Below are 69,880 nucleotides of genomic sequence, written 5' to 3' on the forward strand. Positions count from 1 at the left end.
TATATGAGAAAGACATTTATTTGAAGGACTTGATTTAATTGGGTGTAATTGTGTTTATTAATTGTTGAGTGATATTAATGGTATTCTTGTTGTCTGTTGTGCATATAACTGATTGCTTTATCATGCCCTTATTATTATTTGTTTCCTATTATTTTATATATTATATTGCACAGATTATTAGACTAGTGAGTGTCTTGATTGTACCTTATCTCTACTCCATTGAGGTTAGTGTTGATACTTACTGGGTACCGACCGTGGCGTACTCATACTACACTTCTGCATATTTTTGTGCAGAGCCAGGTATTGAAGATAACGGACTTGAGCAGAGTTAAAGCGGGATCGTAAGGATTCAAGGTAGAGCTGCTTGGTCGTCGCAGTCCCTTGGAGTCTTTTTATTTCATTGTACTGTTAACTTGTAATCAAAGCGTATTGTATATTCGGTCTTCATGATTATTCTATGTATTCAGTTAGAGTTCGTAACTCAGTACTACCAGTCTTGGGAGGTTGTATATTCATATTTGTTCTGCTGTTAGTTTTGATTATTTATTTAATTAAAAAAATGGCTTCAAAAGGTAATTGAAATCGGCTTACCTAGTCTTAGAGACTAGGTTCCATCACGACGCCTGTGGTGGGATTTTGGGTCATGACAATACAGCTCAACCAGGTGCTTTGGCGTACAACATGTACGTGACCGGTGCCCTTTTCCTCCACATCTATAGCATGCATTTTCTGTCTTTGCTGCTTGCACCACTTCATGCTTTTGTTCCTTCCTTTTCCACTGCTGGTGGTGAGGAGGCTTCTTTGGTGCATTATTATTATCATTATTAGAGTTTCTTCCCCGACCACGACTGGAGCCACGTCCTCTTCCACGCTTAGCTTGGTGGAAGTTCGTCTCATTCACTTCAGGGAATGGACAAGAACCACTAGGTCGGCTTTCATGGTTTTTTATTAATAGCCCATTATGTTGCTCGGCTACAAGAAGATGTGAGATAAGTTTAGAATATTTTTTGAATACCATCTCTCGATATTGCTGCTGCAGGAGCATATTCGAGGCATAAAAAGTGGTGAAAGTTTCTCCAACATATCATGATCAGTAATATTATCACCACATAATTGCAATTGGAAAATAATTCTGAACATAGCAGAATTATACTCACTGATAGATTTAAAATCTTGTAGCCTTAGATGAGTCCAATCATAACGTGCCTATGGAAGAACGACCATCTTCAAGTGGTCGTATCTATCTTTCAAATTATTCCACAACATGACTGGATCTTTAATAGTGAGATATTCCATTTTCAAGACTTCATCAAGGTGATGGCGTAGGAATATCATTGCTTTGGCACGGTCTTGGTTTGATGCTTGATTTTTGTCCTTGATGGTGTCTGCCAGACCCATCGCATCAAGATGGATTTCAGCATCAAGCACCCAAGACATGTAGCTTTTGCCCGATATATCCAGGGCTACAAATTCAAGTTTAGAAAGATTTGATATTATTTAGAAAAAAAAAGTTCGTACCTCTGATACTTTCAAAGTATTTGCTCGAGATGGCAGAGTCTCGTGCTGATAACGTGTTATAAAATAAAGACTGTAAAATAAAGACAAATATAGAGAGAAACTAATATATTATTCAACTTTTAAATTGATGTACATATTCCCATTTGAACACCTTAACTTGACGGAATGAATACTAATAACACATCCAACCGAGCGTGTATATCAATTGCGTAGACATGGCAAAACACGTCATATGCTAGACCATTTATTGCTTGACATGTGTTATTTGTGGGTCCCACTTTTAAAATTAATTTATCAAAATTTCATTTTATTTTTTATTTTCTTCTCCACTCAAACACCTCCTCCTTTACCCCCCCACCCCACCCCCACCCCCACCCCCCACCCCACCTTAAAAAAATTAGTAAAAGAAGATACTGCCGGAAAAATCTCCGACCAAACCCCAAATCCAAGAAATTAGCCAGCTTCCTTCATTGATATTCTACTTCTCTTCTTATTTCTGTTAAATTCAATTAGGAATAGAATTTTTGACCACCAAAAAATCCCAATGGCTGCCATTTCCAGTTCGCCAACGACCAACCATATCTCTTTTCTAAAAAGTCCCAAATCATAAGAGATAAGTAAAACCACACACCTTCAGATCGAATCTGGCCGAAAAACTCCCAATTGCTCTTTGTCCTCGCTTAAGTTCAAAAGTCATAGCATTTCTTTACTCAAACTACTCACCATATTTGAGAAAGAATAAGAAAACGAGATGAGAAAGATTTGAAAGATAATGAGAAGAAACTGGATAAAAAATGGAGTGGACTGACGGGAGATAACTAGGAGGGATTACTGGTGAAAAGAAGAAGAGATGAGAGCCGAGCAGTGATGGGCCTTTGGGGTGCTCTTTCCCTTTCCTTTTTCATTTTTTAATTTTTCCTTTTGATTTTAGTTTTTTTTAAATCAAATATTGTACTCACGCGCCTTTTTTGCGTGATTGGCACGCATTTTGTCCACATTACCTATGTCACTGGCACATAAGTATAGTCAACGGTCAAAGTGGTTTATTAATATTTATTCCGTCAATTTAAGGTGTTTAAATGGGAAAATTGTAAGTTTATTTACCGGGTTGGGAATTGGGTGCAAGTTTAAGTGGCGAGGAGACCATTTTGTCAATAAAAAATGTAAAGTAAAGACAAGTATAGAGAGAAATTGATATATTATTCAAATTTCAAACTTCTATATATAATGAACAGAAATCTCCTCTATTTATAGAAGAAAGTAAGCTGTTGTGTAAGCTGCTACTGTACCAAATATAGATAATCTTCTACCGGGGGTAATATTTATCCATAACGGAGTAGCGAAAGGATAAGCTCATTATACCATATATAGATAATCTTCTACCGGAGGTAATGTTTATCCATAACGGAGTACCTAAAGGATAAGTTCATTATACCAGATATAGATAATCTTCTACCGGGTGTGATGTTTATCCATAACGGGATACTGAAAGGGTAAGCTCATTGTACCAGATATAGATAATGTAATGACCCGGCCAGTCGTTCCGAGAGTAATAGCCTTGTTTCCCATATTCCTCCTTCTTTATGTGTTATTCAGCGGTGTTGAGTTGTACCGGATTGGTAGGTTTGGGTCCGAAATAGTTTTGGAGTGAAATAAAACACTTAGTCCCTTAGTTAGAAAGCTAAGTTAGAAAAGTCAACCAGAAGTTGACTTATGAATAAACGAACTCATTGGGTGATTTTAGACTTAGGAGTGTGCCCGGAATGTAATTTGGAGGTCCGTGGTAGAATTAGGCTTGAATTGGCGAAAGTTAGAAGTTTAGAAGTTCTTAGGCTTGAATCCGAGGTTTATTTGGTGTTTTGGGTGTTCCGAAGGTTCGACTAAGTTCGAGTAGTGATATATGACTTGTTGGAATTATTGGTTGAGGTCTCGAGGGCCTCGGGTGAGTTTAGGATAGGTTTGGGTTGTGTTGCGCTCGTTTTTCTTATGTTTCGACGCTGTTTCTTCAAGCATAAATGATATCATATTGAACAAATGAGCTCCGATTTCTTTTTTGATTGAAGCATTAAATCCGTATTGTAATTACAGACCCGTAGCAAAATGAATCGTCGAATTTGGACATCGTATGAAGAATTTATGGTCATTTTACTAAGAATTAGGTTGCTAAATATTTCAGATTAATTACGAAATTGTCACTGACGGCGTATTTAAAAATCTGCACTATTTGTAAATATTGAAACCAATATATCTCCTTCATTATAAGGTCAAATTGAGTGATTCGAAAGCCTAACTTGACTAGAATTTCACAAAAAATCCATTGAAGGCATAAAAAGCGAGTTTTGGGGTCGTTTGGCACAAGAAACGAGGCAGAATAGTTGGCCAGAAAAATATATAAAATAATAGTTTGTTCATTCGGTCATATTTTGAGTTGGGGAGCTCGGATTGGGGCAATTTTGGAGGCGATTTTCACCATAGGGATTGGGTAAGTGTTCTCTACTCAGTTCTGGTTATATTTCATGAATCCTTCTTCGTTTGTGGGATTTGATTATTGATTTCAAAGTAAAATTGAGGGAGTTAGGGTTTGAGTTTTGGAGAGTTTAAGTAAGGATTTGAGAGACCAAACGGAGTCCGGCTTTAATGAATTTTACATGGTTAGACTTGGGAGAGGGAGAGGTTTATTATTCTGCCATTTTTGACTGATTTCAAGATGTGGGTCAGGGGCCCGGGTTTTTGCTGGTTTCGAATTTTTGGCATATTTTGTACTCCCTCCATTCCAATTTATGTGAACCTATTTCCTTTTTGGTCCGTTCCAAAAAGAATGACCCCGTTCTAAATTTGGAAATAATTTAGCTTAAACTTACAATTCTACCCTTAATGAGAAGCTTTTATAACCATACAAATACTCTGGGGCCCTTTTGACAAAAGTCTTCATTTTTTCTTAAACTTCGTGCCCAATCAAACAAGTTCACATAAATAGGAACGGAGGGAGTAATTTTTATTGTGAAATTCGATTCGTTAGCCTATATTGATGGTATTAATCTGATTATGGTTGCATTTAGAGCTTTTGGAGACCGAGTCCAGAGACGAGGGCATCCCGGAGTAGGATTTTACATTGTTAAGGTAAGTAACAGTTTTAACTCTGGCTTTGAGGGTATAAACCCGGATATTTGATATCACGTGATTATTTGGAGGTGATACCCACGCTAGGTGACGGGCGTGTGGGTTTGCACCGTGAGTGATTGAGACTTGGTCCGTCCCGTGAGGCCTCATGGCTATCAACTGTGTTTATGTAGTTATTTGTTGTTGAACTTGTCTGCCTTCATGTTATAGATCATGCTTAGGCTTTATTCATGCTCACATTATTTGTACTCAGTCATAGAAATTATTGTAAATGTTTACCTCAGCCTCTATTATTTTGCTGATATGTTGTGATACTTGATGTGGGTTATGTCCTCTTATTGGTGGTGCATTGTGAGGCTGGAGAGGTACATGAGTGAGTGAGGTCGAGGGCCTGGTTTTGAGAATATTAATACCATAGCGTGTGAGTTGGCCGCGTAGCACGTGAGTTGACCGTGCGGGTCCAAGTATTGATACCATAGCGCATGAGTTGTCCGCGTAGCACGTGAGTTGACCGTGCGGATCCAGGTATTGATATGATGGCACGTGAGTTGTCCGTGCTTAGCGCTTGGGCTTTGGGAGCCCCTCCGGAGTCTGTACACACCCCAGTGAGAACAAAGTGTTAAGTATTTTGAGTGCTGAGTGCTGAGTGTGAGTGATGAGTGATGGAGTGTGATGACCCAAACGGTCATCTTATGTTTTAGAACTCGAACCAGCGCTCTTAAGCCTTAAAAATATCATTTTTACCCTCCTCGATTTACGTGCGCAGTCAAGGCAGGTTTCCGAAAAACTAATAAAAATAAGAATTTTTGCCTTAAAAGTTGATTTTAGTTGACTTCGGTCAACATTTTTGGTAAACGGGCCCGGATCCATGCTTTGATAGTCCCGGTAGGTCTGTATCGAATTATGGGACCTGGGCGTATGCCCAGAATCGTATTCGGAGGTCCCTAGCTCAAGTTATGAATTTTTGATAAAAATTAAAAGTCTGGAAATTATTTATTTTTAAGAATTGATAGATGTTTGGCATTGTTAGTACCGGGTTCGTATTTTGGTTCCGGAGCCCGGTACAGGTTCATTATGATATTTTAGACTTGTCTGTGATATTTGGTGAGAAACGGAGTTGATTTGATGTGATTCGGACGTCCAGTTGAGAAAATAGTAACTTTAAAGTGTTCTTGAGAATTTTATTCGATTTGGTGCTAAATTTAGAGTTCTAGGTGTTATTTTGGCGATTTGATCGCGCGAGCAGGTCCGTATGATGTTTTTAGACTTGTGTGCATATTTGGTTTGGAGCTCCGAGGGCTCGGGTGAGTTTCGGATAGGCCACGGGATGTTTTGGACTTTGGAAATCTGGTTTTTTTTCTGTAGAGTCTGGGTTCTGGCACGTCCTTCTTCGCGGTCGCGAAGGTCCTCCCGCAAACGCAAAGAGTAAACTGATGAGGCAGGGATTTCTTCTTCGTGAACGCGAAGTCTTCTTCGCAAACGCGAAGCGATGGGGGCATTACCCTTCGCGAACGCGACAAGCCCATCGCGAACGCATAGTGTTAGGCACTGGGGAGGGGGAGTCAGCCTTTTCTTCATCGCGAACGCGAACACTGTCTCGCGAACGCGAAGACCAGGGAAGGGTAGCCTACGCAAACGCGAGCACTATCTCGTGAACGTGAAGGCTTGGCAGCCTATACTCTTCGCGAACGCGATGAACACTGTCGCCCAGCACTTAACAGAATCCAAACACGGGATTTAGCCAAAAATTCATTTTTCTCAAAAACCAAACGGTGTGAGGCAATTTTTCAAGAGTCATTTCTTCCCCAAAGTGTTGGTAAGTGATTCTAAACCATTTTCTTTCAATTACCCATTACATTTCTTGAATTTTCAACCTAAACTCTAGAGTTTTCATGATAGAATTAGGGTTTAGGGTAGAAACTAAGGATTTCGGAAATTTGGGGATTTAGACCTCAATTTGAGGTCAGATTCCAAAACCAATTATATATTCGGGCTCGGGGATGAATGGGTAAATGGATTTTGGTCCGAACCTCGGGTTTTGACCAAGCGGGACCGGGGTCAATTTTTTGACTTTTTGGAGGAAAATTTGGGAAATTTAATTTATGCAATATAATTGATTCCTTTAGTAGTATTTGATATTATTTAGTCATTTTTTAATAGATACGAGTGTCTTGGAGGTGAATCCCAAAGGAAAAGCTGGGATTGAGAATTAAGTGGCCTTCGTAGTGAGGTAAGTGTTGTGTCTAACCCTGACTTGAGGGAAATAGGAACCTTAGATTACTTGCTAAGTGAAATTCATGTGAGCAGCGTATATGTGAGGTGATGAGTACTTATGCGCCGCCAATTTACCTGTTTTCCATATTTCTCTGTTTTTCTTATATTGTCTCATTCCTATGCCTAATTGCTACGTGTTATACTAGTGTTGTTCAATTTATCGTTCTTATTATGTTTACGGACTTTCTGGTGATAATTGAGTTTTTATTTCAAGTTGAAATTGATATTATGGAACCAAATATTGAAGTAAGGTTTGTACTTGTTTTTCTATCTCCCTGTTGTTATTTATGCATTGCATTATGGTAAGGGACAGTGTTAATGAACGAAGGGTGATGCCATGCCATATTGTAAGTGTTAATGCACGAAGGGTGATGTCGTGCCATATTGTGAGTGTTAATGCACGAATGGTGATGACGTGCCATATTGTGAGTGAGTGTTAATACACGAAGGGTGATGCCATGCCATTTTGTGAGTATTAATGCACGAAATGTGATGCCGTGCCATGATATGAGAGTTAATGCACGAAGGGTGATGCCGTGCCGTTTCTATTAATTTTATGGTGAGATTGAGAGTAAAAGCACGAAGGGTGATGTCGTGCATTTTTCCTTTACTGTATACACTATTCTTGTTCATTCATGGTATATTGACTGCTCCGATTATCATTCTGTTGTATTTCTTTACCTCATATTCCCCTCAGCATGTTCCCCTCCCGATGTTTCCTGTTTAGTTCTTCATTTCTATTATTTGTATATACACTGTTAAATTGTGCAGGTTGATTTGTAGGTGCCTTGCCTTAGCCTCGTCACTACTTCGTCGAGGTTAGGCTCGACACTTACCAGTACATGGGGTCGGTTGTACTGATACTGCACTATGCACTTTCTATGTAGATTTTGATACCGGCTCGGGTTGATCGAGCTTTTGCTATTGGTCCGCTGTCCGGAGACTCAAGGTAGATCTGTCGGCGTTCACAGACCTTGAAGTCCCCGTCTATTCTTTCTGTTATACTGTTTCTTTCATTCAGACAATTCCAGATCCGGGTGGTAGTAATTAATACAGTTTTATAATATTCCGTACTTATTATATTTCATCTTAGTTAATTATTGTTATTTACTGAATGGAAATAAGGAATTGGTTTAACGATTTTCTAACGTTGGCTTGCCTAGCAAGTAAAATGTTAGGCGCCATCACGGTCCCGTCGATGGGAAATTTCGGGTCGTGACAAGTTGGTATCAGAGCACTAAGTTGCCTAGGTCTCACGATTCACGAGCAAACTTATAGAGTCTGGAGGATCGGTACGGAGACATTTGTGCTTATCTTCCAGAGGCTATGAAGTTTAGGAACAAGATTCACGTATATTCTTCTCTATCGTATGATTTTGCTTTCTCAATACTGATTGAACTCTTCAACTCTTATTCTCTCACAAATGGCGAGAACATGTACCACTTCCTCAGCTGAGAAGTAGCCAGAGCCTCCAGTGACAGCTCCTACGTGGGGCAGATGTCGAGGCCGAGGCCGAGGCCGTGCCAAAGGCCGAGGCCGAGCCAGAGGCTGAGGCCGAGGCAGGGGCAGGGCTCAGCCTAGAGCCCGAGCAGCAGCCCCAGCAGTGGAGCCTCAGATAGAGCTTGACGAGGAGGTTCCAGCCCAGACTCTTCCTACCGGACCAGCTCAGGTTGCGGAGGGGTTCATTGCCACCCCAGTACTTCAGGACGCTTTGGTCCGTTTGGTGGGCCTTATGGAGAGTGTGGCCCAGACTGGTGCATTTCCCATGGCACCAGCAGTCTCTCAGGCTGGAGGAGGAGCCCAGACTCCCACCACTCCCACTCCAGAGCAGATAGCTCCCCAGTGGCAGGCTCCAGCAGCTCAGCCAGTCGGATTAGTTCAGCCGGTTATTGCGGCACAGGTCGGAGATGGGCCAGCTATGTCTTCTGAGGCTTTATGGAGATTGGACAGGTTTACCAAGCTCTTTCCTGTTCACTTCAGTGGTGCTCCTTCAGAGGACCCCCAGGAGTATCTTGACAGTTGTTACGAGGTTCTACGGAACATAGGTATAGTGGAGACCAATGGGGTCGATTTTGCTGCATTTCAGATGACTGGTTCCGCAAGGAAATGGTGGAGAGATTACTTGTTGACCAGACCAGCTGGGTCGCCTGCTCTTACTTGGGACCAGTTCTCTCATCTCTTCATAGAGAAGTTTCTGCCTATCACATTGAGAGAGGAGCATCGTCGTCAGTTTGAGCGTCTTCAGTAGGGCAGTATGGCTGTTACTCAGTATGAGACCCGTTTTGTGGATTTGGCCCGTCATGCCATTCTTCTACTTCCCACCGAGAGAGAGAGGATGAGGAGGTTTATTGATGGAATTGCTCAGCCTATCAGATTGCAGATAACTAAGGAGACTAGGAGTGAGATTTCTTTTCAGGCGGCTGCTAATGTCGCCAGATGAGTCGAAATGGTTCTTACTCAGGGAGGTCAGGGGTCTGACAAGAGACCTCGTCATTTCGATGAGTTCAGCGGTGCCTCATCTAGAGGCAGGAGTACTTTTGGTAGAGGCCATCCTCCCAGGCCGTTTCATTCAGCGCTCCAGGGATTCCCCGGTTCCTCAAGTGGTCGTGGCCCTCAGATGCATTATTCTGACAAGCTAGCCTACAGTGCACCACCAGCTGCTATTAGTGCACCTCCACTCTAGAGTTATCAGGGTGGTTATTCAGGTCGACGGGGTCAGTTTCAGGGTCAGCAGTCACAGCAGCCGAGGTTATGTTATATTTATGGTGATCCGAGGTACATTGCTAGATTTTACCCTTGGGCAACGGGTAGCTCACAACATCAGAGTTCTCGTGCCATAGTTTCGGCACCAGTTGCTGCACCACCTGCTCAGCCAGCTAGAGGCAGGGGTCAGGTAGCCAGAGGTAGAGGCCAGACTATTAGAGGTGGAGGTCAGGCCCGTTAGATGTGGAGACCAGCCAGTTAGAGGTCGTCCCAGGGATGTAGTTCAGGGTGGTGGGGCCCAGCCCCAGTGTTATGCTTTCCCAGCCAGGCCTGAGGCTGAGTCATCTGACGCTATTATCACAGGTACTGTTTCAGTTTGCAGTAGAGATGCTTCAGTTCTGTTTGATTGGGGATCTACTTACTCCTATGTGTCATCCTATTTTGCTTCCTATTTGGTTGTGCCCCGTGATTCTTTGAGTGCTCCCGTGTATGTGTCCACACCAGTGGGAGATGCTATTATTGTAGATCGTGTTTATCATTCGTGTGTGGTCACCATTGGGAGTCTTGAGACTTGTGTAGATCTTCTACTTCTTGACATGGTTGATTTTGATGTCATACTAGGTATGGATTGGCTGTCACCTTATCATGCTATATTGTATTGTCACGCCAAGATAGTGACCTTAGCCTTGCAGGGGTTGCCTCGATTAGAGTGGAGAGGGAACCTTGGCCATTTTGCCAGCAGGGTTATCTCTTATGTGAAGGCTCGGCATATGGTCGAGAAGGGGTGTCTAGCTTATTTGGCTTATGTCCGCGATTCTAGTGCAGAGGTTCCTTCCATAGATTCGGTGCCGGTTGTTCATGAGTTTCCAGAGGTATTTCTTGCAGACCTGCCGGGGATGCCACCCGACAGGGATATTGATTTCTGCATTGATTTGGCTTCGGGCACTCAGCCTATTTCCATTCCGCCATATCACATGGCCCCTCCAGAGTTGAAAGAATTGAAGGAGCAGTTGTAAGATTTTCTTGATAAAGGTTTCATTAGACCTAGTGTCTCGCCCTGGGGTGCACCTGTGTTATTTGTGAAGAAGAAAGATGGATCGATGAGGATGTGTATAAATTATCGACAGTTGAACAAAGTCACCATCAAGAACAAATATCCATTTCCGAGGATTGATGATTTATTTGATCAGCTTCAGGGTGCCAAGGTGTTTTCAAAGATTGATTTGAGATATGGCTACCATCAGTTGAGGATTAGGGCATCCGATGTTCCTAAGACAGCTTTTCGGACTCGGTATGGGCATTATGTATTTCTAGTGATGTCATTTGAGCTAACAAATGCCCCAGCAGCATTCATGGATTTGATGAACCGGGTGTTCAAACCCTACTTGGATTCCTTTGTGGTTGTGTTTATTGATGATCTCTTGAACTACTTCCACAGTCGAGAGGAGCATGAGTAGCACCTTCGGATCGTTCTTCAGACTCTGAAAGATAGCCAGTTATATGCTAAGTTCTCAAAATGCTAGTTTTGGTTGAGTTCAGTTGCTTTATTGGGTCACGTTGTATCAGCAGAGGGTATTCAAGTGGATCCTAAGAAGATTGAGGCAGTCCAGAACTGGCCTAGACCCACATCAGCTACAGAGATCCATAGTTTCCTGGGTTTGGCAGGCTATTACCATCGATTTGTGGAGGGGTTTTCATCCATAACAACCCCGTTGACCAGAGTGACCCGGAAGGGTGCCTAGTTCAGGTGGTCAGACGAGTGTGAAGCGAGCTTTCAGAAGCTCAAGACAGCTTTGACTACGGCATCGATAGTGGTGTTACCCACAGGTTAAGGATCTTTTACAGTATATTATGACGCATCTCGTATTGGTCTAGGTGCGGTATTGATGCAGGGTGGCAAGGTTATTTCATATGCTTCACGGCAGCTGAAGGTTCACGAGAAGAATTACCATGTTCATGATCTAGAACTGGCAGCCATTGTTCATGCGCTGAAGATTTGGAGGCACTATCTTTACGATGTGCCATGTGAGGTATTCACTGATCATCGGAGCTTGCAGTATTTTTTCAAGTAGAAGGAACTCAATTTGAGACAGAGGAGGTGGCTGGAGCTATTGAAAGACTATGATATCACCATATTGTATTATCCCAGGAAGGCCAATGTGGTGGCCGATGCTTTGAGTAGAAAGTCAGTCAGTATGGGTAGCCTTGCATATATTCCAGTTGGTGAGAGACCGCTTGTATTGGATGTTCAGGCCTTGGCCAACCAGTTCGTAAGGTTAGATGTTTCTGAGCCCAGTTGTGTTCAAGCTTGTACTGTTGCTCGGTCTTCTTTGTTTGAGTGCATCAGAGATCGGCAGGATGACGATCCTCATATATTTATCCTTAGAGACACAGTGTGGCACGGTGGTGCCAAGTAGGTTACTGTTGGAGATGACAGAGTTTTGAGGATGCAGGGTTGTATTTGTGTGCCTAATGTGGATGGACTTCGTGAGTTGATCCTCGTAGAGTCCCACAGTTCTCGGTATTCTATTCATCTGGGCGCCGCCAAGATGTATCAGGACTTGAGGAAGCATTATTAGTGGAGTCGAATGAAGAAGGACATAGTTGCCTATGTATCTCGGTGCCTAAATTACCAGCAGGTAAAGTGTGAGCATCAGAGACCTGGTGGTTTACTTCAGAGGTTAGATATTCCTGAGTGAAAGTGGGAGCGTATCACTATGGATTTTGTTTTTGGACTCCCACGGACTCAGAGAAAGTTCGATGCAGTTTGGGTTATTGTGGACAGGCTGACTAAGTCAGCGCATTTCATTCCTATGGCAGTTACCTATTCCTCGGAGCAGTTGGCATAGATTTACATTTGTGAGATTGTCCGTCTTCACGGTGTGCCCGTGTCTATCATTTCTAATCGAGGTACATAGTTTACCTCGCACTTTTGGACGGCAGTTCAGTGTGAGTTGGGTACGCAGTTTGAGTTGAGTACAGCATTTCATCCTCAGACGGATGGGCAGTCCGAGTGTACTATTCATATCTTGGAGGATATGCTCCGCGCTTGTGTTATAGATTTCGGAGGATCGTGGGATCAGTTCTTGCCCCTTGCAGAGTTTGCCTACAACAACAGCTACCAGTCGAGCATTCAGATGGCTCCCTATGAGGCATTATATGATAGGCGATATCGATCGCCAGTTGGGTGGTTCGAGTAGGGAGAGGCTCGGTTGTTGGGCACAGACTTAGTACAGGATGCCTTGGATAAGGTCAAGATTATTCAGGATCGACTTCGCACAGCTCAGACCAGGCAGAAGAGTTATGCTAATCGTAGAGTCCGTGATGTTGCATTCATGGTCAGAGAGAGAGTGTTACTTCGGGTATCACCCATGAAGGGTGTAATGAGGTTCGGAAAGAAGGGCAAGTTGAGCCCTAGGTATATCAGACCTTTTGAGATTCTAGAGAGAGTGGGAGAGATGGCTTATAGGCTTGCGTTGCCACCTAGTTTAGCAGTTGTTCATCCGGTATTCCATGTGTCCATGCTTCGAAAGCATCACGGCGATCCGTCCCATGTGTTAGATTTCAGCTCTGTCCAGTTGGACAAGGATTTGACTTACGAGGAGGAGCTAGTGGCAATTCTAGCCCGGCAAGTTCGCCGATTGAGATCAAAGAGTTACCCTTCAGTTCGAGTGCGGTGGAACGGTCAGCCTATTGAGGCAGCCACTTGGAAGTCCAAGTCCGATATGCGGAGTATATATCCCCACCTTTTCACCAGCCCATGTACTTTTCTATGTCCGTTCGAGGACGAATGATTGTTTTAGAGGTGGAGAATGTGATGGCCCAAAAGGTCATCTTATGTTTTAAAAATCTCACTTTTACCCTCCTCGATTTGCGTGCGCAGTCAAGGCAGGTTTCCGGAAAGCTTTTATGTTGAAAACTAATGAAAATAAGAATTTTTGCCTTAAAAGTTGATTTTAGTTGACTTCGGTCAATATTTTTGATAAACGGGCCCAGATCCATGCTTTGACGGTCCCGGTAGGTCCGTATCGAATTATTGGACCTGGGCGTATGCCCGGAATCGTATTCGGAGGTCCCAAGCTCAAGTTATGAATTTTTGATGAAAATTAAAAGTCTAAAAATTATTTGTTTTTAAGAATTGATTGATATTTGGCATTGTTAGTACCGGGTCCGTATTTTGGTTCCGGAGCTCAGTACAGGTTCATTATGATATTTTAGACTTGTTCGTGAAATTTGGTGAGAAACGGAGTTGATTTGACGTGATTCGGACGTCCAGTTGAGAAAATAGTAACTTTAAAGTGTTCTTCAGAATTTTATTTGATTTGGTGCTAAATTTAGAGTTCTAGGTGTTATTCTGGCTATTTGATCACGCGAGCAGGTCCGTATGATGTTTTTAGACTTGTGTGCATGTTTGGTTTGGAGCCCCGAGGGCTCGGGTGAGTTTCGGATAGGCCACGGGATGTTTTGGACTTTGGAAATCTGGTTTTTTTTCTGCAGAGTCTGGGTTCTAGCATGTCTTTCTTCGCGTTAGCGAAGGTCCTCTCGCGAACGCGAAGAGTAAACTGATGAGGCAGGGATTTCTTCTTCTCGAACATGAAGGCTTGGTCGCGAACGCGAAGCGATGGGGGCGTTACCCTTCGCGAACGCTACAAGCCCATCGCGAACGCGTAGTATTAGGCACAGGGGACGGGGAGTCAACCTTTTCTTCATCGCGAACGCGAACACTGTCTCGCGAACGTGAAGACCAGGGAAGGGTAGCCTATGCGAACGCGAGCACTCTCTCGCAAACGTGAAGGCTTGGCAGCCTATACTCTTCGTGAATGCGACAGTGCTCTCGCGAACGCGATGAACACTGTCGCCCAGCACTTAACAGAATCCAAACACGGGATTTAGCCAAAAATTCATTTTTCTCAAAAACCAAACGGTGTGAGGCGATTTTTCAAGAGTCATTTCTTCCCCAAAGTATTGGTAAGTGATTCTAAACCATTTTCTTTCAATTACCCATTATATTTCTTGAATATTTAACCTAAAATCTAGAGTTTTCATGGTAGAATTAGGGGTTAGGGTAGAAACTAAGGATTTCGGGAATTTGGGGATTTAGACCTCAATTTGAGGTCGGATTCCAAAACTAATTATATATTCGGGCTCGGGGATGAATGGGTAAATGGATTTTGGTCCGAATCTCGGGTTTTGACCAAGCGGGCTCGGGGTCAATTTTTTGACTTTTTGGAGGAAAATTTGGGAAATTTAATTTATGTAATATAATTGATTCCTTTAGCTGTATTTGATATTATTTAGTCATTTTTGAATAGATACAAGTGGTTTGGAGGTGAATCCTAAAGGAAAAGCTGTGATTGAGATTTAAGTGGCCTTCGGAGCGAGGTAAGTATTGTGTCTAACCCTGACTTGAGGGAAATAGGAACCTTAGATTACTTGCTAAGTGAAATTCATGTGAGCAGCGTATATGTGAGGTGACGAGTACTTATGCGCCGCCAATTTACCTGTTTTCCATGTTTATATTTTTCTTATATTGTCTCATTCCTATGCCTAATTGCTACGTGTTATACTAGTGTTGTTTAATTTATCGTTCTTATTATGTTTACGGACTTTCTGGTGATAATTGAGTTTTTATTTCAAGTTAAAATTGATATTATGGAACCAAATGTTGAAGTAAGGTTTGTACTTGTTATTCTATCTCCCTGTTGTTATTTATGCATTGCATTATGGTAAGGGAGAGTGTTAATGCACGAAGGGTGATGTCGTGCCATATTGTGAGTGTTAATGCACGAAGGGAGATGCCGTGCCATATTGTGAGTGTTAATGCATGAAGGGTGATGTCGTGCCATATTGTAAGTGTTAATGCACGAAGGGTGATGTCGTGCCATTTTGTGAGTATTAATGCACGAAGGGTGATGTCATTCCATGATATGAGATTTAATGTACGAAAGGTGATGCTGTGCCGTTTCTATTAATTTTATGGTGAGATTGAGAGTAAAAGCACGAAGGGTGATGCCGTGCATTTTTCCTTTACTGTATATACTATTCTTGTTGATTCATGGTATGTTGACTACTCCGGTTATCATTCTGTTGTATTTCTTTATCTCATATTCCCCTCAGCATGTTCCCCTCCCGATGTTTCCTGTTTAGTTCTTCATTTCTGTTATTTGTATATACACTGTTAAATTGTGCAAGTTGATTTGTAGGTGCCTTGCTTAGCCTCGTCACTACTTCGTCGAGGTTAGGCTCGACACTTACCAGTACATGGGGTCGGTTTTACTGATACTGCACTCTGCACTTTCTGTGCAGATTTTGATACCGGCTCGGGTTGATCGAGATTTTGCTATTGGTCCGCTGTCCGGAGACTCAAGGTAGATCTGTCGGCATTCACAGACCTTGAAGTCTCCGTCTATCCTTTCTGTTATATTGTTTCTTTCATTCAGACGGTTGTATTTCTTTCAGACTATTACTTGTAGTAAATTCTAGAATGCTAGTGAATTGTGACTCCAGATCCGGGTGGTAGTAATTAATACAGTTTTATAATATTCCGTACTTATTATATTTCATCTTAGTTAATTATTGTTATTTACTGAATGGAAATAAGAAATTAGTTTAACGATTTTCTAACGTTGGCTTGCCTAGCAAGTGAAATGTTAGGCGCAATCACGGTCCCGTCGGTGGAAAATTTCGAGTCGTGACATGGAGTGACTATTGTGAGGTTGTATTTATTTGTGTTGTTGCTGCATTTATCTGTTAAACTTCTTTGTGGCATTTACTGAGTTATGGAATTTACCTGTTTATTTCTGTTTATTTTTAAATTGTGAAAATAAATAATTGGACTGTTTTACTTAGCTCGTCACTACTGCTCAGTTCCTTAGTTATTTCTGTTACTACTGAGTCAATTATACTTATACTATACCCTGCACTTTATATGTAGATCCAGGTGAGTTAGAAGGCGGCGATCGTTGAGTTCAGGCCGGCTATCTTTGGAAACTGCAAGGTAGTTGTTAGCGTCCGCAGGACCTTGTTACTCCTCTTGTCATTTCTTCTTTTGGACAGTTAGACAGTTTATATATCTTTTGGCACAAGAAACGAGGCAGAATAGCTGGCCAAAAAAATATATAAAATAATAGTTTATTTATTCGGTCATATTTTGAGTTAGGGAGCTCGGATTGAAGCGATTTTGGAGGCGATTTTCACCATAGGGATTGGTGTAAGTGTTCTCTACTTAGTTTTAGTTATATTTCATGAATCCATCTTCGTTTTTGGGATTTGATTATTGATTTCAAAGTAAAATTGAGGGAGTTAGGGTTTGAGTTTTGGAGAGTTTAAGTGAGGATTTGAGGGACCAAACGGAGTCCGAGGCGTGGGCTCGGGGGCCGGGTTTTGGCCGATTTTGAAATTTTGGCATATTTTATAGTTTTTATTGTGGAATTCGATTCGTTAGCCTATGTTGATAGTATTAATCTGATTATGGTTAGATTTGGAGCTTTTGGAGACCGAGTCCAGAGACGAGGGCATCCCGGAGTAGGATTTTATGCTGTTAAGGTAAGTAACAGTTTTAACTCTGGCTTTGAGGGTATAAACCCGAAGAATTTGATATCGTGTGACTGTTTGGAGGTGATACCCATGCTAGGTGATGGGCGTGTGGATTTACACCGTGAGGGATTAAGACTTGGTCCGTCCCGTGAGGCCTCATGGCCATCATATATGTTTATGTAGTTACTTGTTATTGAACTTGTCTACCTTCATGTTATAGATCATGCTTAGACTTTATTCATGCTCACATTATTTGTACTCAGTTATAGAAATTATTGTACATGTTTACCTCAGTCTATATTATTTTGCTGATATGTTGTGATACTTGATGTGGGCTGTGTCCCCTTATTGGTGGTGCATTGTGAGGCTGGAGAGGTATATGACTTAGTGAGGCCGAGGGCCTGGTTGTGAGGATATTAATACCATAGCACGTGAGTTATCCGCGTAGCACGTGAGTTAACCGTGCGGGTCCAGGTATTGATACCATAGCGCGTGAGTTGTCCGCGTAGCATGTGAGTTGACCGTGCGGATTCAGGTATTGATATGATGGCACGTGAGTTGTCCGTGCTTAGCGCTTGGGTCTTGGGAGCCCCTCCGGAGTCTGTACACACCCATAGTGAGCGCAGAGTGTTGAGTGTTTTGAGTGTTGAGTGCTGAGTGCGAGTGATGAGTGATGGAGTGGCACTGCTGTGAGGTTGTATTTATTTGTGTTATTGCTGCATTTATCTGTTTAACTTCTTTGTGGCATTTACTGAGTTATGGAATTTACCTGTTTATTTCTGTTTATTTTTAAATTGTGAAAATAAATAATTGGACTGTTTTACTTAGCTCGTCACTACTGCTCAGTTCCTTAGTTATTTCTGTTACTACTGAGTCAGTTGTACTCATACTACACCCTGCACTTTATGTGCAGATCCAGGTGAGTTAGAAGGCGGCGATCGTTGAGTTCAGACCGACTATCTTTGGAGACTGCAAGGTAGCTGTTAGCGTCCGCATGACCTTGTTACTCCTCTTGTCATTTCTTCTTTTGGACAGTTAGACAGTTTATATATATTAGCTTATAGTTTTAGACGCTCATGATTTAGTGATATCCCGATGTTTGGGGCTCGTTTCCGTATTTTTCTATATTATATTTAGAGTTGATTTAGTTTATGAAAAATTTAAATGTTTGAAATGTTTTATTAAATTCTTATAATCGGTTTAGTAGTAATATTTTAGGAAGTAGGCTTGCCTTGTAACACGATAGGCGCCATCACGACCATGGTTAGATTTTGGGTCGTGACAGATAATCTTCTACCAGGTGTGATATTTATCAATAACGGGGTACTGAAAGGATAATCTTTTTTAGGAGACTTATTTCCTATAGAGTACTAAATAGATAAACATATTTACGGCGGGGTCTCATATAGATAAGCTTATTTACGAAATTTATTTACAATGGAGTACTAAATGAACATCCATAATATAATATATTTATAACAACTTTTTTTTTTTTTTTTTTTTAACCTTAATTAAAATAGTGGATTGAAAGCTAAAACGCGAGTCACGTGGGGAAAACGTGAGAAAAACGAGGTAACAGACCACGTGCGCACCACATCCCCGAGCTGGTGAACCGTTCAACCCAACCCAGTCTTACACGAAACCTCTCCCCCGCTCGTGACTCCCTTTACCTTCGGCCTAACCACTTTACATTTTAACCTTAGCCCTCACCCGAACCCTAATCGCCTCTTTAACCCCCTACCCACCCCACTTTCCCTACCCTACCCCACCCCACCCCTTTCAAGCTTCTCTAATGGCTTCCGTAGAAGACCAACACAACAACCCAGTCTACAACGATGACGATCTCGACGATGACGTTGTTGATGAAGAAGATGATGACGTAGACGTCGATGATGATGACGATGAGGATTCTACTTCCTCTCCTCCTGTTCCGGCGCCTGCTCCTATTGATCAACAAACGGTTACTATAGCCGTTGTCGGTGTCCCTGCACAGCGGATCAACGAATTCGCCGCCGTTACTCCGCCTCCGGCCGCTACGATTGTGCAAGAGAAAAAGCCTTCTGCTATCGATGATTCTCGTAAGCTTTTTCAACGGCTGTGGACGGATGAAGATGAGATTGAATTGTTACAAGGGTTTCTGGAATACACGACACAGCGAGGTGGAATTAATTCGTCATCGCATCATCATGATACGACGGCGTTTTATGACCAGATCAAGAGCAAGTTACAGCTGGATTTCAACAAAAATCAGTTAGTAGAGAAGCTGAGGAGGTTGAAGAAGAAATATCGGAATGTAATGAGCAAAATGGCATCTGGTAAAGACTTTGTCTTTAAGAGCTCACATGATCAAGCTACTTTCGAAATCTCTCGCAAAATCTGGAGCAATGCGGTCCCCGTTGTCATCCGCGGCGGTGGTTCTGCTGCAGCAGCAGCACCACCACCACCACCACCACCAGAAGATGGCGGATTTGACGATGAGGATTCTCACCTTAACCTTAATGCTAATTTCGTTGACCACAGCCATAACGGTACTAAAACTCCTAGGTCGAGGAAGAGGTCTCGAGGAGGAGCAGTTAAAGTTGAAGAAAAACATGGCTTTATTCAACACTACTATCTGCCATCTCCATCTGGTGGAGGGACAAATATGTCCTCTCCTGCACCTGCACCTGCACCCGCACCTGCACACGCACCCGCACCCGCACCTGCACCAGGGTTCACCCCCTTTCCGATGACAGCCCCTCAGGCCACGGCCCCTCCCACAACCACAGCTGCAGTAGCAGCAGCAACAGCTTCAATACCTAGTTTGATCGAGGAAACAGTGAAGAGCTGTCTATCACCCATTTTCAAGGAGTTGTTAAACAATGTGACTAATTTGAGTGGATCGAGAAGTTTTGCGTTTGGAACGGCATTGAGTCCAATCCCTTTAGGATTTGGTAGCAGCGGTGCGATGAACTCTGATATGATGGCAGATGAGAAATGGAGGAAGCAACAGATGCTAGAATTGGAAGTTTATTCGAGGAGATTAGAGCTTGTTCAAGATCAAATAAAAGCGCAGTTGGAGGAACTGAGATCCATGAGCAGTTAGACGATGACCAAAGATGGTGGTTCCTTTTTATTTATACTTTTTAAATAATTCTAGATGATGATATTACCAGATTGTTGAGGAAAATAGCTAATTGTTCTAGTTAGATAATTGTGAAGGCCTGTTAGATATTTAACTTTTGGTGGTTGAATAATGAGTTCTATTTTGCTCTGTTCTGTGACAGGCTGCTTGTTTTCAAACTTAGTGCACATAGATGCACGACTCTTTGTATATGGGAATGGATTAATAGAGGCCACTTGTTGAGTTGATCTCGAATCTTGATCTCTCTGTTTAAAGTATATATTTTGGTGTACACATTGCCTTTCTGCAGTTGGTTGTCTGTATTATCATTGCAGTCCAAGAAAACAAATTTCCTTTATGTGGGGATTATTGTTTCATCTTGATGTAAAATTAACTATTCTGTTAGTAATGAACGTTTTTCTGAAGTTCTGGTAATTATTTTGCTCAATAAATGGACACTACTTGACCTATGTGCCATGAGCAAAATCGAAAGCTCTAGATGTGATCTGAAGTTTACTTCTATAGGCTCTATTACTACCAAGGAGTTGGGAACAGTGATGAGAGCACTTGGTCAAAATCCCACTGAAGCTGAACTACAGGATATGATCAGCAAAGTTGATGCTGATCAACATTGATTTTTCAGAGTTCTTGAATCCGATGGCGCGGAAGATGAAGGTATAGGAATTCTAGCTATTTTAATATTATGTTACAATCTTTCTTATTTGGTGCTGTTGAGATAGTTGTGATGTTGTCAGGTTTTCTCAAGTTCTTTTTCAGATGCCTCCTCGTTGAAAATTGATCTTATAGACAATTTGGACTTATTTGACTAGTGTGGATGCCGACTTTGCTTTTATGATCCAAATCGTGGCTGTTTTCTGCAAGTAATTATGAGGAAAATGCAATTTGACATGCTAGTCGTTATTTCATATTGTGGACAGCCAATTCTTAGCATCTTATATCTACATTTTCATTTCAGTTTCATCATGTATTGACAAACCTTGGAGAGAAACCTGACTGATGAAGAGGTGGATGAGATGATCCGAGAGGCAGATATTGATTATGGCCTGAGAAGGATTATTACAATATAATCAGTCTAGATAAAGTGCTGAAGATTCCAATTTGATTTTAACTTCACTTTACTCATGTCTTTTTGATAATCCCGAGTTTTGTTGTGGTCGAAAATGATGTCTTTTTTGATAATCTTAGAATTTTTAATTGGTTAAAAGTGTTGTCTTTTTTTATTAGTTTGAGTAGTGTAGTTGTGGTGAATTGTGGCTGTGTGTGCTGGAGTTCGAATAGGATTTTTTCATGTAGTTTTGGGCTGCTATAGATTAAATTACAAGATTTTTTGATGGAGTTCGAAAAGTGGCAGTGTGTGCTGGAGTTCGAATTTTCATGGCGTTTTGAACAGCCATAGTCTCCAGCATTTTTTCATGGAGTTTGATTCTGTGAACAATCCAGAACAATTTGTTTCTCTGAACCTTCAAATTTGGCCTCCTCCTCCATGGAGTCGTATGCTTGTATGAGCATGTTCACATGCCTGTAACAGACCTTATTCCAATCACTTGCATGCCTACTAATTGGTAGTGAAAAAGCAACAATATAGACATGTTCAGGAAGCCAAGAACCACTCATCTGAGCCAACGGATTCGAATTTTGCTATGCTGGTGCGCAATAAGCACACAACGACCGCATAAATCTTTGGTCTGCATATCATTGTCCATGTTGGGCTGACTTTTTTAGGCAACAGGATTCGGGTGACGTATATAAATAGTCCTTAAAGTGGATGGTTTTGAATTTTTCTCTCCGTTTGCTCCATGAGCAGAACTTCAAGTTTAATAAGTGTTGCCCTTCGCTTGCCCCATAAGATAATATTTTTAACTTTTAACCTTGAAGTAATGCTCGTGGGGCAAGCTGGAGTCAAAAGTTAAAAACAAAAGTGTTATATTTCTGCAATTTTTTTAGAGGATCCCTATTGATATTGACTGACCTGTTGATAAGCAGGTCATCCCACATTAAATCATATAAATTTACAGCTTGTTTGGATGGTTGTTACCTATTATATTGTTTCATATTATTACTTTAAATACGATGTTTGTTTTGATTGTTACCTAAATTTTATTGTATCGTATAGTTAAGCCTGTCATTATCTAACGACGAAAAGTGTCACTTTGTGTAACGATCAATTTGGTGTAGTCACGTTGTTACTTTATTTTTTCTCATCTTTCCCTTATTATTAAATAATCTTATTTTATCATTTATCCTATCTTTTTATATAATAATTCTATCTCGTACCTTATTTTTTCTTCGTAATATTACAAGTTTATTCTTCATATTGTTGGTGCATAACATCATAAAACGACGACAAACAACACAATTTATCCAAATATTATATACATCAAAACAATATAATATAATAAAATACAATACGATAGATTATGAAACAATATATAACAACCATCCAAACAAGCTGTTAAGCAGCAAGTAAAGGAGCAACATAAATTAAACGAAAGCCATCAAAATCATTCTATACTAACAGAATTCCTAGAAATTTAAATTAATGCGGCTTTCTTAGTGCAACAAGAAACAAATAAGCTAAAGACTTCGCCATTTAAATTTTGAGAAGTTTAAACAAAACACAACCTTTTTAAAAGTGATTTACAAGTTCTTCAAAAGTAGGGATTTTTTTGCGGAGCTTGATTGATGCATTTAAGAGTCGGAGCCGGGGTTTGAAGCATGTGGGTTCAAGATTCTTCATTCTAGTTTGTTTATTTTACAGAATTCTAAATTAATAATTTATATATTTTTAATAAACTTTTAAAGAAAAATACATAGTTTAGACCAAAGTTACTGGGTTCAGTCGAACCCGCAAATCCTATGCTAGCTCCACCCCTGCCTTTCAGCCATTGGTGGATGCACGTGGTGGTAAGCGAGTTCAACTGAACCCTTGTTCATCAAAAACTAATACCGTGTATATGTATAAATTAGGATTAAAGCTGCATAAATTTTGTATAAATGTTTTATTTGAACTCACTTGACAACTACTATTTTACGACTAAAATTATGTACTTCTAAGATTGAACTCGCTCGCACAAAATCCTAGGTCCGTCATTGTTTTCAGCCGTGAGGGATCAAATACCGTGGCAGATTGAGTCAATCACTGTGCTGTTGGGTTTTGGTTAAAAACGAGATTAGAGTTGCGGAAACTGGAAAGAAGAAGAAAATAAGTTTTCTGCTTTTAGTTTAGAGGCATTTTGTCCAATTTGTTATAAAATGGTTGAATTTTATTTACTTTTAAAATTGTAGCTAAATCGTAATTGGCAATCAGAAAAATGACTATTAATCATAAAGTGGCAAATCAGCATTGTTGCAAGTTTTAAGAAGTGATTCTTGAATTTCAAAAAATAAAAATTATTATTGAAAATTCTCGGAAATATCGGCAAATGCATCGTCGTTGCAAGCTTGAAAAAGTGAGTCTTACATTTCGAAGGAAGAAAAATGAATTTTAATCAAGTGTTGTTGGAAAAGCTTGAAAACATTGGCATGTATGTTCAAACTTCACAAAAATTTATTCAGCAAGTTCAAACTTAAGCGCGATTGTTGAACATTTGGCATTGATAATCAAAACTTTACGGAACAATTACACTGTATATCATCCGACCCAGTTCTATAACCATAAAGAGCCCATATTTTGGAATTTTACCCGCTGAGGCCCATATTGTATATATCTTGAAATAAAAGTTTTAATGTTTAACCCAAACAATCTTCACTCATCTCTTTTATATTTTCTCCTCTTCTTCTCTCCACTCCGGTGGCCACCTCTCCTAAGTTTGTTATGAAATCGAGATTTTGATTGTTGTAGTTGTGGCCACCTTTCAATGAAGTTTCATTGTTGTAGTTGTATTATTCTTTTGGTTTGAATATCAAAATCTTGACTTCATAACAAACTTAGGAGAGGTGGCCACAGGAGTGGAGAGAAGAAGAGGAAAAAATATAGAAGAGATGAATGAAGATTGTTTGGGTTAAACATTGAAACTTTTATTTCAAGATATATATAATATGGGTCTCAGCAGGTAAAATTCCAAAATATAGACTCTTTATAATTATAGAACTGGGTCGGGTAATATAAAGTGTAATTGTTCCAAAATTATATCCAGGCGATGATGTCATATTATGAGAGTTTCATTGGCTATACAGATGAAAATATAAAATGATGGCTATGCGGATGAAAAGCACCTATGTGATCTGTATTTTTATGCAATTATCCCAAACTTTACGTGCATATGTTGGAAGTTTGGCCTTGGCAAGCCAAATTTCAGGAGAAATTCAAAAATAGTCAGATTTACAAATGGTCATTCAAAAATAGTCACAGTTTCAAAAAGTATCGAAATTTAGCCACTTTTCATGTAAAGATAAATCTGAACAAAAACACTGCTCAAAATCCGGAAAATACTCCAGCATAATATACTGGAATTCCAGTATATTATACTGGAGCCAGCAAAGTATACCGATCCAGTATAATATGCTGGAAGTTCATATACAGGTGCACCGAACTCCAGTATATTATGCTGGACCGGTCTCTGTTGCAGCAAAATAATAGTTATTTTTCAATGATTTGACAAATGCTGGCTATTTTTGAATGACCAGTCTGAAAATTGGCTAGTCCGTGCTATTTTAACCAAATTTGAGGCTCGATTATTAGAGCCCAAATTTCATGCGTGATTGTTGGAAATTTGTTTGCACAAGTAATATGCCAAACTCTATGTTGCGTATATCGGAAGTTGTTTTCAAAATGACTTGCAAAAAGTTATAAACTTTAACTACTATGACTTAAATAGTAGACCCAAAATGGGCTATCTTTGCACTTACCCCGTGGAAATCCCAATCTCTTGTCTTTCTAGAAGGCAATACTGCCACCTCATCACTTTTCGTCATCTCAAAAGTCTTTGCCATTTCAGCTTTCAACCTCCAGCCCTCTCTGGAACAGCCACGTAACACTTTTCTTCTATAAGTAAGTCTGAAAATTACCACCTCTGTTCTTTCCCGTATCTTCCTTTTCATTCAACTTACACTTGTTTTTTGATCTCTCGCTTGTGCTTCGTCTCAGTTCAAATCAATGGGCGATCATAGTTTCTTAACGGCTGAGGAAAACGGCGGTGTTTATTCAAGTGGTGGTGCTGTTAATAGTAGTAACGTATTGAACATTTACCCACTGAATCATTACTATTTTGGTTCAAAAGAGGCTGTTCAGTTTAAGGAAGAGACTTTAGCTGATCGCGTTCTACGCATGAAATTGAAGTATGTTTAATTTATCTTCTTCTTATTTTTTGTTTTCTAGCTCTTTTAGTCTCTTGCATTTGATTTCCCTATCGTTTGGTTTCAGCTACGATACTTATGGACTCAGGACCTGTGTACAAGCTGTGCTTTTGGTTAGTCTCTAATTCCTTTCTTTTCTCTTTTCCTTTCTTTTAAACATAACCGTGGTGTTCGTCGCCTGCTCATGGCACGAGCGGGTATTAGGTAACTCTGTCCAAGTGGAAAAAAAATCACCTAGTTTTTTCTCTGTTACTTTTTTGGGATGATAGATATTAGATAGGTAGGGGCTCAACTATTTAATGGAAGACCGCACAAGCTGTACTATTCATGATTAGCAGTATATCGGAGTAGTTATTTTTGGCCGTATGGGTTAGTACAGTCGCGAAGCCAGAAATTTTCTTAAGTGTGTTCAAACTTGAAAGATGTAAAGAAAACCCGACAAAGGGTGTTCAATATATTTTATATAGTAATATTTTACCTATATATGCAAAAAGTGTTAAAAATTCATTTTAGAAATAATTGAAGGTTTCAGTTGTTGCAGAGCCACGAAATTAGACATTGATGCCTTTCTAATCTCATAACACAGGGATGATAAGCATGTGTTCTTAAAAGCCTGCTTCAGGCATGCTTAAGCCTTGAAGCTCAGTGCAACAAGGCTGGTCGTCTAAGCGGTGCTTTAGTGCAAGCACTGAGGCGTTAAGAGACGAAGTCATAAAGAGGCATGAATCAGTGTTTGCAACCACTAATTCTACAATTCCAGCAAGAACTAGGCTAAATATCACTAACCTATAAACATTCAAGCCCTAAAATTTAGTACCCATTAAATACCCACACTAGGGTTGGGTGACAACCCTAGCTATGGGTCTAGCTACTCATAGAAATAACAGAAATCAAAGATGAAAAGAAGATAAAATTCATAATACTAGATTAAAAGATGAAAATCTAATGTTATAAGGTGAATCTAATATAAAATTGCCCAAAAGGGAAGTTCCAGCTGTCTCACGTGCTCAGCAAAATACACCATACCTTAAAAATGACAAAAAATTCTATTTATACTAAACTGAAATTTTCGGACAAAAATACACCTGCGGAGGTTACGCGGCCACGTAATTCTGACCGCGGCCACACTCTTGCTTTAGCGGCCGCATAATTCACTTCTGGATCTGGGTTGAGCATGGTTTCGCGGACCGTGTAATTTCCATCGCGGGCGCGTATGAGACTTCCGCGGCCGCATAATCTTGACGCGGACCGCACTTCTTGTTTTTGCTTAAAATGTAAGCTCTCGGAACCTCAGCAACCGCGGTCCGCGTAATTCCAATCGCGGCCGCGCAGGTACTTTCGCGGCCGCACCTTTCTGACGCGGTCCGCGTTCATGTTTTGGCCCAAAAATCCATCTCTTTGAATCTTCTTTTCGCGGACCTCGAAATAGTGCTCGCGACCGCGTTGTAGCTTTCGCGGCCGCACAATATTCGTTTCACATCTTTTGACCCAGTCTTGGTTTTTGTTCAAGTTTTGACTCCTTTATGAGTTGATTATGACTCATTTGGCTCATTTTGAATAATCCCTGCAAGCAAGCATATTATATTAGTTTCCAGGAATACCTTCACGCATTTTTGGCCCTAAACACAAGTAGAAGAGAGCAAATAATATGTTAAAATCCCTACTTATCAACTCCCCCAAACTTAAGCTTTTGCTTGTTTTCGAGCAAATAAGGTAATTCCCACCTCCACAAGAAAAAGAAAAGGATATTTCAGCTGGCCTAAGGTGACTCCATCAAGCATCAATTGAGACTAACAATTACCCTCAACACAAATGAATTATCAACAACATCATGTTATGACCTTTTGAGTACTATAGTTCTAATGTGACACTAGAGCATTAAGAGTTGACTCAATTCATCAAGGAAGCTCGCTCTATCACGTAGGTCATTGTGGATTCCAAACTCCCCCTCTACTCCCCATGAGCAAATCTCACTTTTTAGAATGTACCACGCAAAACAAGGATTGTGAAGAAGTGCGCTCATCACTCTCAAAAGAATGCCACAAGTCCGGCTCTAAGTACCATAAGCTTGCCCCTTATGTAAATCACCACTAATGTAAGCTCACTCAACTTGAAATCATATAGGGCTTTAATGGGATGTAATGAAGGCTTTTGGATCAAGGTAGGACTTATCGAACTATGATGGTTTCATCTTTCCTTAAGTACTCCATTTTCTCATTTCGGCTCATACTTTCTTGACTCTTTGAGTCATTTTTTTCTTCCTTAGGAGAACTAGAGAGACATGATGACGTCCAAATCCACTACTAAAAAGTAAATGGACACGGTCGCATGCAATATAATTTACCCAACTATGAGTCGGGGTCGAATCCCATAGAGAACAATATGTAGGCGATTAGGAATGTAAGAGAATTATCACTTATTATGCAATGCCAAACACTTAGAATGGTAGTTGAGAAAATACTATAGCTAAATGCGATAACGTAAACTAACCTAGAAAGCAAGTAAAATGATCAATGGCTACAAGTATGGGTGCATCAGGATTTACACTCAAGTAACGATCCAATATATTTCGCAATTTTATAAATATGAACGAGTTTATTATTTATTAGTCTCGGATAATAATTCTATATTAGCTTCTCTCGAAGACTAACAAGACTTCCTAATTGAATTATCCCTAAAACAATTAAGAGATTAAGCACACCCGAATATGGCTACAAGTAGTTCATTCCTATCCCTAGGTAGAATCTATAAAGTGAGGGTTAACGCCTCAAGTTCTTGTTAATTAATCTTTCCCAACCCTGAAATACTTTTTCCAAAATTAATCCGAAGTGAAAGGGCGAGTCCTAGGGTTAGCTAATCCCTTTGGAAACATTTAAGAACAAGAATAATTAAAGAAACAACAACTCGCTTCATAATAAATAAAAATCGTTCAATACATAAGCACAACAAGGTATTTAATCCACACTTTAAATATGAATATTTTCATAAACAAGATTCAAGTGTTGGAAATAAATACTACACACTTAGATATACAATACAAAGCAAGGAAATGAAGAAATGAGCATAAAGGAGTAACAAATTCTCAACCAAAAGCTTCAAATCTTCAAGACCCAAGTGTGTGTGCAAGAACCCTAGCTTCCAAGACTTGTTCTCTCTAGTATATGGACTGAAAATAAGCCAAAGATCCTCTAAGATATGATATGCTCGTGTATTTGTGGGTTTGGAGTTGAGAAAATGTGAAATGTCAATACTGCCCAGGTCAGAAACCCGTTGACCGCACCTGCGGAAAGATCCTCGCAGGTGCGGTTCCGCAAATGCGGGCCTTCAATCGCAGATGCGTGAACTCAGGGGATTTTGCCTACTCCGCAGATGCGGACATTGTGGCGCAAGTGCGACTCCGCAGATGCGGATAATCCATCGCAGGTGCAAGCCCATGTAGAATTCCCTTCCTCCGCAGATGCGGACAAAATAGTCGCACCAGCGACTCCGCAGGTGCAGAGTTTATTCCGCAGATGCGGTCCCAGTGAAGCTTAACTCCGCAGATGCGGCCTTCCAGCTCGCAGATGCGAGGTCGCATATGCGGACAGTGTTCCGCAGATGCGAAATCACTGAAGGATTTTGCACTTTTGTACTCTTTTTTGCTCAATTCCACTTCACTTGAATTCAAGTCTCTTCATGGCATCATTTACCTGAAAATCTAGCAATACACACCATAAACAACCTCGTATTATAATTAAAGGACGCAAAAACTAAAGAAAAGAGACTAGAATGAGTGGTAAAATCACCACTCATCAAGACACACCGTCACTCTTTCTTACTCATGACAATCATTTTTCTCCTTTTCTCATCATTCCATGCCTTTCATCATTGCGTTCTTTGAATCCCTTCCACCTTCACTTTCTTTTTGACGTATTTCTTTTTGGCTTTTCTTCCTTTTCTTTGCCTTTCCTTTTCATCAATTCTTTTTCTTCTTTGAACCTTTTATCACTTCCAAATTCCTCATCTCTCCCCCAAACTTATGCTTTTGCCAATTGTTCATCATGAATGTTAAGGAAAGATTGAGTGCCAAGAGATGGTCATTATAGAACGGATAAAGGCTTGTAATGTGGCTATTGAATGAAAAAGGCTTAGGCTCAAAGGGGTTGACTAGGGATATCATATTGGTAGGCTATAAAAGCTTTCAAAGTTCAAATTGGACCAAGGAGAGCCTACAATCATTTCTCAAGTCGAGCTACACTTAGAATTTCGCCTAGACAACAAGTTCTAGACTTATTGGCACGGGACTTGGACTTGCAATTCAATACCTCACCTCTCAAGCTGCTGGATTGTTAAAGAGAACAGAGTCAAGGACCCACAACAACCCTAGCTAAGATTGAAAATCACAAATGGCACAAGGAAACCACTCGATGATTGTTTTAGTCAACTCAGGAGTCTAAAGGTCACAACTAGAGCTAATCTTTGCCAATCAACTTGTCTCTAACCATGAGGTCTAAGGTAAATGTGTTAGTACCAAGTGAAGCCTGTTTGAGACACTTTTATTCATTACTACTACTATATACACCAAAACAAAAAGAAAACGGACTCAATCCCTTAAGAAGGTTGTCACGCCATCCATCGTTGGGAAGAGCCACCCGATTCACACAACATCCACCTTTGGAAAGAACCGTGGCATTAAGAAAATCAAGGGCTTATTGTTCACACAAAATGTAAAAAGAAGCTAAAAACTTAAAAAGAAGCTACTAGAGGAAATAAGAAGCTAAGCTATTAAGGAAAAATAACAAAAGAAGTTATGAAGTAAACTACGGAAAGTAAACTGAATATGTACAAAATGGAGTAAACGAATATATACATAATGAAAATGAATATATACATCGAATGGTAAAATTATATACATACCAAAAGTGTAAACTGAATATGTACAAAATGGAGTAAACGAATATATACATAATGGAAATGAATATATACATCGAGTGGTAAAATAAATAAACATACCAAAAGTGAAAATAACGGTAAATAAAGATAAAGAAAAATAGTATCATAGTTATTACATACCAAATGTCATCACAAATCAAATCAAAATGGACCACCCCCCAAATAAAAAATAGCATTGTCCTCAATGCTAATATCAAAATAAGATCAGGGAAAGGTTAGAGAGTAAAGAGAACTCCCTTTGTGGTCACTGTCTGCATCGGGTCAGGAACATGAGTGAGGTCCTCAGACTGCATAGGATCATCAGCTCCCTCCGTGTCCTCTAACTGGATCTCCACATCCTCTGACTGGGGGACAACGGGGTTGCTGAGCATCTGGATCATCTCCTCAGCAATATGTGTAGTGGCAACCGGCTCCTCAGACTGGCCAGCTACTGCATCTGATGCCTCATGCTATGCTACCTGTGCTGATGGGGCTGTCTCCTCCATGAGCAGGTCTAGTGGAATATCACCAGCAGAAGCAATCTTCTCAACCTCTTTGCTCAACTTCTCCACCGACTCCTTAGATGCCTGAGTCTTACGCATCTTCTTCACCTGCCTCCCCAAATCCTTGATAATCTTCCCATGTGTATCAAGAGTCTCCCGGATCTTTTTCTGGTCGTCCAGAATCTTCTTCAAAGCGTCCTCCACTGATGGAGGTACCTGAAGCTCTGATGGGGCTGAAGATTGTGCTGCCACTGCACTGGATATGGCAGTCGGCTTTGTGGTAGCTGCCTGCATCCAGTTGTTGAGACTGGATAGTGTCTGTGAAACCCGCAGTGCAGTCTGAGGGTAGATGGAAGATGAAGGCACAGATAATGGCACTGTGATGGATGGCCCGGAGGAAGGAGCTGGCATGGCAGCTGAAGAACCTTCTGTTGTGGAAGGCTCTGACCCGGTGGCCACTACCCTTGGCTTTTTAGACTGGCCAGTGGAGGTAGTGACTTTACCCTTGGCTTTAGGGTTATCCGCTTCTTGGAGGCTATACCATGAGAAAGGCTTTTTAGCCTTCACCTCCACATCAAAATGTCTCGGCTCTACCCCTTGGTCTTGGAAATACTCTGTGAGGAAGTTGGGGTAGGGATACGATCTCTCTTCTTTCTGGACTGCATTGGAGATGTTGTAGGACATCAAGTTTCTCACATTAATAGGATAGCCGGCCATGATGGAAGCTACCAATACTGCCCGGGGGAGTGGAAGGACATTCTCTTGTTGTCACGGGTCAAGACGGCAGCACACGAATGTTGCCCACCCTTTTGCTTCAAAGTTAAGGGTGGCTCTGACAATTTGAACTCCTGTTGTGAGCCATGCAGGTGTTGTCCCTGGAATAGCAAGTATCTCAGCTAGCCATGGGCGAACTCCATCACCCAATGCTAGCTTCTCCAGGTATTGCACTGCCTCGACATCCTCAAACCCTACATAAGTGTTCAGTGCGTGGCCATCAAACAAGATTTTCAAGTTTCGGACCTTTGTCACCTTTGTACCATTTTTGATGTGGGCAACATTGGCATAAAATTCCTTGACAAGGTATTCATTTGCATCATGCATCCGGCAGGTGAACCATTTCCATCTTTTTCTCTCCGTAAATTGCCGTAGGACATTCAGATTGTGCTGGCTTAGGTCTTTGGTTATGAATTGTCGCTCAAGAGTGAGCGACCTTTGGGGCCACCATTCCCGAAATTTTCCATACGCCTTCTCACTTACAAATCTATCAGCCCACACCTTCGGCCTCTTTGATCTAGCCAGGCCTCCCATAATTGTGTCACCCCCTCTCCCGTCATCAGGGACCTCATCATCCTCATCTAAAATGATTGGGGTAGCTGTTGGGGCAGTTGTTGTAGCAGGTGGGGAAGATGGTTCGGATGCCTGACTACCTCCCTCTGAGCCATCAGAAGAACTAGAGGGGGAGGTAGGTTCATCGACTAAATGGAATCTGTTGGGGAATTGTTGTGATTGTGCCCCCGGTTGTGGTTGTATAGAATCCCCCTCGGACGTCTCCCGGGATGGGAGGTATTCACTTGTGTCAGAGGAGTCGGCAGGAGGTCTAACGAGGGTAGCCTTTTTACCTACTATCCTTTTGGCCGCTAAGGGTAAGGTTTTCTTTCCTTTACCCCGGCCTCGGGAGGATTCTGCCCTCCCCTTTGAAGTGTCTTGTCCCCCACGAGAACGCACCATTTTCTGCAACACATAAGTAGTGAAAGACAGTTAGAATTGGGGGGTTCAATCATGTGTTAAAGCAGTACAGATGAAATGAAAAACAATGCTTCTCAGAACAGGGCATCGCAGACCGCACAAAAATGAGTGCGGCAGCGAATTGCCCATCGCGGACCGCGTAAAAGTGAACGCAGCCGCGAAGAGGCCAGGCTCAGACTACTGGCTCTCTGAACTTGATCAACCGCGGACCGCACAAAAATGAGTGCGGCCGCGAAAGACCAATCGCGGACCGCATAAAAATGAACGCGGCCGCGAAGGCAAATGATAGAGTCTCTGAAGTTTAAACGCGCGGACCGCGAAAAATTGGGTGCGGCTGCGAAAGACCATTCGCGGACCGCACAAAAGTAACCGCGGCCGCGAATTCTACACAACCATCAGTGCCTAGAAGCTAGGGTATCGCGGACCGCGTAATTTTGGACGTGGCCGCATACCCTATCGCGGACCGCGGAAAAATGACCGCTGCCGCAAAATTCAAAATAAATCGGCTCTGATGAACACTTAAAACTAAGGTTTTCACTAATTACCCAAGAATTGTAGCAATTAAACATGCAAAGTTACTAACCCCAACCCCCATTATGCATACAAACACTACCCATATGTTGTTAATAAAAAATTAAGCATTAATTTGACATTTTGGCATGATTATAACCCTATCTAAAAAGAAAAATTAAAACAAAGAGAAAAGAAAAGAAAAAGATAAAATCAAATTATTGAAATGAACTTACCAGTTGTAAAATGTGGTAGGAAATCGACAATTGATGAGAATAGGATGAGTTTGAAACCAAGTAAGGATGCACAGTGCTTTAGGTGAGTTTGAGAGGTTAGGGTTCATAAAGTGTGAAAAGTTTCAAGAACTCTTATTTATACTCAGAGCCCAGTGACCCCACCGCCTTACCTGAGTGCGGCCGTGAAATTTTGTCGCGGTCCGCACTCTTTACCTTTCTGTAGCGCGGCCGCGAACTCTGAAGGAATTTTGACAGGCCAATTTCATAGAGGCCTTTTGCCCATTTCAGCTACGCGATCGCGCGCACAATGGTGCGGCCGCGAAGTGCTCATGCGGTCCGCGAAATTTTGTGCGGTCCGCGAAAGTTCACCACTTCGCCAAATTTTTTTCCTTGTCAATTTCCCGCACTGCACAACTAATTCCTACATACACTTCACAACCAGTTAGTCCAAAACAATCTCTAATCTACGAAGAAAATCAAAAGAAAGAAAAACACATGGGTTGCCTCACAAGAAGCGCCTGATTTAACGTCGCGGCACGACGCATGTTACCATCATCATTTGAAATGGATCAATGCCACAACGTGGCTATCATCAATCTTGCCAAGGTAGTGCTTCACTCGGTGCCCATTGACTCTAAAGATCTCACCATTCTTGTTTTTCAAATCTAGAGCACCGAAAGGAGTCACATGTACCACTTCGAAAGGACCACTCTATTTCGACTTGAGCTTTCTCGGAAACATCCGTAATCGAGAGTTGAATAGAAGAACCAAGTCACCTTCCTTGAATTCTTTGTTACGGATATACTTATCATGTAGGTACTTCATCTTGTACAAGGACGAGCTGGATATGGAACCGGAACTCATCAAGTTCATTTAGTTGCTCTACCCGGAGATTGGCAGCTACATCCCATTCAAGGTTCAATTTCTCCAGCGCCCACATGGCCTTGTGCTCTAATTCAACCGGAAGATGACATGCTTTCCCAAATACCAACCGGTACGGAGACATACCAATTGGAGTCTTGTAAGTTGTTCTATAGGCCCATAAAGTATAGTCAAGTTTCCTTGACCAATCAGTCCTGTTTGTATTGACAGTCTTGGATAGAATGCTCTTGATCTCTGTGTTGGAGACTTCAACCTGTCCACTTGCCTGGGGATGATAGGGGGTTGACACCTTATGATCGACACCATACTTGGAAAGTAAAGTGTCAAAGGCTTTGTTGCAAAAATGAGAACCCACATCACTAATGATAGCCCTTGGGGTGCCGAACCTTGTGAAGATATTTTTCTTTAAGAAAGCCACCACACTCCGTGCCTCATTGTTGGGCAAAGCCACAGCTTCAACCTATTTGGAAACATAATCCACAACAACAAGAATATAAGTGTTCCCACATGAACTCACAAATGGTCCCATAAAGTCGATGCCCCACACGTCAAAAATATCAATCTCAAGTATGGTGGTGAGAGGCATTTCATTCTTCTTGAAATTCCACCGGCTCTTTGGCAATCATCACAACGCCTAACGAGCTCACTAGCGTCTTTGTACAAGGTAGGCCAATAGAATCCACAGCTTAATACCTTTGTAGCAGTTCTCGCCCCACCATGGTGACCACCATAGGGCGAGGAATGGCAAGCTTCAAGAATACTCAATTGCTCTTCTTCCGAAACACATCTACGGATAACACCATCATTGCGAATTTTGAAAAGATATGGCTCGTCCCAATAATAATCCAAGCAGTCCCGTTTGAGCTTCTTCCTTTGGTTAGAAGAGAGCTCATTCGGGACAATGCCGGTCACAAGAAAGTTAGCCACATCGGCGAACCAAGGTATCCCAGTCAAAGACACGGAGAGGAGTTGTTGATCCGGAAACGAATCATTAATCTTGAGGCCATCATGGGGACTACCCTCCTCTTCCAAGCGAGACAAGTGGTCCGCCACTTGATTCTCACTCCCTTTTCGGTCTATGATTTCAAGGTCAAACTCTTGTAGAAGAAGAACCCATCTCATCAACCTAGCCTTAGAGTCTTTTTTACTCATCAAATAATGAAGTGCCGCGTGATCGGTGTGCCCAATCACTTTGGTACCCATGAGGTACGGGCGAAACTTTTCCATGGCGAAGAAAATGGCTAATAGCTCTTTCTCGGTCACCGTATAGTTGACTTGGGCGTCGTTCATTGTTTTGCTTGCATAATAGACCGGATGAAATATCTTGTTGATTCTTTGCCCCAATACCGCTCCTACCACAACGTCGCTAGCATCTCACATGAGCTCAAATGGTAGGCTCCAATTGGGTGCGGTAATGATGGGAGTGGTAGTCAACCTATACTTGAGTAGCTCAAAAGCTTTCATGCAATCATCATTGAACACAAACTTGGCATCTTTTTCCAACAACTTGCACAAGGGGTTCACCACTTTTGAGAAATCCTTGATGAACCTACGGTAAAACCCTGCGTGACCAAGAAAGCTCCTCACTCCCTTGACGGAAATCGAAGGAGGGAGTTTTGATATTACTTCAATTTTTGCTTTGTCCACTTCAATACCGTTCTTGGAGATCTTATGGCCAAGGACAATGCCCTCCTTGACCATAAAGTGGCACTTCTTCCAATTAAGCACTAAGTTGGTCTCTTCACATCGGGCCAACACTTTATCAAGATTATCCAAGCATTCTTCAAAGGAATCCCCCACAACACTGAAATCATCAATGAACACCTCGAGGAAGTCCTCCACCATATCCGTGAATATTTCCATCATACACCGCTGAAAAGTAGCCGGTGTATTACACAAACCAAACAGCATCCTTGAGAACGCAAATGTGCCATATGGACAAGTGAAGGTGATTTTCTCTTGGTCTTCAGGTGCAATGAGAATCTGGTTATATCCGGAATACCCATCCAAAAAGCAATAATAAGCACGTCCGGCAAGTCTATCCAACATTTGGTCAAGAAATGGCAATGAAAAATGGTCTTTACGGGTCACTTTGTTCAGCTTCCTATAATCCATGCATACCCTCCAACCGGTGACAGTTCTTGTGGGGATCAATTCATTTCTATCATTTGTGATCACAGTCATGCCCCCCTTCTTTGGGACACATTGTACCGGCGAAGTCCATGAACTATCAGAAATGGGGTACACAACCCCTGCATCTAGCCACTTGATGATCTCTTTCTTGACTATCTGTTGCATGGCCTCGTTCAACCTCCTTTGATGTTCCACGGAGGGTTTGGCATCTTCCTCCAATATGATTCTGTGCATGCAAAAGGCGGGGCTTATACCCCTAATATCCGCCAATGTCCAACCTATTGCCTTCTTCCTTCTTTGAAGCACCGCAAGGGTGGAATCTACCTGCACGTTAGTTAAGCACGAAGAGAGAATAACAGGTAATGTGGAACAAGGGCCTAAGAACTCATAACTGAGGTGTGAAGGCAAGGTCTTCAACTCCAATGTGGGTGGCTCCTCGATTGAGGGCTTTGTTGGTGAAGTCTTCCGGTTCTCAAGGTCCAAGGAAAGTTTTCGGGGTCCATATGTGTAGGATCCCATTCCTTGCAAAGCATTTACACATTCTACCAAGCCTTCCTTCTCATCCTCATCATGATTCAACAACATAGCTTCCAAAGGGTCTTCTACATTAATCATAGCACTTGTGTCATCAACAATCACCTCAGTCACAAGATCCACAAACGGACATACTTCGTTGCTATTAGGCTGCCTCATTGACTTGCACACGTGGAACACAACTTTTTCATCGCCCACCCGGAAGGTGAGCTCCCCAGCTTCCACATCAACTAAGGCCTTCCCTGTAGCTAGGAAAGGTCTCCCCAATATGATTGGCACCTCATAGTCAACCTCACAGTCGAGTATCACAAAATCTGCGGGAAGTATGAACTTGTCGACCCGAACTAGCACATCATCAATTATCCCCAATGGCCTCTTCATTGTCCGGGCCGCCATTTGCAACCTCATGGAAGTAGGTCTTGGTTGCCCAATCCCCAATGTCTTGAACACAGAATATGGCATCCAATTAATGCTCGCTCCCAAATCACACAAGGCTTTGGCGAAATCGGCACTACCAATAGTGCATGGAATTGTAAAGGCACCGGGATCTTCTAGCTTTGGAGCCATGGAATGCACAATTGCACTCACTTGATGTGTCATTTTGATCGTCTCACAGTTCATTGACCTCTTCTTTGTTACCAAGTCCTTCGTGAACTTGGCATATCCCGGGATTTGTTGTAGAGCTTTAACCAAAGGCACATTTATGGACAAACTTTTCATCATATCAATGAATTTCTTGAATTGGTTCTCGTTTTGCTTTGCGAGCCTTTGAGGATATGGTGGAGGAGGCCTTGGCAAAGGAGCCTTGGCTTTGGGCACTACCGGATCCGGTATGTCTATCACGTGTTCCCTAGACGGGTTCACATCATCTTGTGTCTCCTCCACGTTTTCATCAATGTCTATCCTCACTTCATCTTTCACATTCTCATCATTTCTTGGCTCATCCTCTTCTTGCACAACCACATCATCATTCACGATCTTTCTTGGATTGGAGGTACTAGCAACTCCACCTCTACGACTTCTTGTAGTTACTGCCATAGCATGGCCCGTATTGTTTCCACCCTTTGGGTTTACTACCGTATCACTTGGTAGTGCCTCCTTAGGGCGAGTATCAAGGCTTGAGAAATTTGACCCATTTGGACTTCCAAGTTGCAGATAGAAGTGTTGTGGGAGGCTATTTGGGCATCGGAGTCGGTATTTCTTTCCATCATTTGCTTGAACATATTTTCTATCCGTCCCATCTCATTGTTGGAAGAACTTTGCCCTTGTGACGGATATGGAGGCGGGTTGTTGGGTTGTTGATACATCAGGGGTCTTTGAAAGCCCGACCCCCGGTTCCCTTGATTATTGTTGTTCCAACCCCCTTGGTTTCCATTGCCTCCCCAATTACTATTATTGTTCCCACCCCAATTGCCTTGGTTATTTCCTTGATTCCCCCAATTTTGATTGTTGTTCCCCCAATTGTTCGGATTGTCGTTGTTGCCACAATTCCAATTCCCTTGGCCTTGGTTGCCCCAATTTTGATTGTTTTCCCGTTTTCTCCACCATTGTTGATTTGGAGCATTGCTCCGTTGACCTTGGTAATTGTTCACATATTGAACCTCTTCACTTTGATCGTCATAAGAGTCATCTTGGTTGTACCCACTACCACTTTGCTCAAATTGATCCTGATTGTGTTGAACTTGTTGACCTCTTTGTCTCCTCTTGTTAACCATTACATTCACTCCTTCCATGGCATTTACTTGCTTTGGCCCCTGAACCTGCTGAAGTTGTGCCTTGGCTAACTGATTCATGGTAGTTGTCAACTCTGCTATGGCTTGTCCGTGATCATGAAGTTCCTTGTGAAGGTGGATAACATTAAGGTCACCCTGAGGAACATTGGCCCGACTTTGCCAAGCTGAAGAGGTGTCCACCATCTCATCTAATATTTCACATGCTTCTGAATATGGCGTGTTCATGAAGTTACCCCCTGCGAGCTGATTCACCACACACTGGTTAGTTGTGTTGATACCCCTATAAAAGGTTTGATGGATCATTGCTTCAGTCATATCGTTGTTGGGGCATTCTTTGACCATTGCCCGGTACCGTTCCCAAATATTTTGTAACGGTTCATTTGGCTCTTGTTTAAAAGCAAGGATTTCATCTCTCAATGTTGCCATATGTCACGGAGAAAAGAACTTTGCTATGAACTTCTCGACCAACTCATCCTAAGTGGTGATGGAATGGTTGGGTAGCCTCTCAAGCCAATCCAAAGCCTTCCCTCTAAGTGAGAAAGGGAAAAGCCTTAACCTCAAAGCGTCCTCAGATACATTCGTCTGCTTGCTCCCCCAGCATGTGTCTACAAAACCTTTGAGATGCTTATATGCGTTCTGATGTGGAGCTCCGGTGAAGAAACCCCTTTGTTCCAATAGAGTAAGCATGACATTGGTTATTTAAAAATTGCCCGCCCGAATCCGGGGCGGGACAATTGCACTTGCGTAGCCTTCATTGGGCAACACCCGGTGTGCTGCCCTTGGAGGAGGTGGGGGAGGGTTTGGAACGTTGTCATGAGGCGGGCGGTCTCTTCTTTGTACTTGAGGTTGAAGATGAACCTCATCCACTTCATTTTCATCTACCTCCTCCCATTGAGAAATATGTCTGAGGGCCTCGTTAAGAGCCATTTGGTACCTAAAAGCAATTGACACACAAAAATTAGAAAAACGGAAGGAAAGAAGAACAAAACACACAAATAGTTAGATATATAGCTAAGATTGTCTAACTCCCCGGCAACGGCGCCAAAAATTGATCGGGTCCAAGCCTGCGCTACTATTGAGTAGCGAGGATAGTCGATGCAATTTTACTCCACAGGGAGGTAATTGATTTGGAATTAGGTTTATGTCTAATTCTAGATGCGTGTTTTGTTCCTAATTACGCTTCCACACATTTTGGTTTTGATTCTACTTCTAATTCTATTCTATTGTATGCAATGATTAAAGCTAAGTACAATATCTTTTTGATGTTGGTTTTCAAGTGTTTAAAAGGACTAGGGTAGTGACTTCCGCCTAGGTGGATATCTAACGGGTAGCAAGAATCTAGGGCAAGCTTGATTAATTTGGGGTCGTAATATAGCTATCACACCCAAGTACTCACTTTATACCTCTCGATAGTTTGAGTGATTTTGCCTAATTTGGCTTTCTCAAGTCCAAATGGGTATTCATGCAAGTCACGTGATATTAGCTCAAGTCGGGTATTACTATCTCTAGGTTTAACATTTTAATTGGGGCTATCAATTTCTTGAGTTCACCCCAATTCCTTGTTAGCCTAGTTTTCCTAGACTTAGTCCCTCTTTCTCAAGAAGAGACGAAGTCATAAAGAGACATGAATCACTGTTTGCAACCACTAATTCTACAATTCTAGCAAGAACTAGGCTAAATATCACTAACCCATAAACATTCAAGCCCTAAAATTCAGTACCCATTAAATACTCACACTAGGATTGGGTCACAACCCTAGCTATGGGTCTAACTACTCATAGAAATAGTAGAAATCAAAGATGAAAAGAAGATAAAATTCATAATACTAGATTAAAAGATGAAAATCTAATGTTATAAGGTGAATCTAATATAAAATTACCCAAAAGGGAAGTTCCAGCCGTCTCACGTGCTCAGCAAAATACACCATACCTTAAAAATGACAAAAAGTTCTATTTATACTAAGCTGAAATTTCCGGACAAAAATACCCCTGCGGAGGTTACGCGGCCGCGTAATTCTGACCGCGGCCGCACTCTTGCTTTAGCGGCCGCGTAATTCTGATCGCGGTCCGCGTTCTTTACTTCTGAATATGGGTTGAGCATGGTTTCGCGGATCGCGTAATTTCCATCGCGGTCGCGTATGAGACTTCCGCGGCCGCATAATCTTGACGTGGACCGCACTTCTTATTTTTGCTTAAAATGTAAGCTCTCTCAACCTCAGCAACCGCGGTCCGCGTAATTCCAATTGCGGGCGCACCTTTCTGACGCGGTCCGCGTTCATGTTTTGGCCCAAAAATCCATCTCTCTGAATCTTCCTTTCGCGGACCTCGAAATAGTGCTCGCGACCGCGTTGTAGCTTTCGCGGCCGCACAATATTTGTGCGGTCCGCGTTTCACATCTTTTGGCCCAGTCTTGGTTTTTGTTCAAGTTTTGACTCCTTTATGAGTTGATTATGACTCTTTTGGCTCATTTTGAACAATCCCTGCAAGCAAGCATATTACATTAGTTTCCGGGAATACCTTCGCGCATTTTTGTCCCTAAACACAAGTAGAAGAGAGCAAATAATAGGTTAAAATCTCTACTTATCAGTTCTCTTGCTATTTCATTATGTGATCATAGGATACCAACCCTACAAGTTTGTTTTAATATCCACGATCAAAAGCCTCCATGCTAAAGTTCTTTCAGGGGAACATAGTGACCTAAAGATGTAAGTTCTGTTCCCTTTCCTTTATGAAATAACTTGATACTGCAACTAAGCCTGGTTGGTACACAAAGTGCTGACTAAGTAGAGCCATCAGCGTGCTGCAGCTAAAACCTGGTTGATTCATAAACTGCTGAATAAGTAGGGTCATCCACACAGTTCAGCAGTCAGTTGTGCAGCTTTCCAGGTTCTAAATCTGCGATCTTAACAAATTTCCCGTATCAGTAGTTAAAATCAAACAGTACCACAGATTGGAGTTCCCAATATCCGTCCCAATAGTTCAAGTTCCATAATTGGTGCATGATTGTTAAGTGACTGATCTCGATACTTGTTGACTCCTCATGGATGGTCTTAATAAGTGGTGTGATTTTAATCCAAAACAACTTAAGCTGCCAAAAGGCTTTAGGTATTCTTCTGGCATCTAAAATGACAATTACCCATCTAATTACATACTGCACACCGAAGGGACTATTCTTTGTGGTCATTAAATGTTATACCATACATTGTATTGCAGGTCGAGTTGTTCAAACATCCACATGTACTATTATTGCAAGTACGAAATTCCATGTTCAAGCTTCCAGGTGGTCGTGTTAGGCCTGGTGAATCAGGTAGTATGATATCTTTTTCTCATTTTGTCCAATTTGAAGCTGGGACTGAAGAGTTATCCTTGTTTGCTTATCACAGAAATTGAATGTCTAAGACGTAAGCTCTCAAGTAAGCTATCCATGAGCGAAGATGACAGCTGGGAGGTATGTCAACGTTTGACATAATGTTTATAAGTTTTTTGCTAAGCATCTTATATGTCTTTCATTTGATGTGTAGGTAGGTGAATGCCTTGGGATGTGGTGGAGACCTGACTTTGAAACATTGATTTACCCGTTTATGCCACCTGATACAAAAAGGTCTAAGGTACTTGTTCATTACATTCCGAAATTTATCTCATTTGCTGTCAGTTCTTGAAGCCATAGTCCTTCTCTTTCTAGGAGTGCACAACACTCCTTTTAGTAAGGTTGACTTTCTATCTTTATAGGAGTGCACAAAACTGTTTCTTGTGAGGTTGCCCGAAAGTCGCAAATTCATTGTACCGAAGAACCTTAAGCTTCTAGCTGTTCCACTCTGCCAAGTTCATGAAAATTTCAAGGTACTGTACCTCAGGCACATTCAAATTTAGTATGGTGATCCACAATGGACTCTTACTAACGAGTCAAGTGTTGTCTAATGCCTTTTGTACCTTAAATGACCATATTTTATGTTATACTTCAGAGGCTAATGCATTCAATGCCCTTTTCTGCAGACCTATGGACCAATAATTGCCGGAGTTCCACAACTGCTGTCAAAGTTCTCCTACAACATGATGGATTATGTCTGACTGGTGCCATAGTACAAGTTGAAGACAAACATGGTGTTCGATGCTATTCCCGTCCCAGCACGACTATTTTAAGTGCCAGATTAAAGTTTAGAAACCGATTACAATAGTCACTTTCACATGTATATATACTATGAGGAGTGTGTTTGTAAGCGAAGTCAAGACATTCAGGTTTTTCTTTGTTTCTTCATCTGCAGTGTATGTTTGTAGTGAGCAAAACTAATTGTCCACGAAATAGTTTAACTGATAATATCCGTGTGGTTTTGCATAGTTTGGTTGTGAAACAACAATCCTTTATAGGAAAATTTTCTATTAACGTTATATAGCTTGTTTTACAATATAAATTTGGGTTCAAACAATTTGATAGTTGATGAATTACATCTTAAGGCAAGTTCGAACATAAAGTCGAAACAACAAGAAAACATAACATGTAACGATCCGACCGGTCGTTTTGAGCTCTAGCTCGTCGTTCGGCGGTTTTAGGCCATGAGCAGCTTCATTTCAGGTATTATGACTTGTACGTGTGGTCGGAATTGAGTTTCGGGAAAGTTCGGAGTTAATTTGGAAAGAAAATTCTAATTTCGGAAGCTTTAAGTTGGAGGAATTGACTAAGGTGTGATTTTTGAGTAAATAACCTCGGAATCGGGATTTGAAAGTTCCAACAGGTTCGTATGATGATTTTGGACTTGGGCGTATGTTCGGATCGGATTTTGGATGACTCGGGAGCGTTCCAGCGCCTATTGTGGAAAGCTGGCATTTTTTTTTTTTGAAGAATTTCATAAATTTGGGTTGAAGTGCATTTCAATGTTATCGATGTCCGTTTGGGATTCCGAGTCTGGGAATAGCTCCGTAAGGTGATTTTGGTGTTGGGAGCGCGTCCGGATGTGGATTTGGAGGTCTGTAGGTCATTTTGGAGTCATTTGGCGAAACTTAGAAATTTGAAGGTTTTTGAGAAGTTTGACTGGGAGTGGACCTTTTGATATCGGGGTCGGATTCCGATTCTGGAAGTTGGAGTAGGTCTGCAATGTCAAATGCGACTTGTGTGCAAAATTTGAGGTCAATCGGACGTGATTTGATAGGTTTCTGCATCGAATGTAGAAGTTTGAAGTTCTAAAGTTCATTAAGCTTGAATTGGGGTGCGATTCATGATTTTGGTGATGTTTGATGTGATTTGAGGCCTCGAGCAGGTCCGTATTATGTTATGGGACTGGTTGGTGTGATTGGACTGGGTCCCGGGGACCTCGGGTGTGTTTCGGGGTGGTTTTGAGTTGTTTTGGAACTGCTGTTGCTGGTTTCTAGTTTCCTTCTTCGCGAACGCAAAGGGAGTCCCGCGTTCGCGAAGAGGAACTTTGAGGCTGGTGGGATTTGGCCTTTGCGAACGTGAGGCAGTGGACGCGAACGCGAGGCAGTAGCTGGGAAGGACTTTGCGAACGCGGCCAAGGCTATGCGAACGCGAAGAATAGAGAGGGAGCGGGGGCCTGAAGTAGTTTGTCCTTCGCGAACGAGGCCAAGGTGACGCGAACGCGATGAGTAGATTGGACGTATGCATTCTAGCCTTCGCGTTCGCGATGGTCGTGCCGCGAACGCGAAGAAGGGCGGACCTGGGTTGGGCAGAATGTTTTAAAGCGAGGTTTGGGTTCATTTCACCTATTTTTCCCACGGCCTGGGAGATGTTTGGAGCTTTTGAAGAGGGAATTTCATCATCAAGCACGAGGTAAGTGATTTCTACTAGTTGTGAGTTACATACAAGGTTTATACATGGATTTAGGCATGAAAATTTGTAGAAATTTTGGATTTTGAAGGAAAACCTAAAAATTTATATTTTTGAATTTTGAGCACGAATTTGGGCATGGAATTGAGAGTAAATTATATATTTGAGTTCGTGATGCCATGGGTAATGTTTATCTTTGAAAAATTTTGGAATCCGGGCACGTGGGCCCGAGGGTGATTTTATCGACTTTTCGAACGGAGTTGAAAATTGTTGTAAATATGATTATAATGAGTATTAGAGTATATATTTATGGATTTGCACATTTATTGACTAGTTTTGTGGGTGTTGGGCATCGGTTGAGTTGTTTGAAAAGCTTGTGAGCCGGTTATGGAATTTCAGAGCGAGGTAAGTATCCTTTCTAACCTTGTAAGAGGGAATTAACCCTATAGGTGAATCACATTATTATGTGCTTCTATTTGTGGGGGCTACGTACGCACGAGGTGACGAGAGTCCGCGCGTAACTACTATTATGCTTATGTCCGGGTAGTCTAGGACCCAAATTATGTTATAATTGCGATGTTTGCACCCTACTTGTTAATTTAACTGCTTAAAACATATTGAAACTTGATAAAGGAATTGTAAAAGGTTAAACTTCATTTTTTTTATCGTTAATGGGAATTGGTATTTTCTTGAATAATTGCCCCTTAATAAATCTTGAATTGGTTATTTTAAATGTATTTTCTTTTTTGTGGAGCGGGTCGAACACCTCGGTAGCAGATAGATGCATCTATGGTTTGTGTCGTTTGACCCTCGGTAGTGCACAGTTAATATTTATATGTTGGATCGGACCGTACGACCTTAGCATAACTTGCGCATGATAACTCTTTGGAACTAATAATAATTGATATTTGCTCTATTGGCTTGAGATGTGAATTGTTAAATGATGAAAAAGGAATTTGGGAATTTCTATTAGTATAAAAAATGATTGTTGATTATTTTCCGTTATTGAATTTTCAGCTATGTTATGTATCCATGCTTAAATATAATATCGGTATTTTTTTTATTTGTTAGCCCATAATAAGTATCGGAGTCGACCCCTCGTCACTATTTTTTCGAGGTTAGGTTGGATACTTACTGGGTACGCGTTGATTTACGTACTCATACTACACTTGCTGTACATTTTTGTGCAGATGCATATATATCTAGTGGCCTTGTGGGCGCAGAGACGCGGTTATTGCGGGGATTTAGGTGAACTGCATTCCACGTTACGAGTCCGCAGCACGCACAGAGTCTTCATCCAAGTTATCTACCCTCTCATGTCTAATTGTATCTCCAAACAGATGTTGTATTTTTAATATATTTCCTAGTCGATGCTCATGTACTTGTGACACCGGGTTTTGGGGGTGATTATGGGCTGTTCAGTATTGTAGTTGTGAAAATACTATCATTTACTTTGTAAAGTCTATCTCTTACTATTTAATTGAAGGAAATTATGATTTCAAAAATCCTGAAATGAGTAATTAAGTTAAGCAATTATTGTTGGCTGGCCTGACAGCGGTGTTAGGAGTCATCACGACCTCTAATGGAATTTGGGTCGTGATAATATGGTATCAGAGCACTAAGTTCACTTAGGTCTCACGAGTCATGAGCAAGTCTAGTAGAGTCTTGCGGATTGGTACGGAGACGTCTGTACTTATCTTCGAGAGGCTACAGGGCTGTTAGGAGCACTTTCCTTCTTAATTCCTCATCGTGCGATGGATTTCTTCGACGCTTACGCATTTGTTTCTCTCCCATTCAATCTTATGCAATGTGAAGCGCTTGTTATCAATTGGGAATCGAGGAATTGTAATGGTACTGCGGATGGGGTGCAAGATGTTTTCTCCCTGCGTATTTGATTGGGCTATTGTCGTCGCCTTGCGGAAGGATGTTCTGCCATTTTAGCTCAGCAGCCGTATTTTTTATGGTTTCGAGGTTATGCATGGGTTTCTATGAGGTTCATGAGTCTTCATCGCGAAATATTGATGTGATGGTAGGATGCTTGTCTATGTGCTGGGGGCAGTGAAGGATTTGAAGGGAGGTTTTCCCCGTGTATGATTCAGAGGTTCAGTGTTTTATTTCCAGCGGAGGAAAGGCAATCGGACTAAGAATGTTCAGGTTTGGGTTGATGGAATAACGAGACATGGTATTTTCGAGCATGGTGGAATTCTCATCTATGATGTATCATCGTTGTCCTTGTTGAATGCATTAAGGATCGTCGGTGTTATGGTCTATCGAATTGCCTTTGGGGCAGGGTATTGTGGAATGGTGCCTGAGAAACGGTTGTCAGAGATAGCGGAGTGTAGCAATTTTGGAATCGAATGGGTATTTCTAATGTTGATGGCTCGAGATGGATGATCTTCTAGGAGGCTTAGAGTTGGTGGTAATTTATTAGTTCAAAAGCTACATGGATGAATTCGGATATGAGGCAACAATTGGGCAACGAAGGATGAGAAAGGACATGTGGGAGGTGTTTTGCGATGGTTGAAATGCAAGAAGGTCAAGTATGAAAAGCAAAAGTCGAGAAGTTGCTTAAAGGAGAGGGTTTGACCAAAGTGTGAGAGTGGCAGAATATCATATGGGTTTTGTAGTAGGATAGCTACACGCCTTGAGGAAAGTTTAGAGTGATTTGGGACTTATGGTGGACATGACTAGGTCTACGGACTAATTTGGAATATTGGCTACTATACTGAGGAAGATTGTGATACGACAGGAAGGAGTTGCTTGATATGAAGAGAGATGCAACATGACTTCAGATCAGAGTGTATCGTCGCACATGTAGTTGATGTCAATGGGGAGTGAACGGACTTGCACAGCTGGTGGAGGGGCACGGGCTCAGAATAGTTTATTGGTTTTGTAATAATTGTACTCGCTACAGCGTTGTTGAAAGAGGTCGGCATGGAATTTCCACAGGTGGGATATCTTCTATGAGCAGGTTAGTGGTTGCGTAGTGTTGATGAAGCTTCTAGGAAAGAATTTTACTGGCTATCCGGTAAGAGGTCGAATATGTAAATGCATCTAGTGATTCAGAGTGTTCATCAAATGGTTAACATGAAGATTTCGAGGAATTTGGCGGGTCGATTGTGAGAGGTCATGTCAATGAAGAAGAAGGAATCTTGGTAGGTTCCAGGGTTATGAAATTATAGCTTCAAGCTAAGTGGGAGAGCCCCACCATCTACGATTGGGTTGCATTGTTGTCTACTTGTGAGATTTTTGGTTATCGGCATATTGGTGAGTTATTATGACTAAGGAAAGAAAACATCAGTGGTAATTTGAGCAAAGGATTTGAGGAATATGTGCTATATTTGGCCTTATCGATTCATGTTTAGGCTTTGGGAAGACTCAGAATTTATGCTTCGTGTAGATTTGATATACAAGGAAAGTGAGTCAGCCGGGTGCTTCTTTGAGAAGGTGTTCATGTGATAGCAGGGCCTTGGAGTTTGATCATATTTGGGGACAAGTCAGAGTGGGTGACCCTCAACAACGGTTCTAGTAGGTTCAAAAATTCAAAGTGCGGTGTCTAAGGATTTCGAGTCCGTAGTAGGGTTAAGTATCGAGCTTTTGTTGTGGACTATGAAAAGGGTCTTGGAATGTTCTATGTTATCATTGGGTATGCGGTGCAGTATTGGAGGAAGGGAATAAATAGCTTCGGATTCACGGAAGGTCTTGCAGAACGGGTGTACCAGTTGGTGATGCTATGGTGCGCGTAAGGAGAATATGAGATGGTTCATGGGTGTTGAGACGATGTGGTCTCGTGGATTGGGTCACTCGAAATAAGTGTTGTTGGGTTTCATTACATTAATGAATTGAGCTATTATTATTTCTAGGACAAGTTGAGAATAAATTGGAAGAAGATGGGTCGGCTAATAATGGTTGAATCGACATGATTATGGTCGTGATCAGTTCCCTCAGCATGTTAAGTTATATATGTGGTTTGTGGAGGTACGTGCGAGGCTTGACAGTCATCGTAATTCGATTGATTTGGGAGGTATTTGGTTCTAAGGACTAGGTTGAGTAAATGGATTCCGGAAGAGTCATGGCGATTTAGATCGCGACATGAGGTTTGTGTTCCCGCGGTTTGAGAATTTAGTTGCATTGTATTGGTTCTTCTGAAATGAGCTAAGTAAGAGGTTTCTTTATGATAAAAGGTTTATTCTACTAGTGGTTCAGGAGTTATGATGAATTCTTTTTTATACTCTCGTGTATTGGTATGTTAGGTGTAGTGAGCGACGTGGGAATTGGAAGTTGAGAATCAAGTTTGCAGTTTGGTGTTGACAAGAATTTCACGAGATCGGATGAGCAAGAAATGATTCAGATGGTTAGAGTAAGATGGTATTGTCTTTAGCGTCACCTGAGATCAGTGTCCTGTGTAAGAGGCTTTGTGTACTGATTGTGGATTCTTGATTTGCTTTATAACATTAGTGTGGTCGGTGGAATGGATGTACAGACTTGTTATATGGTGCGGAAGGTCATTGGAGAATATCCCACAGGAAGATTATATGAGTGACATATAGTCACTTGATTGATTAAAGATTGAAACCAAGTATGGAGATTATGGTCTTATCGCTAATGTGAGAGCTTAGGCCTGGGAGGTGCTCTATTCATCTGGTTGTGAACTGTTGAAGTTTGTTCCGGATTGGACAACTGTTCTTATGTGTCATGAATAGGGTTGTTGTGGATCCTTGGAAGGTTATTAGCTTAGTGCAGTACGATCAGAATCGGCTTGAGGTCCGTGGATGGGTCTAGATGTGAATGTGCACTCTATATCAGGCCGGATGTGTTCATTTTAGCTTAGCATTTTTTACGAAGGAATCTTCGGGCCTTGGATGTTATTTCTGTCGTCAGCTATTTCATGTAATACTCTATTGTGCCGTGTGGGTTGTGAGACAGATTGATTATTTGTACAATGTGTTGAGGTCCCGCATAGAGGTGGTGTTATGTGAGCAGGATGGCTCTTGAGATGCAGATCATATATCGCACCTTAGTTGTTCTTGAGTTTTGTAGCGTGTGACGCTACCCATCTCCCCAGGATTTGTATTATGCACTTGGCGTGCTTATGGTTGATATTCGGGCATTTCGTGAGTATAAGCGTTACGGCTCGATGTGTGTTTTCTTTAGATTATTATGTGTGGATCGGGTGGCACGCCGCCACGGGTATGTTGTTTGGATCGGGTGGCATGCCGCCATGGGTATCATGGTTGGATCAGGTTGCACGCCGCAACGGTATCATGTATGGATCGGGTTATACGCCGCAATAGTGTGACGTTGAGTACAGTTTCCCATAGCTATTCTTGTGTGTTTTGTGTCTCATTTCTAAGGAAGGTTCATAACATCTTTTCGGTTGTTTAATTAGTCACGTGGGTTGAGCAGTTCTTTCCAGAGTTCATTTTTCCTTATGTATCACATGCGAGTTTGTAACTTGTTGGCACATTGTGGCATCATATGAGACTTTTGGCAGTGTCTAAGATAGATTATTGCCTGAACAACTTATACTGGGTGAGACGAGATTATTGGACCTGGGATAAGTGCGATCGGATTATATGAGGCATAATTAAAAAAAAAGTAAATATCGTTATTTGGTTCATAATGGGGTAATGATCCTTGTCAAGAGGAGGGCGATGGTCATGCCGCGAACGCGAAGAAGGGCGAACCTGGGTTGGGCAAAATGTTTTTAAAGTGGGGTTTGGGTTCATTTCACCCATTTTTCCCACGGCCTGGGAGATTTTTGGAGCTTTTGAAGAGGGAATTTCATCATCAAGCACGATGTAAGTATGATTTCTACTAGTTGTGAGTTACATACAAGGTTTATACATGGATTTAGACATGAAAATTTATAGAAATTTGGGATTTTGAAGAAAACCCTAGAAATTTATATTTTTGGATTTTGACCACGAATTTGGGCATGGAATTGAGAGTAAATTATATATTTGAGTTCGTGATGCCATGGGTAATGTTTATCTTTGAAAAATTTCGGAATCCGGGCACGTGGGCCCGAGGGTGATTTTATCGACTTTTCGAACGGAGTTGGAAATTGTTGTAAATATGATTATAATGAGTATTAGAGTATATATTTATGGATTTGCATATTTATTGACTAGTTTTGGAGTGTTGGGCATCGGTTGAGTTATTTGAAAAGCTTGTGAGCCGGTTATGAAATTTCGGAGCGAGGTAAGTATCCTTTCTAAACTTGTAAGAGGGAATTAACCCCATAGGTGAATCACATTATTATGTGCTTCTATTTGTGGGGGCTATGTACGCACGAGGTGATGAAAGTCCGTGCGTAACTACTATTATGCTTATGTCCGGGTAGTCTAGGACCCAAATCATGTTATACTTGCGATGTTTGTACCCTACTTGTTAATTTAACTGCTTAAAATATATTGAAACTTGATAAAGGAATTGTAAAAGGTTAAACTTCATTTTTTTTATCGTTAATAAGAATTGGTATTTCCTTGAATAATTGCCCCTTTATAGATCTTGAATTGATTATTTTAAATGTATTTTCTCTTTTGTGGAGCGGGTCGAATGCCTCGGTAGCAGATAGATGCATCTATGGTTCGTGTCGTTCGATCCTCGGCAGTGCACCTTTTATATTTATATGTTGGATCGGTCCGTACGACCTCAACGTGACTTGCGCATGATAACTCTTTAGAACTAATAAATAATTTACATTTACTCTATTGGCTTGAGGTATGAATTGTTAAATGATGAAAAAGGAATTTGGGAATTTCTATTAGTAAAAAAAAGAATTGTTGATTATTTCAATTTATTGAATTTTCAGCTATGTTATGTACCCCATGCTTAAATATAATATCGGCACTTTTTTTTATTTGTTAGCCCATAGTAAGTGTCGGAGTCGACCCCTTGTCACTACTTCTTCTAGGTTAGGCTGGATACTTACTGGGTATGCGTTGATTTACGTACTTATACTACACTTGCTGCATATTTTTGTGCAGGTGCATATATGTCTAGTAGCCTTGTGGGCGTAGAGGCGCGGTTATTGCGGGGACTTAGATGAGCTGCATTCCACGTTACAAGTCTACAGCACGCACAGAGTCTCCATCGAAATTATCTACCCTCTCATGTCTAATTGTATCTCCAAACAGATGTTGTATTTTTAAAATATTTCCTAGTCGATGTTCATGTACTTGTGACACCGGGTTTTGGGGGTGATTATGGGTTGTTCAGTATTATAGTTGTCAAAATACTATCATTTACTTTATAAAGTCTATCTCTTACTATTTAATTGAAGGAAATTATGATTTTAAAAATCCTGAAATGAGTAATTAATTTGCCTATAAAAAAGAATTCATAGGCACTATTTATTACATGGCTAATGTTAGGATATGAGTTGTTTCCTTTGAAAAATCCTTCCATTTCTAGTGGTCCAGATATACCAAAGAAGGAAAGGTAGAAAAACTGGCCAACTGATGTATTGGTTGAAGAACTTTTTTTTATTTCAGTTGATATTTCAGCCAGTTGAAGATGGTGAGCTCATTGTCCAAGCATTGTGGATAGTTATGCTTTATGTGGAATTGCTCCCATATTACCTTTGAATAAGTACATCCAAATATGATATGCTTGGTGTCCTATTTTTTCAATCCACAAATACTGCACGTGTCAATAGGGCAGATATTGCGTTTTGAGTTTTGACAAAAGTGCGGCAATTGGGAGTCTGTTTAGGACAAGAAGCCATATAAAATATTTTAATTTGTTAAGGGCATTACATTTTCAAATGCAAGTGTAGTCTAGATTATTATCCATATCAGTGTTGTCTTGTTTTGAGGTAACAGCATAGGCAGCCTTGATGGAGAAGGAGTTATGGCCAGGAGAATTTTAGGTGATTTTGGATGTACTTGGTTGAAATTGCTTGATATAAGTACTATGAATTTTTAGACTGATATTTTCAGTTCGAAATATAATTTTGATAGGTTGAAGTGGCCATTCTCTATAATGGAAATTACGTTCATGTCTAATTCTTCTTTATTGAGGGGTCCCCGGATAAATTGTCTGAGGGTGTCCCCGTGACTAATCCATTGTCTATCCCAAAGGTTAATATTTGCGCCATTTCCTATGAGCCATTTGGTACCTTTCTCGCATACCTTAAGCCCTTTACAAATATTTTTCCCTATATGAGATGTAGATGAACTAGGATTAATCCTGTTGTTCGTAGTGACTCTGCTACCATACTTATTGCGCAACACTTGACCCATACGTCCTCCTTATTGCTATAGTATCTCCATGTCATGCTAACACTGAGGGCATCATTCTTCCAGTGGGCTTTATATAGGCCTAAGTGCCCCTTGCTTTTTGGCTTGGTGACTTTATTCCATTTTAGGAGATGGCATTCCTTTTCTCCTCCGTACTACCCCATAAGATGTTCCGTTGGATAGAGTCGATCTTATTTAGGGAGGCTTTAGGAAGGCTAAAGATTTGCATAGTGTGGTTGGGGATGGCTACAAGGGAGGATTTAATAAGAGTGGTTCTTCCCGCTAGGTTTAGGAAATGAGTTTTTCAACCCTTAAGCGTGTTGTTTAGCCTGTCTATAATATATTAAAAATCTTTTTTGTAGAATCTTGAATTTGTCATAGGGAACCCTAGGTATTTTCCTAAGGTAGTCGAAATTTTGATGTTAAGACAATTGATAAACAAAGCTCGTTTATCAGGCGGTGTACTTTTTGAGAAAATTACCCTGGATTTGTTGAAGTTGATGGATTGGCCAGAAAAGGTGCAGAACTTGTTGAGAGTATCCATGAGGGAATCACAGCTTTTCCGATTGGCCTCCATCAAAGGAATGAGGTCGTCAGCAAAGAATAAATGAGACAGTTGGGGGCCATTATTTATAAGACTATTGGGTCCCATCTGCAGCAGTCTACCTCATGGTTAATAAGTCTAGATAACATTTCCATACAAATTATAAATATATAGGGAGACAAGGGGTTTCCTTACCTAATACCCCTAGTTGGATTGAAAAAATTAGTTTTTGATTCGTTAATGAGAATAGAGGTAGAGGTGGAAGATATATAGGATATTATGAGTTCAATCAAGTCCTTAGGAAAGTTTAGAAATATTAGGAAGAATCTAACAAAGGACCATTGTAGCTTGTCAAAAGCTTTTTCTAAATCAACTTTTACCATGATTTTTCCCTTTTTCCCCTTAGTATTGTTAAACAAATTCAGAACTTCATGAACTATTGTGGCATTATCTGAAGCCCTTCTTCCTTTTATGAAACTGGTTTGGGTCTGATGGATATTTTATTAATAAGGGGCTTGATTCTATTAACAATAATTTTTGTAACAACTTTATAGGCAGTGTTACAAAGGCTAATGGGCCTAAATTGCTTCAAGGATTCTGCATTTTGATTTTTAGGAATTAAACATATGAAGATATTATTCATATTTTCAGTCATTTTTTTGTTCTTAAAGGAATCCTTGAAGAAGCTAATTAAGAGGTTATTTGTTTCTCCCCCAAAACTTTCGGTAGAAAAATGGGTGAAGCTCATCCTGGCCTAGTGCTTTTAGAGGCTTAAAAGAAAGGGCTTCCTTAGTTTCACTTTCTGAGGGCTCTCTGATGAGGAGTTCATGATCATGAAGGCTAAGAGTAGCATGCGCAGGCGCATATATATATATATATATATATTCAAAATTCTTCCTCAAGTTTGAGGATTTTTTGGTATTCATCAATAAGCTCACATTCAAGGTTAGAGAGGAATGTATTTGTAGTGTAATTAGAGGATTTTTGAATACCATCTAACCTAGCAAGGATTTTGTTATTTTTTTAAAGATATTTCTAAATGTATCCTTATTCCATGTGATGGCCTTATTAGTGAAGTTGTCAATAGCAGTTGTTATATCTAGTTTGTTGATCCAGGATTCATGCACTAGTCCCTTAAAGGTTGGGTGTGATAGCCACATAGTTTCTAATATGAAAATGTTGTTGTTTCTACTGGGTCTTTTCAAGAATTCTAATTGGTTGGGGCAATGAGTACAATGATCCGAGTGGGTTCTTGTTAGGTATTTTACACAAGCTTCTTGAAAAATATTGATCCAATCTCCGTTGGCTATAAATCTATCCAATCTTTCCATGATCAAGGTGTTGCTTTTTTTCCTTTTATTAGTCTAGGTATACTTGGGACCTTTAAAACCTAAGTCTACTAGCTTGCAATGGTCGAGGTAATCGATAAACTTAGATATTCTATTAATACTAACATGTAAGCCCTCAAACTTCTCGCTAGCCCTAGTAACTTCATTAAAGTCTCCTAGTACTAGCCAAGGCCTTTTCAAATTGTTAGCAACAGTTTTTAAGTTATTCCATATAATTAATCTTTCTTCTAGTAAGCTGCTTGCATAGATAACTGAACAAAGCCAAACTTTTGGAAAATTGTTTACCTTAACCATTGCGTGGATCTCTTGGTTTGCCCCTCCTATTTGATCCACATTAACCTCATCGATGTTCCACACGAGTGTCATTCCTCCCGAGTTGCCTTGTGTTGGCACTTGAGCTATTCCTGAAAATTCAAAGTCTTCCATTATGTTGTGATGATCTGCTAACCTGGTTTCCAATAGTGCGACCACGTTGGGTTTATGGTAGTCAAGCATTGATCTAAAAGTTCTTCTAAAATCAGTATTTCCTGCCCGCATGACAGTTCCAAGATATGAAGCTCATACTAGTGTTTCTGTTGTTTGAACTCCTCTTCTGATTGAGAAGAGAGTTCCCGCTGCTCGACATTCCTTCCTGTTTCATCCAGAAGTTGGTAACATTGTTGTATTCAACACCATTAATATTGGTATATCCCGGTGGATTCATCTTCCTTATAGATATTGAGTATTTCCTCAAATCTAGCGGGCAACTTAAGATGTACCTTTTTTTTTCTTACTTTGAACACTAGGGTTGTTGATGATCTTAGCACTCAATGTTCCACCACCCTTGTCGCGCCCCGTTTTCTCGCGAAAGCGGATTTCGACGTCGTGACAACTCTTTTTTAGAGTGGTAGATAGAGTGCTAAAAGAAGAGTCGCTACCTAACTATTTTTAAGGTGCGTTAGGGCACCTATTGTGCAGATAACTCTGTTTGACTAGTCAACGCCACCAAAGATCAGGTAAGGGCTCAAATTACCTCAAAAAGAAGGTGTTAGGCACTCTTCGAGGTCCACAACTGTGGGTCCCAGCCGAACTTAAATTATGTGGATTAGGCTAAGTGACCAAATAATGTGATGATCCAAAAAATCATCTTATGTTTTAGAACTCGAATCGGTGCTCTTAAGCCTTAAAAATGTCATTTTTACCCTCCTCGATTTGTGTGCGCAGTCCAGGCAGGTTTCCGAAAAGCTTTTATGTTGAAAACTAATGAAACTAAGAATTTTTGCCTTAAAAGTTAATTTTAGTTGACTTCGGTCAATATTTTTGGTAAACGGGCCCGGATCCATACTTTGATAGTCCCAGTGGGTCCGTATCGAATTATGGGACCTGGGCGTATGCCCGAAATCGAATTTGGAGGTCCCTAGCTTGAGTTATGAATTTTTTATGAAAATTAAAAGTTTGGAAATTATTTGTTTTTAAGAATTGGTTGATATTTGGCATTGTTAGTATCGGGTCCGTATTTTAGTCCCGGAGCCCGGTACAGGTTCAGTACGATATTTAAGATATTTCTGTGAAATTTGGTGAGAAACGGAGTTGATTTGACATGATTCGGACGTCCAGTTGAGAAGTTATGGATTTTAAAGTGTTCTTGAGAATTTCATTTGAATTGGTGCTAAATTTAGAGTTCTAGGTGTTATTTTGGCGATTTGATCGCGCGAGCAAATTTGTATGATGTTTTTAGACTTGTGTGCATGTTTGGTTTAGAGCTCCGAGGGCTCGGGTGAGTTTCGGATAGGCCACGGGATGTTTTGGACTTTGGAAATCTGGTTTTTCTGCAGAATCTATGTTCTGGCATGTCCCTCTTCGCGTTCGCGAAGGTACTCTCGCGAACGTGAAGAGTAATCCGGTGAGGCTGAGAATCCTTCTTCGCAAACGCAAAGGCCTGGTCACGAACGCGAAGTGATGGGGATTTACCCTTCGCGAATGCGACCTGCTCATCGCGAACGTGAAGCACTTGGGGACCTGGGGGAGGGTTGGTCGTTCTTTCATCGCGAACGCGAGCAACGTCTCACGAACACGAAGGCCAGGGGAGCGTAACCATCGCGAATGCGAGCAACATCTCGCGAACGCGAAGGCTTGGCAGCCAGTACCTTTCGCGAACGCGACAGTGGCCTCGCGAACGCGATGCACACTGTCGCCCAGTGCATAAAACAGAGTCAAACACGGGTTTAAGCCATTTCTTCAATATTTTTCAAGAACCAAACGGGTAGAGGAGATTTTCAAGAGTCATTTTCTTCCCCAATATGTTGATAAGAGATTCTAAACCATTTTCTTTCAATTACCCATTACATTCCTTGAATTATCAACCAAACATCTAGAGTTTTTACGGTAGAATTAGGGGTTAGGGTAGAAAATAGGAATTTCTGGAATTTGGGGATTTAGACCTCAATTTGAGGTCGATTCCAAAACTAATTACATATTCGGGCTCGGGGGTGAATGGGTAAAAGGATTTTGGTCCGAACCTCGGGTTTTAACCAAGCGGGCCCGGAGTCGATTTTTCTACTTTTTGGAGGAAAATTTGGGAAATTTAATTTATTCAATATAATTGATTCCTTTAGCAATATTTGATATTATTGAGTCATTTTTGAATAGATACGAGTAGTTTGGAGGTGAATTCCAAAGGAAAGGTTGTGATTGAGGATTAAGTGGCCTTTGGAGCGAGGTAAGTGTTATGTCTAACCCTGACTTGAGGGAATTAGGAACCTTAGATTAATTGCTAAGTGAAATTCATGTGAGCGGCATATATGTGAGGTGACGAGTACCAATGCGCGACCAATTTACCTGTTTTTCCATGTTTCTCTGTTTTTCTGACATTGTCTCATTCCTATGCCCAATTGCTATATGTTATACTAGTGTTATCCAAATTATCGTTCTTATTATGTTTACGGATTTTCTGGTGATAATTGAGTTTTTATTTCAAGTTGAGATTGATATTATGGAACCAAATGTTGAAGTACGGTTTGTACTTGTTATTCTATCTCCCTGTTGTTATTTATGCATTGCATTATGGTAAGGGAGAGTGTTAATGCACGAAGGGTGATGCCGTGCCATATTGTGAGTGTTAATGCACGAAGGGTGATGCCGTGCCATATTGTGAGTATTAATGCACGAAGGGTGATGCCGTGCCATATTGTGAGTGTTAATGCACAAAGGGTGATACCGTGCCATATTGTGAGTGCTAATGCACGAAGGGTGATGCCGTGCCATATTGTGAGTGTTAATGCACGAAGGGTGATGACGTGCTATGATATGAGAGTTAATGCACGAAGGGTGATGCCGTGCCGCTTCTATTAATTTTATGGTGAGATTGAGAGTAAAAGCACGAAGGGTGATTCCGTGCATTTTTTCTTACTGTATTCACTATTCCTGTTGATTCAAGGTATGTTGACTGCTCCGGTGATCATTCTGTTGTTGTTCTTTATCTTGTATTACCATCATTATGTTTTCCCCTCCCGACATTTCCTGTTTAGTTCTTCATACCTGTTATTTGTGTATACACTGTTAAATTGTACAGGTTGATTGTAGGTGCCTTGCCTTAGCCTCGTCACTACTTCGTCGAGGTTAGGCTCGACACTTACCAGTACATGGGGTCGGTTGTACTGATGCTGCACTCTGCACTTTCTGTGCAGATTTTGATACCGGCTCTGGTTGATCGAGATTTTGCTATTGGTCCGCTGTCCGGAGACTCAAGGTAGATCTGTCGGCGTCCACAGACCTTGAAGTCCCCGTCTATCATTTCTGTTCTACTGTTTTTTTTATTCAGACAGTTGTATTTCTTTCAGACTATTACTTGTAGTAAATTCTAGAATGCTCGTGAATCGTGACTCCAGATCCGGGTGGTAGTAATTAATACAGTTTTTATGATATTCCGCACTTATTATATTTTATTTTAGTTAATTATTGTTACTTAATGAATGAAAATAAGGAATTGGTTTAATGATTCTCTAACGTTGGCTTGCTTGGCAAGTGAAATGTTAGGCGTCATCACGGTCCCGTCGGTGAGAAATTTCGGGTCGTGACAGTTGGTATCAGAGCACTAGGTTGCTTAGGTCTCACGATTCACGAGCAAGCTTAGTAGAGTCTGGAGGATCGGTTCGGAGACGTCTGTGCTTATCTTCCAGAGGCTATGAAGTTTAGGAACAAGTTTCACTTCTATTCTTCATTGTCGTGCGATTTTTGCTTTCGCAATACTGATTGAACTCTTCTACTCTTATTCTTTTGCAGATGGCGAGAACACGTACCGCTTCCTCAGTTGAGCAGCAGCCAGAGCCTCCAGTGATAGCTCCTACGCGGGGCAGAGGTCGAGGCCGAGGTCATGCCAGAGGCCGAGGCAGGGGCAGGGCTCAACCTAGGGTCCGAACAGCAGCCCCAGCAGTGGAGCCTTAGATAGAGATTGGCGAGGAGATTCCAGCTCAAACTGTTCCTATCAGACCAGCTCAGGTTCCGGAGGGGTTCATTGCTACCCCAGTACTTCAGGACGCTTTGGTCCGTTTGGTAGGCCTTATGGAGAGTGTGGCCCAGACTGGCACATTTCCAATGGCACCAGCATTCTCTCAGGCTGGAGGAGGAGCCCAGACTCCTACCACTCCCCAGTATTAGGCTCCAGCAGCTCAGCCAGTCGTATTAGTTCAGCCGGTTATTGCGGCACAGGTCGGAGATGGGCCAGCTATGTCTTCTGAGGCTTTATAGAGATTGGATAGGTTTACCAAGCTCTTTCCTGTTCACTTCAGTGGTGCCCCTTCAGAGGACCCCCAGGAGTATCTTGACAGCTGTCAAGAGGTTCTACGGAACATGGGTATAGTGGAGACCAATGGGGTCGATTTTGCTGTATTTCAAATGACTGGTTCCACCAAGAAATGGTGGAGAGATTACTTGTTGACCAGACCATCTGGGTAGCCTGCTCTTACTTGGGACCAGTTCTCTCAGCTCTTCATAGAGAAGTTTCTGCCTATCACATTGAGGGAGGAGCGTCGCCATCATTTTGAGCGTCTCCAGCAGGGCGGTATGACGGTTACTCAGTATGAGACCCGTTTTGTGGATTTGGTCCGTCATGTCATTCTTCTGCTTCCCACCGAGAGAGAGGGTGAGGAGGTTTATTGATGGACTTGCTCAGCCTATCAGATTGCAGATGGCTAAGGAGACTGGGAGTGATATTTCTTTTCAGGCGGCTGCTAATGTCGCCAAACGAGTCGAGATGGTTCTTACTCAGGGAGGTCAGGGGTCTGACAAGAGGCCTCGTCATTCCAGTTAGTTCAGTGGTGCCTCATCTAGAGGCAGGAGTACTTTTGGTAGAGGCCATTTTCCCAGGCCATTTCATTCAGCGCTCCGGGCATCCCATGGTGCCTCAGGTGGTCGTGGCCCTCAGATGCATTATTCCGACTAGCTAGCCTACAGTGCACCACCAGCTCCTATTTGTGCACCTCCACTCCAGAGTTATCAGGGTGGTTATTCAGGTCGACAGGGTCAGTTTCAAGGTCAGCAGTCATAGCAGCCGAGGTTATATTATACTTGTGGTGATCTGAGGCACATTGCCAGATTTTGCCCTAGGGTAACGGGCAGCTCATAGCATCAGAGTTCTTGTGCCATGGTTCCGACACCATTTGCTGCACCATCTGCTCAGCCAACCAGAGGCAGGGGTCAGGCAGCCAGAGGTTGGGGCCAGACAGTTAGAGGTGGAGGTCAGGCCATTAGAGGTGAAGACCAGCCAGCTAGAGGCCGTCCCGGGGACATAGTTCAGGGTGGTGGGGCCTATCCCCGGTGTTATGCTTTCCCAGCCAGGCCTGAGGCTGAGTCATCTGACGTTGTTATCATAGGTACTGTTTCAGTTTGTAGTAGAGATGCTTCAGTTCTATTTGATCCGGGATCTACTTACTTCTATGTGTCATCCCATTTTGCTTCCTATTTGGTTGTGCCCTGTGATTCCTTGAGTGCTCCTGTATATGTGTCCACGCCAGTGGGAGATGTTATTGTTGCAGATCGTATTTATCGTTCGTGTGTGGTCACCATTGGGAGTCTTGAGACTCGTGTAGATCTTCTACTTCTCGACATGGTTGATTTTGATGTCATACTGGGTATGGATTGGCTGTCACCTTATCATGCTATATTAGATTATTATGCCAAGACGGTGACCTTAGCCTTGCAGGGGTTGCCTCGATTAGAGTGGAGAGGGAATCTCGACCATTCTACCAATAGGGTTATCTCTTACGTAAAGGCTCGGCATATGGTCGAAAGGGGTGTCTAGCTTATTTGGCTTATGTCCGCGATTCTAGTGCGGAGGTTCCTTCCATAGATTCGGTTCAGGTTGTTCGTGAGTTTCCAGAGGTGTTTCCTGTAGACCTGCCGGGGATGCCACCCGATAGGGATATTGATTTCTGCATTAATTTAGCTCGGGCGCTCAGCCTATTTCCATTTCGCCATATCGCATGGCCCCACCAGAGTTGAAAGAATTGAAGGAGCAATTGCAAGATTTGCTTGATAAGGGCTTCATTAGACCTAGTGTCTCGCCCTGGGGTGCACCTATGTTGTTTGTGAAGAAGAAAAATGGATCGATGAGGATGTGTATAGATTATCGGCAGTTGAACAAAGTCACCATCAAGAATAAATATCTATTACCGAGGATTGATGATTTATTTGATCAGCTTCAGGGTGCCAAGTTGTTTTCAAAGATTGATTTGAGATCTGGCTACCATCAGTTGAGGATTAGGGCATCCGATGTTCCTAAGATAGCTTTTCGAACTCGGTATGGACATTATAAGTTTTTAGTGATGTCATTTGGGCTGACAAATGCCCCAGCAGCCTTCATGGATTTGATGAACCGGGTGTTCAAACCTACTTGGATTCCTTTATGGTTGTGTTTATTGATGATATCTTGATCTACTCCCACAGTCGAGAGGAGCATGAGCAGCATCTTTGGATCGTTCTTCAGACTCTGAAAGACAGCCAGTTATATGCTAAGTTCTCAAAATACGAGTTTTGGTTGAGATCAGTTGCTTTCTTGGGTCACGTTGTGTCAGTAGATGGTATTCAGGTAGATCCTAAGAAGATTGAGGCAGTCCAGAACTGGCCTAGATCCACATCAGCTACAGAGATCCGTAGTTTCCTGGGTTTGGCAGGCTATTACCGTCGATTTGTCGATGGGTTTTCATCTATAGCAGCCCCGTTGACCAGATTGACCCAGAAGGGTGCCCCGTTCAGGTGGTCAGACGAGTGTGAAGCGAGCTTTCAGAAGCTCAAGACAGCTTTGACTACGGCACCGATATTGGTGTTACCCACAGGTTCAGGATCTTATACAGTATATTGTGATGCATCTCGTATTGGTCTGGGTGCGGTATTGATGCAGGGTGACAAGGTTATTGCATATGCGTCACGGCAGCTGAAGGTTCATGAGAAGAATTACCATGTTCATATTTAGAGCTAGCAACCATTGTTCACGTGCTGAAGATTTGGAGGCACTATCTTTACGGCGTGCCATGTGAGGTATTCACTGATCATTAGAGCTTGCAGTATTTGTTCAAGCAGAAGGAACTCAATTTGAGGCAGAGGAGGAGGCTGGAGCTATTGAAAGACTATGATATCACCATATTGTATCATCCCGGGAAGGCCAATGTGGTGGCCAATGCTTTGAGTAGAAAGTCAATCAGTATAGGTAGCCTTTCATATATTCCAGCTAGTGAGAGACCGCTTGCATTGGATGTTCAGGCCTTGGCCAACCAGTTCGTGAGGTTAGATTTTTCTGAGCCCAGTCATGTTCTAGCTTGTACAGTCGCTCGGTCTTCCATGTTTGAGCGCATCAGAGATCGGCAGGATGACGATCCGCATTTACTTGTCCTTAGAGACAATGCGGCACGATGGTGCCAAGCAAGTTACTGTTGGAGATGACAGAGTTTTGAGGATGCAGGGTCGTATTTGTGTGCCTAATATAGATGGACTTCATGAGTTGATCCTTGAGGAGTCTCACAGTTCCCGGTATTCTATTCATCCGGGCGTCGCCAAGATGTATCAGGACTTGAGGCAGCATTATTGGTGGAGGTGAATGAAGAAGAACATAGTTGCCTACGTAGCTCGGTGCCTAAATTGCCAGCAGGTAAAGTGTGAGCATCAGAGACTTGGTGGTTTACTTCAGAGGTTAGATATTCCTGAGTGGAAGTGAGAGTGTATCACTATGGACTTTGTTGTTGGACTCCCACGGACTCAGAGGAAGTTCGATGCAGTTTGGGTCATTGTGGACAGGCTGACTAAGTCAACGCATTTCATTCCTGTGGCAGTTACCTATTCTCGGAGCGGTTGGCAGAGATTTATATTCGTGAGATCGTCCGTTTTCACGGTGTGCCCGTGTCTATCATTTCTGATCGAGGTACACAGTTTACCTTGCATTTTTGGAGGGCAGTTCAGCGTGAGTTGGTTACGTGGGTTGAGTTGAGCACAGCATTTCATCCTCAGACAGACGGGTAGTCCGAGCGTACTATTCAGATCTTGGATGATATGCTTCGCGCCTGTGTTATTGACTTTGGAGGTTCTTGGGATCAGTTTTTGCCGTTGGCAGAGTTTGCTTAAAATAACAGCTACCAGTCGATCATTCAGATGGCTCCCTATGAGGCATTATATGGTAGACGGTGTAGGTCGCCAGTTGGGTGGTTCGAGCCGGGGGAGGCTCGGTTATTAGGTACAGATTTAGTTTAGGAGGCCTTGGACAAGGTCAAGATTATACAGGATCGACTTCGTACAGCTCAGTCCAGGCAAAAGAGTTATGTTGACCCTAAAGTTCGTGATATTGCATTCATGGTTGGAGAAAGAATATTGCTTCGGGTATCGCCCATGAAGGGTGTTATGAGATTTGGGAAGAACGGCAAGTTGAGCCCTAGGTATATCGGGCCATTTGAGATCCTCGAGAGAGTGGGGGAGGTAGCTTATCGACTTACGTTGCCTACAGGGTTATCCTCAGTTCATCCGGTATTTCATGTGTCTATGCTCCGGAAATATCATGGTGACCCATCCCACGTGTTAGATTTCAGCTCTGTCCAGTTGAACAGGGATTTGACTTACGAGGAGGAACCGGTGGCCATTCTAGACCGGCAGGTTTGTCAGTCGAGGTCACAGAGTTACCCTTCAGGTCGAGTGCAGTGGAGAGGTTAGCCTATTGAAGTAGCTGCTTAGGAGTTCGAGTCCGATATGCGGAGTAGATATCCCCACCTTTTCACCAGCCCAGGTATTTTTCTATGTCCGTTCGAGGACGAACGCTTGTTTTAGAGGTGGAGAATGTGATGACCCTAAAGGTCATCTTATGTTTTAGAACTCGAATCGGCACTTTTAAGCCTTAAAAATCTCATTTTTACCCTCCTCGATTTGCGTGCACAGTCCGACAGGTTTCCGAAAAGCTTTTATGTTGAAAACTAATGAAAATAAGAATTTTTGCCTTAAAAGTTAATTTTAGTTGACTTCGGTCAATATTTTTGATAAACGGGCCCGGATCCGTGCTTTGACGGTCCCGATGGGTCCGTATCGAATTATGGGACCTGGGCGTATGCCCGGAATCGAATTTGGAGGTCCCTAGCTTGAGTTATGAATTTTTGATGAAAATTAAATGTTTGGAAATTATTTGTTTTTAAGAATTGATTGATATTTGGCATTGTTAGTATCGGGTCCGTATTTTGGTCCCGGAGCTCGGTACAGGTTCAATACGATATTTAAGATATGTCTGTGAAATTTGATGAGAAACGGAGTTGATTTGACGTGATTCGGACGTCCAGTTGAGTAGTTATGGATTTTAAAGTGTTCTTGAGAATTTCATTTGAATTGGTGCTAAATTTAAAGTTCTAGGTGTTATTTTGGCGATTTGATCGCGCGAGCAAATTTGTATGATATTTTTAGACTTGTGTGCATGTTTGGTTTGGAGCTCCGAGGGCTCGGGTGAGTTTCGGAAAGGCCACGAGATGTTTTGGACTTTGGAAATATGGTTTTTCTGCAGAATCTGTGTTCTGGCATGTCCTTCTTCGCGTTCGCGAAGGCATTCTCGCGAACACGAAGAGTAATCCGGTGAGGCTGAGAATCCTTCTTCGCGAAGGCCTAGTCGCGAACGCGAAGTGATGGGGGATTTACCCTTCGTGAACGCGACCTGCTCATCGCGAACGTGAAGCACTTGGGGACCTAGGGGAGGGTTGGTCGTTCTTTCATCGCGAACGCGAGCAACGTCTCGCGAACGCAAAGGCCAGGGGAGAGTAACCAACGCGAATGCGAGCAACGTCTCATGAACGCGAAGGCTTGGCAACCAGTACCCTTCGCGAACGCGACAGTGGCCTCGCGAACGCGATGCACACTGTCGCCCAGTGCATAAAACAGAATCAAACACGGGTTTAAGCCATTTCTTCAACATTTTTCAAGAACCAAACGGGTAGAGGCGATTTTCAAGAGTCATTTTATTCCCCAAGGTGTTGGTAAGTGATTCTAAACCATTTTCTTTCAATTACCCATTACATTCCTTGAATTATCAACCAAAAATCTAGAGTTTTTATGGTAGAAATAGGGGTTAGGGTAGAAAATAGGGATTTCAGGAATTTGGGGATTTAGACCTCAATTTGAGGTCGGATTCCAAAAATAATTACATATTCGGGCTCGGGGGTGAATGGGTAAAAGGATTTTGGTCCGAACCTCGGGTTTTGACCAAGCGGGCCCGGGGTCAATTTTTCTACTTTTTGGAGAAAATTTTGGGGAATTTAATTTATGCAATATAATTGATTCCTTTAGCAATATTTGATATTATTGAGTCATTTTTGAATAGATACGAGTGTTTTGGAGGTGAATTCCAAAGGAAAGGCTGTGATTGAGGATTAAGTGGCCTTTGGAGCGAGGTAAGTGTTATGTCTAACCCTGACTTGAGGGAATTAGGAACCTTAGATTAATTGCTAAGTGAAATTCATGTGAGCGGCATATATGTGAGGTGACGAGTACCTATGCGCCGCCAATTTACCTGTTTTCCATGTTTCTCTATTTTTCTGACATTGTCTCATTCCTATGCCCAATTGCTACGTGTTATACTAGTGTTATCCAAATTATCGTTCTTATTATGTTTACGGATTTTCTGGTGATAATTGAGTTTTTATTTCAAGTTGAGATTGATATTATGGAACCAAATGTTGAAGTATGATTTGTACTTGTTATTCTATCTCCCTGTTGTTATTTATGCATTGCATTATGGTAAGGGAGAGTGTTAATGCACGAAGGGTGATGCCGTACCATATTGTGAGTGTTAATGCATGAAGGGTGATGCCGTGCTATATTGTGAGTATTAATGCACGAAGGGTGATGCCGTGCCATATTGTGAGTGTTAATGCACGAAGGGTGATGTCGTGCCATATTGTGAGTGTTAATGCACGAAAGGTGATGCCGTGCCATGATATGAGAGTAAAAGCACGAAGGGTGATGCCGTGCCGTTTCTATTAATTTTATGGTGAGATTGAGAGTAAAAGCACGAAGGGTGATGCCATGCATTTTTCCTTACTGTATTCATTATTCCTGTTGATTCAAGATATATTGACTGCTCCAGTGATCATTCTGTTGTAGTTCTTTATCTTGTATTCCCATCAGTATGTTTTCCCCTCCCAACATTTCTTGTTTAGTTCTTCATTCCTGTTATTTGTGTATACACTGTTAAATTGTACAGGTTGATTGTAGGTACCTTGCCTTAGCCTCGTCACTACTTCGTCGAGGTTAGGCTCGACACTTACCAGTACATGGGGTCGGTTGTACTGATGCTGCACTCTGCACTTTCTATGCAGATTTTGATACCGGCTCTAGTTGATCAAGATTTTGCTATTGGTCCGCTGTCCGGAGACTCAAGGTAGATCTGTCGGCGTCCACAGACCTTGAAGTCCCCATCTATCATTTCTGTTCTACTGTTTCTTTTATTCAGACAGTTGTATTTCTTTCAGACTATTACTTGTAGTAAATTCTAGAATACTCATGAATCATGACTCCAGATCCGGGTGGTAGTAATTAATACAGTTTTTATGATATTTCGCACTTATTATATTTTATTTTAGTTAATTATTGTTACTTAATGAATGAAAATAAAAAATTGGTTTAATGATTCTTTAACGTTGGCTTGCGTGGCAAGTGAAATGTTAGGCGCCATCACGGTCCCGTCGGTGGAAAATTTTGGATCGTGACAAATAAGCTGTCACGACCCAAACAAACCCCTGTCGTGATGGCGCCTATCGTGGAACTAGGCAAGCCGATTCATTTCCAAAATAAACCGATATTTTTATTTCAAATATAATTCCAATGTTATTTAACATAAAAACCTTCACAAATGAGTTCAAATCAAACAAAAGTGCGGAAAAGAAAAGCCCGATATCGGGGTGTCACTAGTCATGAGCATCTACTACAATCTGTCTAACAATATCAAGGCTAACTCAGCCTGGAAAATAGCTAAATACAACTAGAGGAAGATAAGAGGGAGAAGAGCAGGGCTGCGAACGTCAAGCAGCTACCTTGCTATCCCCGAGAAAATCTGCAACCAAAATAATCAACAACTACTACCGTGTCCAGCTACACCTGGATCTGCACACAAGGTGCAGGGAGCAACGTGAGTACGCCAAATCAGTAAGTAACAACAATAAATAAAGACTGAGCAGGAGTGACGAGCAATAAAGCATATAACGTTCATATCTGGAAATTTCAGTAAAATACCACGTGCTTTAAAAATCAGGATTTGAATCAAACATCTCGTTTAAACCCAGTTCCAGTAAAAATCATTTAAAGATATTTTTCAACAGTTTTCAAATAGAGGAAAAATTGAAAGGTGAGCAAAAATGATGAAATCATAAACAGCCCCTCGGGCAAAACATCACTCATATACAGCCCCTCGGGCAAACCTCACAGTCACTCGTGCCACTCGGGCATATCTCACTATTACTCTTGCCACTCGGGTATACCTCACAATCACTCTTGACACTCGGGCATACCTCACAATCACTCATGCCTCCCAGTCACTCAGCACTCGGCACTCGCACTCAGTAGGTACCTGCGCTCACTGGGGGTGTGTACAGACTCCGGAGGGGCTCCTTCAGCCCAAGCGCTATAATCTGCACGGACAACTCACGTGTTGCACAGACAACTCACGTGCTATAATAATAAAGTATGTTGTAGGCGGGCAGCCCCGATCCACACTCATCCTCACAATCAGGCCCTTGGCCGATATCAAACATGTTGCGGTGTGCAGCTCGATCCCATAAATATGCAACATGCTGAGACGTGCAGCCCGATCCCATAAATATGCAACATGTTGCGGCGTGCAACCCGATCCCATAAATATCCTCACAAATCAGGCCCTCGGCCTCACTCAGTCATAAACCTCTCAAGCCACTCGGGCATTTCAGTAAAATAGGGCATTCGATCCAAAACATTTATATGCATCAAAATAGAGTCATAAAACTGAGTTATGCGGTAAACAAGTATAAACATGACTGAGTATAGATTTTCAATCGAAAACAATGAGAGGATAGTAAGAAAAGGCCCCTAAGGGTCCAAACAACACTGGCACAAGGCCCAAACATGGCATTCAACCCAATTTACAGAAACTCTTTCTAAAACATTTAAGTATCATATAGTTTCAACAAAGTATGCAACTTTACAGTTGCTACGGGACGGACCAAGTCACAATCCCCAACAGTGCACGCCCACACGCCCGTCACCTAGCATGTGCGTCACTAAAAATAGTAGAATGATACAAAATCCGGGGTTTCGTACCCTCAGGACTAGATTTACAATCGTTACTTACCTCAAACCGGTCAAATCGCTACCCCGCAATGCTCTTGTCTCTGGACTCGGCCTCCAAATGCTCCAAATCTATTTACAATCAGTACAATACCATCAATATATGCTAATGGAATGAATTCCACAAGAAAAACTATCAAATTAGACCAAAACCCGAAATTGGCTCAAACCCGCCCCCCGGGCCAACGTCTCGAAATCCGACAAAATTTACAAAACTAGATAGACCATTCACTCACGAGTCTAACCATACCAAATTCATTAAAAACCGACATCGTTTGGTCCTTCAAATTCTTAAATTACTTCTTAAGAATTCCAAGCCCTAACCCCCTACTTTCACTCCAAAATCCTACTAATTAATGATGAACAAGGCCATAGATTCACGAAATTTATACCATTATGGGTTAGAATCACTTACCCCCAACGTTGCTCCTTGAAAATCTTCAAAAAATCGCCTCCCTCCCGAGTTTCTCAAATCCAAAAATGGAAAATGAAGACAAAACACACGAGTTGGGGCTTTCTGCCCAACACAGTCGTACCTGGGGCCATATGTCCGCTCCTGCGGTCGAATTCTCGCACCTGCGAGAACCACTTAAACCCTCAATTCTGCACCTGCGACCCCAGGTTCCGCACCTGCGGGCGCGCACCTGCGTAACACTTCCGCTTCTGCGGAACCGGCCCAGCTCTTCCTTTCCGCATCTACGCTCAAGCCTCGCAGATACGGCCAATTCTTCGCACTTGCGTTCCCAGCCTTGGCCTTCCATTTCCGCATATGCGGCTTCCCCAAACGCACCAGCGACCTCGCACCTGCGACTCCTCCTTCCGCAGGTGCGGAAATAGCAGTAGCAGTAGCTTCAGCTGCATTTTCCAACTTTGACAAATCCGTTAACCACCCGGAATCACCCCGAGGCCCTCGGGACCTCAACCAAAAATACCAACAAGTCATATATCAACATACAAACTTAGTCAAACCTTCGAATTACTCAAAACAACATCCAAACACCAAATTACCATCGGATTCAAGCCTAAGAACTTCTAAATTTTAAAATTCGGCGACTAATGCCGAAACCAACCAAACCACGTCCGAATGACCTCAAATTTTGCACACACGTCAAAAATAACACTACAAACCTACTCTAACTTCCAAAATTCTATTCTGACCCCGATATCAATTTTTCCACTGCCGATCGAAATTGCCGAATTTCCAACTTTCGCCAACTCAAGCCTAATTCTACCACGAGCCTCCAAATTATATTCCGGTCGCGCTCCTAAGTCCATAATCACCTAATGAAGCTAATGGAGCCATCAGAATTCTAATCTGAGTTCAAATGCTAAAGAGTCAAATTTTGGTAAACTCTCCCAATTTAAAGCTTCAACAATGAAATTCTTTCTTCCAATTCGATTC

The 69,880-nt window shown here is 41.8% G+C and overlaps 3 protein-coding genes across 4 annotated transcripts; 2 read left to right on the forward strand and 1 right to left on the reverse strand.

Annotated features, from left to right (window-relative positions):
• Positions 1-18,774: 18,774 nt before the first annotated feature.
• On the forward strand, positions 18,775-20,545 carry LOC107784943 (putative transcription factor At3g04930). The gene has a single exon (XM_016606145.2). The coding sequence runs from the start codon at positions 18,944-18,946 to the stop codon at positions 20,234-20,236; it is 1,293 nt and encodes a 430-aa protein (XP_016461631.2). The 5' UTR covers positions 18,775-18,943; the 3' UTR covers positions 20,237-20,545.
• A 4,584-nt stretch (positions 20,546-25,129) lies between these two features.
• On the forward strand, positions 25,130-43,143 carry LOC107784944 (pre-mRNA cleavage factor Im 25 kDa subunit 1). Of its 2 annotated transcripts, XM_016606147.2 has the most exons (8): positions 25,130-25,265; positions 25,362-25,552; positions 25,638-25,683; positions 41,971-42,064; positions 42,141-42,205; positions 42,279-42,365; positions 42,487-42,597; positions 42,751-43,143. In XM_016606147.2, the coding sequence occupies exons 2-8, from the start codon at positions 25,371-25,373 to the stop codon at positions 42,823-42,825; spliced, it is 660 nt and encodes a 219-aa protein (XP_016461633.1). In that variant the 5' UTR covers positions 25,130-25,265; positions 25,362-25,370; the 3' UTR covers positions 42,826-43,143. The 2 variants fall into 2 exon arrangements, with proteins under 2 accessions (XP_016461633.1, XP_016461632.1); XM_016606146.2 differs by lacking the exon at positions 25,130-25,265 and having other exon boundaries at positions 25,287-25,552.
• Positions 43,144-54,687: 11,544 nt separating this feature from the next.
• LOC142167957 (uncharacterized) lies at positions 54,688-55,209 on the reverse strand. The gene has a single exon (XM_075228601.1). The coding sequence runs from the start codon at positions 55,207-55,209 to the stop codon at positions 54,688-54,690; it is 522 nt and encodes a 173-aa protein (XP_075084702.1).
• Positions 55,210-69,880: the final 14,671 nt, after the last annotated feature.

Source organism: Nicotiana tabacum, chromosome 2 (assembly GCF_000715075.1).
Source record: "Nicotiana tabacum cultivar K326 chromosome 2, ASM71507v2, whole genome shotgun sequence".
In the NCBI taxonomy this organism is placed as follows: domain Eukaryota; kingdom Viridiplantae; phylum Streptophyta; class Magnoliopsida; order Solanales; family Solanaceae; genus Nicotiana; species Nicotiana tabacum.

Excerpts from the sequence above, each read along its gene's own strand:
- LOC107784943 (XM_016606145.2), top strand. The coding sequence starts at position 18,944 with ATGGCTTCCGTAGAAGACCAACACAACAACCCAGTCTACAACGATGAC.
- LOC107784944 (XM_016606147.2), top strand. The coding sequence starts at position 25,371 with ATGGGCGATCATAGTTTCTTAACGGCTGAGGAAAACGGCGGTGTTTAT. Across the intron at positions 25,553-25,637 it reads GTTCTACGCATGAAATTGAA|CTACGATACTTATGGACTCA; the intron begins GTATGTTTAATT and ends GTTTGGTTTCAG. Across the intron at positions 42,366-42,486 it reads CTGATACAAAAAGGTCTAAG|GAGTGCACAAAACTGTTTCT; the intron begins GTACTTGTTCAT and ends CTATCTTTATAG.
- LOC142167957 (XM_075228601.1), bottom strand. The coding sequence starts at position 55,209 with ATGCGGGCAGGAAATACTGATTTTAGAAGAACTTTTAGATCAATGCTT.